Raw genomic sequence first — 69814 nt, 5'->3', positions numbered from 1 at the left:
AAACACTGTATTTCAGTATTTGGCATTCCTCAAGGATAATCTGTGCTGACTAGCTACTCCAATGAGAGCTGAGAAACTTTCACGCCCTGGGAGAAGTGCTGATTTAATACTTTTGTTGGCCTTGGATTAGCTACATAATAATGACTGAAAACCCTTTTTATTCCACAGTTTGAATGCATTATTTGACTCTTTCAATATTTTCTGACATTAGTACATGCAACTCATTTTTGTGGATGTTGAACATTACATAGTCTGTGTGGGATTGTCTTGCCTATGCTTCCTCCAAGATATCACCAAGGAGATCAGCTGCGTTAGGGTAACAATCTCCTGTTTTCTTACTTGACTCCCTCAGGGAGTTTTGCCCTGACTATGGGATTGGTAGAGGGGCTGACTCAGACTGATAATCTACCTTCTCTCCCCCCATCCTTTGAAATCCTGAGAAAAAAAGGAGGAAGCAGAGAGGGATAAGAGAGGGATGTAGTAGAATCATGGTTGCTATGGGAATGGCAGAGGGTCTGAAGCCAATGAGGTTATCAATATGGGACTCCAGATTCAAGACAATTTGAGAAAATCATGTTTAAGGCATGGTGGGGGGCAAATCTTGCATTGCTATAATCTATCTGGACCTCAGACCAAAGACTTCACTTTCCTTTCTCCCTTTTTCTCCCTTTCTCCCACCCCATTCCCATCTTCCTTTTTTTGAACTCTTTACTGTTTACAAATGTTTCTTTTATCTCTTAAGCACCAAACGTGATAAGCTGTTCACCATCTCTATTGCTAAACCTTATGTTTCATTGTTCGAATGGAGTATTGAAATGGATGATTGGGAATGTCCAGAAAGGGAAAGAAAGATTTTAAATGAGAATATTTTGCCAGAGTGAAATCTCTGGCTGGGGGCTTAGAGTTAGAAGAGAGTTAGTCATTTTTTTAATGACTTTTTAGAGCAAAGAAATTTTAAAAATTTACTGTGATTTTTGAGTTAATGAAGCATTTGTTAAGTACTGACAGACACTGTTCCAAGTCCACTTAGAGGTGCTGATCCACTCTTTCTAACCTGGGCAGATGGATGGAGCAGTAGAGGAGAGGGGGTTCCTTTATTAGAGCCTCTTGTGAACTGCAGCTCCTGTGCAGTTTTGAAGTCCAGACCCCTGATACAGTCCAGCCACATTTACTGAGGCTATTTTTTTGTTTTTTGTTTTTGTCTTATACGGAGACATGGTGCTCCTGTAAGAGTTCATGCCCATGCATCAGTGCGGGAACACGACATTATGACTTTCTGGGAAATCATGCTTTATCTTTCTCATCTCCCACAGGCCCCACTGACAGGGACTGCTTATGAATACAATGAAGTATTGTCAAGGATGCACTGGTAAATGTTGAACAACCAGCTTTTAACAGCCAGAAAAACCACAACATACATAGGAAGTGCCATTTTCCCCATCATTTTCTTGAATCTAGATAATTAACAAATCAAGCCCTGATTTGTAGTTTACTGATTGAGGTGCAAATACTCACATTTAATATTGAACAATTAGGTCTCGCAGCTGTTTGGAAGCTGCTCCAGCACCCCACCCTTGGGTCTAATAGAAAGCAGTCTTGGGAATAAAGAAATCTGGTCCAACTAACTTTCTGTGTGATCTTAGTCCAAGCAGTTAGTTTCTCCGGCTTCACATTCTTCATCTGTAAAGAGAAAGAAATCCGAGTTATCAGGAGTTCTTAATCTTTTCTTCCCTCATGTATCCCTTTGGCAGTCTGGTGGAGCTGATGGATGCCTTCTAAGGATGATGGTTTTAAATGCATAAAATGAAACCTACAAGATCACAAAGAAAACCAATTATATTATAATATATACACACCTATATTTATCAGTGTTGTTGTTTCAGTCTTGTCCAACTCTTCATGATCCCATTAGGGGTTTTCTTGGCAAATTCACTGGAATGGTTTGCCATTTTCTTTCCCAACTCATTTTGCAGATGAGGAAAGTGAGGCAAACAGGATTAAGTGACTTGCCCAGGGTCACACAGCTAAGTAAGTGTCTGAGGCCAGATTTGAACTCAGGAGGAGGAGTCTTCCTGACTACAGGGCTCTAACCACTGAACCACTTAGTTGCGTCTATTTTCCCATCCAAGTTCACAGACACTCTGAAACCCCTTGGTGGGGGTGTCTATGGACCAGGTTAAGAAGGAACTTGATGAGATGAACCTGATATATAAATATATACATACATGTATATAGACACATACATAGACACACATATGCATGTGTATTCACATATACACATATATACACAGATATACATATATATATACACACACATACACATGCACATGCATATATGTTTATATCCTATCCAAAGCACATAGGTGGGGCAGTGGATAAAATGCCAAGCTTGGCGTCAGAAAGACTCATTTTTCTGCTTTCAAAATCCAGACTCAGACACTTACTAGCTGTGTGACCCTGGGCAAGTCACTTAACCCTGTTTGCCTCAGTTCCTCATCTGTAAAATGAACCTAATGTATTAAATAATGCAAGATTGTATCAGAAACCTAACATGGGGACTCTGGAGGTTTTCCCCAGGCTACATGGTTAACCCACTACTTTGTGAGCTGGTTGTTGCTCCTGGGAACTGAGGGAGCTCTTCTGCCCCACCTTCCCTTCTGTCTGGTTGATAGTAGGCATTTAATAAATGTTGATTGGCTGATTCTGTCTAAACACAGCAGTGGTTTCCATATTTCTGCTGGTTAAGATAGCCTTCATGTAGCGCTTTAAGGTTTGTGAAGTAGTTTACAAATATGACCTCCTTTGAATCTCACAACAACCCTGAAAAGTAGGCATTATTATCATCCCCATTTTACAGATGAGGAAACTGAGGCAGACAGAGGTCAAGTACTTATCCAGGGTCATATAGTTTGTATATGTCTGAGGCCACAAAGATAAAGTCTTTCTGACTTCAGGCCCAGCACTTTATCCACTGTGCCACCTCATTTGTGCCTTCAATACTCTCTGCCCCTCTGATTGGAGGCAGGAGGGTGGAGCAAAAAACTCATTTCCTCCCTACCTCACTCTTTTTGACCGTACCAGGCACCTTCTCCCTATCCCACCACATTCCCACCCCCTTTAAATTTTCTTTTGTGTGTTGTTGGATTTTAAGCTCCCTGAGGTCATGGATTGGCTTTCTTTTTCTTATTTGTATCCTTCAGCACTGAGTACAAAGCCTGACACACCCTCTTATGAAGTGGTTACTACTGATTCATTCATGGATCTCAGTGTAAATTCAGTACATTCCCTCCCTCTCCTGGGAAGTTGCAGAAAATGAATCAATAATTCTTGTTTTCAATTCTGCACCCCGAATTGGGGGATTTTTTGTGGGGAAAAAAGGACAGTAGCTTTAAAATCTTTTACAATCCCCCAACATCTCCTTCCTACTGTTCTCTTGATTAGAACACCAAGATTTGAAAAGGCTCTAAGTTTATCACAGTTGCTGGAAGAGACAAAGGAGACATTTAAATGAAAAAAAGTAGACACATTTGTAAGAAACAGGGTATCTCCTAACATGTCAGGCATAGTCCTCACTGGAAGGGAGGGAAGGGCATCCCTATGATCAGGTGTCACTGACCTCTTTGCTGTTTCCCAAGTAAGACTCTGCATCTCTTGACTTTGGACATTTAACTGATCGTCCTCCATGCCTGGAATCCTCTCCTCCCTCATCTCAGCCTCCTCACTTTTCACATTCCTCCAAGTCCTAGATAATATCTCACCTTCTGCAAGAAGGCTTTCCTGATCCCCTTCCCTCTGGAGTTATCTCCAAATTACTCTGTGTATATCTGTGTGCACATAGCTGTTTGCATGTCTTGACCTCCACAAAGACAATGAGCTAGAGAATAGGAACTGTTTTAGACCTTTCTTGGTAATCTCCCGTACTTTGCTCAGTTTGTGGCCCATAGTCAGCCTATAATAAATGCTTATTGTTGAAGGAAAAGTATTCCTTGGAGCAGGGAAATGGAGAATTAGAGCCTTGGGTTTCATCCTTCTAATGGGTTCCAGTATTTGCCCAGTCACAATCCAAGGCTCTGGAGGTTGGCGTCAGCGTTCCACTTGCTCTGCCACTTCCAGAGCCCTCCTCTCTACTTTTGTCCTTTCTCTGCCCTTCAAGCCTTTCCCTCCTTACAATGCTTCGTTGGGGAGGGGGCTTTCTCGTTAATCAAAGTCAGACCCAGGCAGTCATGATTCTCAGAAAACTTGACAGATCCCAAGGGTGGAGGATGAAATTCCTGGGATGGGTGGAGGGTGGGGTGTATATATGTATATATATGCATATACATATACACATACATATACATATACATATATATATATAAACACATATATGTGAAAATTTCTCTCCCCACCAGTGGGCATTCATTTCTAGTATCCTAATCTCCTTGGCAGTGCCAAGACATTATAATACTTATAACAGAAGATGAAAAGTGTTGGCCTTAAAAAAACAAAACAAAAGGAGTGGATGGGGAGGGATACAAAAACTCTGAGAACAAATTTGCAAGGCCCATTCATAATGTCAACTCATTGCAGCTTGGTAGGAGAACCAGCTCACCTGGTCTCTTTCTTCTGACCAGGCTTGCTGGGTACCAGGCTACCCATCCTGTATATGTCCTCCAGTCTTCCAACAAATGTCCTTTCCTTTCCTTCTCCCTCAGGGAAATTATTGCCTTCTTTAGGGTTAAAAATTCCCTGTCACAAGAATGGAATAGAATTATACACAGTAACAGCCACAGTGTGCGAACACTGATTTTGATAGACTTCACCCTTCACAGCAATGCAAGGATCCAAAATATTTCCAAAGGACTCATGATGCAAAATGCCATCCACATCCAGAGAAAGAACTATAGAGTTGGAATGTAGAATGAAGTAGACTATTTTCTCCTTTGTTACTCTTTCATTTTTCTCATGGTTTCTCCCATTCGTTTTAATTCTTCTATGCAGCATGACTAAAGTGAAAATGTGTTTAATAAGAATATATGTGTAGAACCCATATAAGATTGCATGCCATCTCAGGGAGGGGGAGGAGAAAATTTAAAACTTATGGAAGTGATTGTTGAAAATTGAAAACAAATTAATTTGGAAAATAAAAAAAGAATGGAATAGAATAGTTACCATTTATGTAACACTTTAAGAGTTTCAAAAAATTTTGCAAATATTATCTTATTTGATCCTCACAATAATTCTGGGATATAGGTGCTGGTGCCTTTGTTATCTTTATTTTGCAGATGAAGAAACTGAGATAGATAAGTAACTTGCCCAGGGTCACTTAGCTAGTAAGTGTCTGAGGTTGAATTTGAACTCAGACCTTCCTGAATTCACCTCCGTCCATCTACCCACTTGTGATATTTGGTTGCCTCCAGTCACTCCTGGCCTAGTTTTATATGGTCTCTGACAGCAAGTCATTCAGTGATAATACTTCATGCTTAACTATGGCTTTTGTCCTCAGACTGGGGGCATGCTATCTCTTTTCTCCCTATATATTTTACACCTCTCTCTTCTATTCTACTATTCCTTTTCTTTTCCTTTCTCTGTATTCCTTCCTTCCTACCATGTCTTAGATAGCCTTTGGCATTTGTGGGCATTGCAATGGTTCACTGGCAGCAAGGAAAGATAAAGACGGGGGTGGGGGGGTCTATGCTGACCTAAGACCAATGTCCCTCATAGATTCCAACTTGCTAATTTGGGACTGCAGCCTGAGAGAGGCTTTTTCATGGCTGCCCATAAAGCAATCTTAGCCAACATGATGGTCCATGGTGATGAACATGTCTAGCAGACGGTAGATGATTACTGTGCATGAGGAAAATTTTTCTTATTTTAATAGAAATCTCCCATATGCAGTGAAGCCAAGAGAATTGTTCTCAATGATTGAAAAGGAAGTTTGATGAACCCATACGTTGATATTCTAAAATGGACTGAGAGGTAGCTTGGTGTACTGGATTGAGGTTGCCTAAAAAGACCTAGTCTCAAGATTGATGTCTGAGTCTGACTTGGAAATGCTGTGTGACCCTAGACAAGTCACCTGTGCTCTAGGCAATTCTGTAAGATTCTACATTGCAGAGAAGGTTCAGATCTGCATTGATAGAAGGAGTTTCCTTACCTGGAAATGCCTTAATTTCAGTGAAATTCCTGTTCTGGTCCCTGTTCCTAAAATGGATTTGGTGTCAAAGAAAAAATATCCCTAAATATCATGTTGCCTAGAATTAGTTTTCTGAGGATAATTTTCTTCAGTTATTTATCCAAGGAGATACCCATAGGTTTATTGTCTTAATTTTATAGATAAGGACTTCAAAGTTCATAGAGGTAAAATAACTTGCCTAGCTAGCATTACATAGCTAAGGGATATTGGAGGCAGAATTCAAACCTGCGTCTTGCTTGAGACTAAGCCCAATTCTTTTTTCACCATATTGTTACCTTCTTTACCATCCCTGGCTTCCTTCAAAGCAGAACTTACTGTCACCTCCAATAGAAAGCCCTCCTTGATCCCTTCCTCCCTCCCACTGCAGTTAGTAGTGCTCCCAGTCTTCTCCAATTATCTTGCTCTTATCTGCCTCTTTTGCTCATGTCTTTGTACCCACAGAAGCTAGCATAGTGCCATGCAAAAAGGAGGTACTTGATGAATGTTTGTGAAACTGTACTGAACTTTTTTCAACATTTGTTTTCTCTCCCCACCTCCCATCAATGCACAAAGCATTGGTTAGAACCAACAGACAAGATTGGAAGTCCTGTTTCGAAAGTGCCAATGTGCACCTGGCTTGCTGACAAACCACAGGCCAAATCACATGACCACCCCTTCCTGCTGGCAACCAATCTACATAGTCAGGGAATGCGGCCTTTTCAATTCATAAGGCCAAGGATTTGTGGCCAAGGAAAGGAGCCACAGGGACATTGTCTTTCAGGGCCTCTTCTCTGGCCTGTACCAAGAAGTTATTTTAGGAGTTTGTTCTCATTGACTGCCATAAATCTCTGATTGTTTGGAACAAAAAAATGTGCAGAGTCTGGGAAGTGGTTAAGCTCAGAATAGCCAAGCCATATATAAGGTTTTTGAGAAGGGAGTCTTGAGTTAGGAAAGGTGGGCTCAGTTTTTTACTGGGCCAGTGACCTCAGACATCTGAGCCTCGCTTTTCCTGGATGTAAAGAGTGTGTGTGTGTGTGTGTGTGTGTGTGTGTGTGTGTGTGTGTGTGTGTGAGAGAGACAGAGAGAGACAGAGAGACAGACAGAGACAGAGACAGAGAGAGACAGAGAGACAGAGAGAGAGACAGAGACACACAGAGAGAGACACAGAGAGAGAATATTTTAGTATACAGTATATTTTAGTCTATATCCCAGTCCTGGTTCAGCAGCTAGTAATAAATGGCTTGATTTTGGAAAACATGAATTTCTGATTCCTTTTCTTTAAGAGGATGATAATACCTGCTTTTCATCCACCATAGGAAAGGTACAAGGATAAATGAGATGACAAGTGTGAAAAGCTGTTTGCACTCTTTGGAAGGCATAATCTGTATGCATTAATATTAAGTGACATTATTAAGTGCATTAGATTTTGTTAAGCACTTAGCACACACCATCATTTCATACAAACATAGTGTGTGATCCACTATCTCAAGCACAGTACTGAGTCACAGGTCATGGCTATAAGCTGTGCTCTGTTCTATGGTTCCTTTCTCTGGATCACAAATGGAGATCACCAATTATATGGGACAGGACAGTAGAGATGGATCAGGACAAACTTATTATCACTATGAATTTAAAAAAAACCCTCAGATATGTAGTTACTTTCAGATAATAAAGAAGACACTTATAGATGTTTATCAAATATAGAAAAGCCTCTACTAAGGTCCTCTGGAGATGCCTCAAGGTATAGGGATGAACCAGTGCTCTTAAAGCCAATGCCTGCGATCTCTGGTAGGTTCTACTATGCTGGAGATGCTCTAAGTGTAGCCTATTATCTATATCTATATCTATATCTATATCTATATCTATATCTGTATCTATCTATCTATCTATCTATCTATCTATCTATCTATCTATCTGTCTGTCTGTCTATCTATATTGAGAGAGAGAGAGAGAGAGAAAGAGAGAGAGAGTTCATCATTAGACTGTCGGTCACTAGCTGATAGAATTCTCTTGGCCATAGCCACTTGTGAAACCATTTACTAAATGAGAGGGACTATGCTCTACAGAAGTAGTCCTCATGCACCTAACAAGTTTGCCACCCTGACTTATTAAACCATGGATCCTTAAAGAGTTATTGTAAACAGGAAGGTAGTGGTAGTGTGGTGGAGGGGTAAGAGTGTTGCATTGGAATATAGAAAACCAGGGTTCAAACCTTGGCTCAACTTCTTAATGTGGACAAGTCAATTACCATTCTGGGTATATTTCTACTTCCGTAAAATTAAAGTGTTGGATCAAATGGCCTCTAGGTCTCTTCTAGCTCCAGACTGTGATCCTATGTACATTTCTTTTGGAAAAAAAATGTGTACTGTTCCAAAGTTCCTGGCTGGAAGGGAGACTAATTGAAGGTACTATAGTTGAAGATTCTGATATCTAGAGCTAGAAGACACCTCAGAGATCACCTTTTCCAATCCACTCAGTTTGCCTCAGGTGCTAAGTAGCAGAGTTGCTTCAAACTCAGGCCTTCTAAACTCCCAGGCTGATATTCATACACTGAGGTTTATTCCCTTTAAGAAAAACAAAGTCTTTTGAAAAGTTCTTAATTTGGGTCCTGTGAACTTGTTTCCTTGATATTTTGATAACCATATTTCACTATGATTGGTTTCCTTTACAATCCAATGTCTTTTATGCCTTTAAAAATGTTATTCTGTGAAGGGGGTCCATAGGTGTCCCCTGACTATCAAAGTGGACCACAATACAAAAAAAGGTTTGCCAGTAAGTAACTGGTGGATCGGAAGCCTGGCAGTGATAGAAAAGATAACAGAAGCGGGGGCTAGGTGAGCCTGTACCATCTGTACATGACTGGTTTATTGATCTGAGGGTCAAGATTTACATACTCTCTTAAGCAAGCAAGCAAGGTTGCTCAAGGTCCCACGAGAACATTTTTAGCTTACATCTTTTACTTCCTTATCTTAGTTCCCTCTGTGTAATAACCTCGGGGTGCACAATCAGAGTCAGAATGATCTCATCCTTGCTTATTAGGAGTGGAATGGTGAGCCAATCCTGAGAATATCAGCCTTCACACTAGTACAAATCTCAAGTACCTCACATTCCGGATTCCATCAGTACTGGCCCTCTACAAAGGTTAAATAATCTGGCTTTAGAAAAATCAGCAGTGGAAGCAATGCTTACGGGGGAATCAGACTTAATAGATATAATAAAGTCTGTGCCAGTCTCCAGTCACTTGCTTCCATCCAACCTGGCTTAGGACTCTCAATGCCCCATGATGGGCTTTCTTATGGCTTTGCAAGGGTAGAAGGACAGCAAGACACTGGCTTAGTTTCTGGTAGTTTCTTTATTAAATGATTATTTCCAAACTACAGTAAGGATGATTTTCTGGAATGGGAACAGTGTCAGAAGCCCCAGGCTCATGAAATGGCCCCTTCGCTGCTGATGCTGTCAGGGGTCTCTTTTTACTGGCTTTGCTTCAGAAGGGCCCTGGAAGGGGTGAGCAGATTTAAAAGCTGAACTGGAATGCCTCAGTCACATGTTGCTTCCATGCATCAAGGTTTGGCAGTAAGGAGGAGAGGCCCATGACATGCCATGCTTCCCCATCCAATACACCCGAGGTCTGGTAGGACAGCAGTTGCACCCCTGACTTTGCCAGAAGTCCTAGAAAAAGGAAAAAAAGAAGAGACTTGATTTGTCTGGGGATAAAAAAGTACAAAGAGGAGGCTGGACTCATAAGTTCATAGCTTTAGAGCTAGAAAAGACCTTAGAGGCCAAATACATCAACTCCTTCATTTTTCCTATGAGGAAACTGAGGCAGACAGTCAAGTAACTTGACCAGATTCAAACAACTAGCAACTGTTTGGGGTAGGGTTTGAACTCAGATCTTTCTGACACTAAATCTAGTATTCTATCTACTGGACTAAATCTATTATCCTATAATTCTGGTACTTTAGGGGATATGGAAGGAGTCTTATGATTCTGAAGACCATGGAGTAGCCTTCCTGTGATAGGTTCCCAGACTTAGAAGTGGCACTAGATTTTGTGGTCTAGGTCTCTGATTGGGACAGACCCAGGAAGTCTATGATAACTTTGGGCTTCACCTCTAAGGAGAAGTTCAGTTCCAAGGGATGGTCTATGAGGTTTGTGGCCACCACAGTATTCTATGATGATGAAGGAAATCAAGAGGATTGAGTTTCCAAGTCAGAACTCCTAGAAAGAAGGTACTATAAGAGCCTAAGAGTGGCAATATGGTGAATGGGAATGAGAAAGCCTAAATTCTAGGCTGCCAACTGGGCACAGGCAAATTTTACTAGTTACTCGATCTCTCTGGCTTTCAGACTTTTCACCTATAAAATGAGGGTGCTGGGTCATGTATGTCCTTGATTCTCAAATCTGGGCTTCACTTGGCTCTGAGAAACACATCCATTGGTTCCCCATGAGTTACTTCTTTGCAATGTCAGCCAGTCCCTTTGTCCATCCTATGCCACAAGAGCAGTCCCATGGGCAACCCCGCAGAATCTTTTATAGGGTGTTTAGGATTCAGATGATGACCTCTAGATCTCAGTGTAGAGATACCCTAAAATAAAGGAAAGATGCTGGAGGGGAGATGAGAGATACCTAGGGTACCTTAGACAGACACACAAACTCCATGGAAGGTCCCTTCCTATCTCCTTGTACGGTTACTGGTTGGTAGGTAGCCTAACGACTGTTGAGGCCAGGAGGGCAATAGGTATGACTCTTACCAATCATGGCGGGCAGCAGCTCTGGGTCAGAGGGCCGGGCCCTGTAGAATAGCAGGGGGAGATCCTGGCGGAGAGGCACTTCTGGCCTGAAGATGGCACCATTGAGTTCTTGCAAGACTGGAGTGGTGCCTTGGACTAAACCCACTGCCCTGTAAGGGGCACCTGCCAGGGAGACGGTTAGCAGGCTGTCCCCAGAGCTTTGATCCAGGAGGGAGGCTGAATTGTGTGTGGCAGTGACCTGGAGGCAAAAAAGCAGCAAAAGGTAGAAAGTTAGCCCCTTGGATATTGTCTCAACATCCATTCTACAACTCCAAACATACATCATGTTTTAGAACATGGATCCTCCTTAAAGAAACTCTTGGCTTAGGGAGAACCACGAGGCAGAAATCTGGGAGTGTTGACCTAGGAAATGTGGCATTCATTACAAAGCAGGATCAGAGATTCTCAGAGTTAGAACAGACTTGAGAGGGAATCTAGCTCATCCCCACACCTGTTCTGCCTACTCACTTCTCTGTTACTGTAATAAACTCCAGAAGTGGCTATTTAACTTCTTCCTGAAGACTCAAAGTCCTGGGGAACTCACTGCCTCTGAGGGAGTCCGTTCCATTCTGGAGCAGCTTTAACTGCTGGAATTGCTTTCCCTCTATTTAGAGATAAAAATCTTCTCCAACTTCTATCTAATGCCCTTGGTTTTGTCCTCTGAGATAAAAAATGGTTTTCCTATATGATATCTTTTCAAATACTTGAGGATAACTATTGTTACTTACAGGGGCATGCTGGTAAATGTTTAACTGCTGGCTCCCTAAAAAAATGTACATAAGACATACTTTTAAGTTTAATTTTCATTATTAATGTTTTCTTCTTTACTTTTTGAAGTCTAGACAATTAATAACACAATAACTGAAGTTCTGATTTGTATAGTTTGCTGATTTTATATAAATGCTCACACTGAAAATTTGACACTTGACTCCTGACCAGCAGCTTAGGTGGCAAAGCAGATAGAACACTAGACCACAGTCAGGAAGCACTGGGTTCAAAACCAGCCCTAGACACTTGCTGTGTGGCCCTGAGCAAGTCATTTAACCTATTTGCCTCACTTTCCTTATCTGTAAAAATGGGGATAATAATAGCATCTCCCTCCTAGGGTTGTTGTAGGGATCAAATGAGATAATATTTGTAAAATGATCTGTGAAACCTTAAAGTGTTTGCCATTATTATAATAGCAAGTGATTCTCAGTTTCTTAAATATTCCCAGTTCTTTCAACTAATCTTTGTATGACATAATTTCAGGCCCCCAATCATCCTGAGGTCCTGCCAATAGATGTACTTCACAGGGCAATAAATTTAAAGCTGGAAAGGACCTTATAGGCTACTGAGTCCAATCTCCTCACTTTATAGATGAGGAAGATGATGCACCAAAGGTTATGACTAGCTCAGGGTTACAGAGCTTGTAAGTTTTGGAGGCAGAATTTGAATCCAGATTCTACTGGTTCCCAGTATAGTGACCTATGCATTTACACCAAAAATCTTTCTTGGCTAGTGTCTTTTCCCAAATTCTGCTGGAAGTGGAAGAGTCTTTGGGGTATGTGGTAGGGTTAAGGTAGATCAGGAAAATTCACACCATGACCAGCACCCCCTCCTTTTAATTCTTAATTCAAAACTACCTTTAATGTTTGTGTAGATCCAATTTAACCTGTATAAAAGTATGAGAAAAAAGAGAGGCTAGAGAAGAGGGGAGGTGAGGAGTCCCAAAACCCAGGTCAGGGCAATTGCCATATAGTGTTTAGGAAAGGTTTGGTTTATGGATCAGAGTAGATGTGATTTGGAAGGCATCTCAGATTTGGGGAAAGACAAGAGAAAAGGGACACCTCTTAAAATGAGGCTGAGTAGTGCTGCTAAGACATTCTGCTCTGGAATACAAGGTGTTAATAATGCTGAGCTACTTCTTAGATTGAAGGAGAGAGAAATCTGTGAGGGCAGGAGACCAAAACTCTCAGGGAGATAAGACATACATTGAGTCCTGCCTCTTGCATCAGAAGCTTGGCATTCACCAAGTTTATTTCTGCCTGGGTGGTTGTTTCCTTTAGAAGGCCAACGATGACTGCTGGGCTCAGGGAGTTCCCCGCGTTCTTCAGAGATGAACCTGGACACAGAGAAAAGGTCAGTGCAATGTATGTCTAAATGGCATGTGTACATTGGGTGAGACCTGCCATTTTGCTTGGACAGCACCCAGGAGATGTGCTCTGAAAATCAGAGGTGGAAAAAAGAATTGTGTGTTGTCTAGGCCCTGGTGAGGGTGATGGTTCTGGGCAAAGGCAGCAACTGCTTGCAGGGTAACTAGTAGGCAAGGAGTGCCAGCCCCATGCCAGTGGGTGGCTCTGGCTAGAGGCCCCCAGTACCTTCCAGGTTCTATTTTCATCTTTTTCAAGGTGTGTTATCTTTCCTTCCTTCCTGAAAGCTTGATTCCATTCCTGGTCTAAGCTACAAAGCTCAGTGTCTTCCAGCTCCATCCTCCAAACAGAAGTATTCTAAGAATTACCAGGACCACCAGGCTGCCTGTCTTAAAACCACTGGTTTTTGGCAACACTGACAAATGAGTCAGGTCCTGGATCAGCCAAGGCACTGGCCCCATAGGAACATGAGGGAAGAATGGTAACCAGATCCGGCTAATGACAAAAGCTCTGGGTCTTGCAGAAGTAGTACGCAAAGCTAGGGATCAGGTATTTAGTCTGGGTAAAAGAAGACTCTAGGGATGACATGATTACTATCTTCAAACATCTGAAGTATTGCTACAAGTCTAAAGACTTGTTCTGAAGCTCCGGAATAGAGCTAGGATCAGAAATGGAAATTATAGGGAGGTAGATTTTGTCTGGGCAAGTCATGTAACCTCTGGGTGCCTTAGTTTCCTAATCTGCAAAATGGGGATAAATGTAGCATCTACCCTCTCAAAATGAATGTGAGAATAAAATAACATTTGTAAATAACTCTGTAAATCTTACAGGATTATATTATTAGAGCTATTATTATGTAATATCATACATACTAAAATATTACATTATAATTTTAATGGTGATGACAATGACGACTTGAGTGTGATTTCAGCAGCCACTCAGCTACACGGCTCTCCTCAGCTAGTCGACAAATCCTGTAGCTCTGTCTAAGCCCCCTCATATAGTTTCATCCAGGAGCTCGCCACTTACTCCACAGCTCATCCTGCTTTTGGACAGCTTGAACTGTTAGAATGCTTTCCTTCAATTTAGCCAAGATCTGCCTCCCTGTGACTTTATCACTGGTCCTGGTCTTTGGTGCTTTAGAAAACAAATCTAATTTCCATTCCTTCAGATGTGAGAAGCCAACTCTGGTGTTATCACTAAAATCTCCTTTTATCTCGATGAATTACTATCATTAGTAGTAACAACAATAAAAATTAGTAATTATATGAGCAAATATAATGCTAATAGTGGTACTCTATTAACAAAATCTCAAGGTAAAAAAAAAACTCTTCCTAAATATGGTTTCTAGACACCAGTTTATCCTGGTACTGCTTTCTAGATACATTTCAATGCTTCAATTTCCTTCTCAAAATATTTCTGATGTGTTCTGCTCAATGCAAGTCCAGGGGGACTCATATGTCATCTGGTAAAATCGACCTCTATCAATGTAGTCTAAGATTTCAAGGCTTTACATTCATGCCTGTTAGACTGTAATCTCATTCATTTCTGTTCCTTCTTTCTAGCCTGTTAAGATATTGGGTGACAGAATTGGAACCACAAAAGATATCACCCATTTCTTCTAGCTTAATGTCACCAGCGAATCCGATAGCTAAGGCCATCTGCACTTTTGACTAAACCACTGATAAACATGCCAAATAGGTCAGAGCCACAGAAAAAAATGCGTATGGCGCTGCCTTAGAGATGTCACTCAGGATTACTACCCTGTTTAGAAGAACCCATAAGAACCATTCCCTAAATAAAAGAGTCATGTTATCTGTTTTGGAAGCTAGAATTTATATGAGAGGTTTTCTCACAGCGGGATAATTCCTTTTCCCACCTTCTTTACCACACCTCAGTTTTTTTTCTTTTTTTTTTCCACACCTCAGTTCTTTTAGTAAGACAAAGTAAAGTCTGGGCTCACCCTGCGTCACTACTTGGATGGTCCCTCTGGGTGACCCAGCCCAGGCACGAATCAATGCACCCAGACCTTCTGCTAGACCAATCCAAGGCTTGGTGCTGGGGGAGAAGGCAGTGGTGAGGGCCTGAGCATTCACCTGCAGAGAAGAGAGAAGCAAGGGCTGAGGTTGATTAAGGGCACCAGTCAGTAATATTGTAGAGGGGATCTTTGGTCAGGCACAAGTTAGACTGGGACTCTAACTCTTATTAGATTCTGTGATTTTGCTATAGACAGCCAAGTATTCCAGGATCACTGAGGTCATCATAGAAAGCTTGATGGAGTAGGGAGTACTTGAGGTAGGCTTTCAAGAGTGGGTAGGCTCTTAGGAGAAATCAATTTGAAGTGAGGGGTTGGGGTGGTGGAGTCATATAGGGAAAAGAATCAAAGTTGGGATAAAATATTGTTTTTTGAGAAATGAAGGAGTACCATTATTGGTCAAAGAAAAGTCAGCACTGGGGATAAAGTTGCAGACAGGTAAAGAAAGACTTTAAATGTCAGGTTGAGGAGTCTGGACTTCATCCTATAAGGTTTTTAAGCAGGGGAGAAGCATGGTAAAATCAATGTGTGGTTGGCAGCAGAGTGCAGCCCATATTAAAGTGGGAGGTGGGTGGCCTAGTCAGATTCATTATCATTGATGAGTGCCTGGGCAAGGAGACAGAGATGGTCGGACTTGAAAGAATGAGAAGAAAGAGGAAAACCCACAATGGAGGAAACAACAGAATTCTGTGACTGACTGACTCCTCTGCTCTTCCAAAGCCAAAGATATTTGAGCCTAGCTGTCTGAGGAATGACAAGATAGTCAGGAGAAGAGGATTTAGCAAGCAGAGCAGGCAAACAATGATCTTCAATAGCATCAGAGAGAGGACACTGATGAGTATCCCAGGCCCTGAGTCTCTCTCTTTTGTAGCAATGGATTCCTGGAAATTTTGCTTTTCTTTTGGATAGGGGTTATGCATGAAGAAAGGTACAAAATTTACCAACATGGTGAGCAAGACAGAGCCTAGCTGGGGTGTTCTCTAATTCCTCTCCCATCCTCCTTCCTGCAGGAGTTAATTTCCCTGACCTAAAATCATGAGTTTTCAGTCACACAAAAGTCACCCAGTCTAGAGGCTTCTGGCCCCAAAGCTGCCAGAGCACCAGGGGGTGGAGCCTTTCATGGAGGGCCTGGGAAATGGCACTCTCTCTGTGCTAAGGAGCGCAATGTAGCAGGGTTGAGTCTTTCACTGCCTCCTTCCTACCCTCTCCCACCCACATCAAGCCTACCAGTCCATGGCCCAGACCCAAGGAAGCAGACACACACTTTCCCTTCTCCCTGGTCAGGCACCTCCTCCAGAATGTGGGGAGGGAGAATGTATTTCATTTATCCAAATCCCCAGACTGGGCATTGGTCCCAGGTCTCCCTGTCTCTCCCAATGCCCCCATGTCGCCTCTCCCTGCTGCTTCTAAGTGCAGAGTCTTTTGTTCTCCCACCTCTTCATTCTCCTCCCCTCTCATCTCTACTTCCCCAGCCAAGGTTATACTTACAACCCCAGACAAAGACTTCCCCTTCACCATGTCCACAAACTGAACTGCGATTTCTTCCCCACACCGGCTCTGGGCTTCCTTGGTGCTGGCACCCAAGTGGGGGCAGCTGATGACCTTCTCATGGTTCACCAGGGCCAGGTCTCGAGGAGGCTCCTACACAGAAAAGTCATTTCCATCAGAACATAGCTTGGGGTGGGATCTCAGAGGAGCCCAGATCAAGAACAACAAAGGAACAGCAAGCATCCTGTACTACCCTCTGCCCCATAGTGGGCAAAACAGGATTTAAAAAAACTACATTCAATGGCTAAGTGGCCTGTGTCTGGTTTATATCCACTAGAATCACAGATGTACTGCCCATGGACCTAGATAACTTCCACAGAGAGGACTGTGTGTAGCAGACAACTTTCCTGGAGTTTTAATTGTCTCCATCATCTTGGTCATTTCTGTAGCATATTAAAGTCTGTAAAGGACTTCACAAATACAACCAAAACCTCTTTCCTGAAACTCTTCCTCCTCTGAATGTTTATAGCCCTGAATATCTGGGATGCTCCTGCCTCATCATATGCTACCTTGGTTTTTAGTTAACTTTTTAGGTGGTTATTTCTTTTTATAAATCTTTTTATTGAGATATTTTCATTTTTATATTGTTTTCAATTCACTGTATACTCCTTCCCATTCTGTACTGAGGGTGGCAGAGAATAAGAAAGAAAGAAAAGAATGAAGGAAGGAAGGAAGGAAAGTGAGGGAGGGAGGGAGGCACGAAGGAAGGAAGAAAAGCATTTCAGTGTCACATCAACCATAGCTGATAGCATATTTAATGCTCCATATCTTTAGTACCTCAGTCTTTGCAAAGAAGTAAAGTAAGCAGCAGGAACATTATTATCCTTATTTTTAAAGTTGGAGTCAGGAAGACCTGTGTTTAAATCCTGCCTTGGTCACTTAGCAGCTATGTTACTCTGGGAGAATCTCTTAATCTCTTCCTCTGTACCTCAGTTTCCTTATCTGTAAAATGGGGTGAATAATAGTACCCACATCCCAGGATTGTTATGAGGATCAAATGAGGTAACAAATGTATGAAACCTTAAAGCCCTGTATAAATGCTAGCGGTTATGATTATTTACTATTATTAAATTAAGGAAACTGGACTCTCAGATAGGATGACACAGCCAGTTGACGTTTGGCTCAATACATTCAATACCTGGCTGAATCAATCAGATGAGCACTAGCAAATGAAGCAGGAAGATGGGCAATGGGTCGACAGATGGGTCAAACACTTCTGAGTATGGACCCAACTGGATTAAAATGTAATTGGGAAATAGTTAACAAAACAAATAAAAATACAACAGAACACAGATGATGTTAGTATGTGGCTTTCTAAGTCCGTATGTGGTCTCCATTTCTATTGGAGGTTGACACCACTGCTCTAAAGGAAGGGGGACCCTGATTAGGGAAACTTCTTGTATCTGTATAAGTTGGTACCTTCTTTATAACTTGTAGTATTAGAGAATTTCTTAGAACACTGAGACGCAGAGTGAGTTGTCCAGGTTCACACAGATGGTACGTGTCAGAGGGAAAGACCTGAACCAGATCTTCCAGGCAAGTTCTCTATCCACTATACTAAGTTACCTCTCACTATTACTACTTGCCTATTCTGCTTCTGGGCTCCTGAAGGTACTCAGTTGACTCTGAAAGTCAATATACCCAACAGAAAATAGAATCCCCCTCAAAGGCCTATCCCTGTCTGAGAAGCTGGGGGAGCAAGAATGGAGAAGAGAGGCTAAGTCATTTCTGCTTGTTTTGGATGAATATCAGGCATTTTGGATACAGATACCCCATTTCTCACATTCCCCATACTATCCTACAGATTTTGGTCTTTGGAATGCAGTCACATTAGTGAATGCTCTAGTGACAAAAAATGGGGTTGCATTCAGCTTTTGACTTGTCTTCCTCCTCATTCCACACTAAGCCCGGTACTTACTTCTGTGAACACATCCAGGGCGGCCCCACCACAGTGGCCTGACTCCAGGGCACGCAGCAAGGCTCCCTCATCCACGATTCCTCCTCGAGCACAGTTCACTACACGGACCCCCTTCTTGCATTGGGCAAAGGTGTTGTCATTCAGCAAACCTGGGGAAGAGGAAGGAGTTTTCCCATGAGCCAGGCTGCCTTCCCTGTCCTCCCCTTCTCACCAAGACATCTCTGATTCCTCAGATCCCTTCATTATGGAGATGTATCTTTCTTCTGCTATATTTGAGTTCCATTACCCAGATACTCAAGTCCCTCCTGCTAAAGAGCAGCCCTACCTTCTTTACCCAAAAGACCCCCAGTTGCCCTCATTATATAACTGTACTGGACTATTGCAATGGGTCTGTCTGCTTCAAGTCTTTCCCCAGTTCCAGCCATCTTCCATTCAGCTGGCACAGTAATCACCTTAAAGCACAGGTCTGACCAAGTCGCCAGCCTACTCAATAAAACTCCAGTGGCTCCTAATCACCTGCAGGATCAAATTTTATATCCTTTTTGGCATTCAAAGTCCTTCATAACCCCTGGCCTTGCTTTCCAGTCTTCTGACTCCTTATTTAGTCTCCCCAGCCATCCTGCAATCCAAAGATTTATTTGCTCTTCTTTCCGTTCCTGGCATAAGACATTCTATCTCCTGATTCTGTGCATCTCTTCTGTCCCTCATGCCTTAAATGTTCTCCCTCCTCAAGTCCACTTCCTGGCTTCCTTTAAGACCCAGATAAATTCATTGCCACCCTCTATAGGAAACTTTTCCCATTCCCCTTCAATGCTAGTGCTTTCTTTCTGTTGATTATCTCCAGTTTATACAGTATACACTTTGTTTGCGCACAGGTGTTTCCATGTTTCTTTACCATTAGACCATTAAGTCCTTGAGAGCAGGAACTGTCTCTTACTCTTTTTTGTTTCTACAGCATATAACATAATCCCTGATACATAGTAGATATTTAATAAATATTTAACTGACTGACCAGTGCACTCATCTCGTCTTCTGGAGTCTATGCCCAGCCCAAGACAAGAAGACTTAACAACGTACCTGTTGTTGAAGGCAGAAGAGGTGTATGTACAGTGATGAAGTCACAAATGGGCCATATCTGGTCCAGAGGCAGCTGCTGAACACCAAAGGATGCTGAAATCTCTGGAGAGATGATAGGGTCATATCCCACTGTCTGATAATGGAAATAGAAGTAGGGTGGAAAGAAGGGGAGGAGGGAGAGCAGAGAGAGGGATGAAAGAGAAGAGAAAAAGAGAAAAAGAAGGGGGGATGAAAAATAGAGGATTAGATGGAGAGAAAAGGGAGGGATAGAAGATAGGAAGAAAGAGGAGAGAGAGAAAAAAAAAGACAAAGAAATTAAGCAATATAGGTCCAAACTGACACAATTCCTGTAATAAAAGTATAGCTACCCATTATGGTCCTTGGGTGGAAATAATATTCTCACAGGAAAAAGAGGAAAGAAAATTGTACTCTTTTTCAAAAGAACAACGCAATCAAATGCCAGCTGCTTCAGAATTAGGAAGACCTGGGTAGGTCAAAAAAGAAAGAAGATGAAAGAAAAGAAGAAACTGGGTCAGACTGGGAGCTAATAACACTTGGACAAAGGTCTCTCCCAGAGAAGGAGGAGCAGGGTTTACCTCTTGAGGAGGCTGAGTCGGTAGATTTCAGGAGCGTGTGGAATGTACCTTGCTTTCTGCAAGGCCAGCAGCAGATCCACAAGTTTGCTGATACTTAAAATTCCCTTAATCCACAAAGTCCTTTTATCTTATAATGAGTAAATAAAGATGAAAATGCAAATCAACCTGGAGAAAGAACTGATTGATATGGATTAGACCTGTGATTTCACTGATAAATGGGATTCCTAATCGAGGATACTCCCTCTACAATGCAGGTGAGCAAGCACCTTTTCTGTGATTTAGTCTTAAGCACTTACTGTTAAATCACTTGCTCAGGTCACATAGCCAGTAGTTGTCAGAGGCTGGACTTTCTATCTACTACACCTGCTGATGGGGAAGTTGGAAGGAGTGTCAGAGGATACTAGATTTGAGGCTAGAAGGAAAGTTAGCACCACCTAGTCCAACCCCTTTATTTGACAGATCAGGAAACTGAGACTATGGGAGCCTATGACTTGCCTAAGGTCTAAAGGGAATAAGCAAGAGGGGCAGGGTTCAAACCCAGGTCCTCTGACTCAAATTCTAGTGCTCCTTCCACTGTATCATGTTCTCTGGACATTCTTATCTTTATCATCTCATTCTTCTCATCTTTTTCAAAGAGTTTCAGATAGAAATATTCCTGGAAGAAAGTGCTTTCCTGTTACACACACACACACACATATATAGATGCACACAAACATACAAAACACACACACCTATAAAATTCCTGGATGGTCTACATATATTACAAAGGTGGGCAAAAAGCTACTTCTTTTGGACAAAAACATCAGGGTGAAAGCTCACCCTCTGCAACTCTCTGAGAGCATCCTGGTAACATCTCCAGTAGCAGAGAGGACAGCAAGGGTGATACGTAGCCCACCTATTTCCGCAGGCAGGTCTCCATGCTTTGCAAACACTTTGTTCCATGAAGCGTGGAGAATGAGAATATTTGGAATGGTGACGCCTACTGAAAACATCATTCTTCAGTTTTTATGAATCAGACTCATATTGATAGGCATTATATTTTTTACAGACTTAAGTAACCGATCACACAGTCTCTACTATGCCTTTGCATAATCTTTGTTACTGCTGCTCAGTTAAACAACTGAGCATGTCTAGATTCAGTCATGTCTAGATTTTTCATAATCTCACTTGGGGATTTCTTGACAAAGATACTGGGGTGGTTTGCCATTTCATTTGACAGATGAGGAAACTGAGGCAAACAAGGTGAAGTGACTTCCCCAAGGTCACACGGCTGGGGTTTGAGGCTGAGTTTGAGCTCAGGAAGACTCAGGCCTAGCAGTCCATCCACTCTGGTGTTACCTAGATGCCCTTGTATAATCTGCATTTCCCTAAGTTCAGAAACCTTGAGATAAAGCTTCTGTAGTTTCGTGTAGTGGCAACACCACCATCACAAACTCTTCATTAACACACTAAAATCTGCAGGACTGGGCCATTTGTCTGAGGTTTCTTTGTCAGTGTAAAGTGTGTGCAGATATCACTCATGGAGGGCCTTTGGATTCTGCTTTTGCATCTCATTCATTTTACAGGATCCTTCAGGAAGTAAGCCACTTAGGGATAAGGTTCAACAAAGGCATGTACTTTTTATGAACTTTGCCTATTATTATTCAGTAAAGTGACATCTGCCTAATCCAAATGTTTATGACTTTTAAAGTTGATATAATTTGTTATTATGCAGTAGGCACTTCATGACATCACAGGACTGTAGATTTAGGGTTTAAAGGGACTTTAGAAGGCAATTATACCCCTCTCTTACAAATGAGTAAACTGAGGGTTGGAGTGATTTCATAGGATGATAGGTTTAGCTCTGGATGGTATTTTTCAGGCCATCTAAACTGGCCTTGTCATTTTACAGATAAGGAAACTGAGGCTCAAGAAGAAAGGATTTGCCCAAATTCACACAAGTAGAAAGTAGCAAGGACACATTATGACTTTAGGTGCTATATACCAAACCCAGGGCTCTTTCCACTGCTCCTCACCCAGTAATCCTGCACTGAATAATTTTGCCCATGTATTTTCTTTTTTTCTGTCAATAACTTTTAGAGTAGAGACCCACAGTTGGCTCTCTGAATCAGAGTTATGAATAATTTAGTGATTTTTCTTGCATGACTGAGAGGAGGGATTTTAAGAGGAAGCTGAAGTCTGAAACAGCCACTGCACCTGTGAGATCTGACACAGAAGAATTTGGTTGACTGGCTCACAATAGGAAAGAGTGATCCCTGGAGAGAGTGAGTTGTGCCAGAGAAGTCGTTTCTAGATTCAGAATGGAGAAAAGTCTCTGAAGCTGCTTAATTAGAACACTCATGTCCCCGAATATTGAGTAATTATAGATTTTGGTGAGGCCCTCGTGCTCCCCCTCTGGAGGGGGTGGGGCAGAGAGGAAAAGTGGAAGCTGAAGAGGACCAGAAATTAATCTTGCCTGAGTTGGAGTAGTCTTGTGCATTCCAGCCATGGTGATGGTGGTGGGGGATCTGTCTCTCAGAAGTCTGCAGTGATTATAAAGACTTACAAAGCCTGAATGGGTGCATATCACTGCAAATATCTGGTCAAAGGCCAAAGGCACATGGAATGGGGTCACCTTTCCCTCAGCAGGGCAGCATGACCCCTCAGGAATGTGCTGGACAGCTCTGTCCTTGGCTCTGATTGGGGAAGAGACAGGCAACAGGTGGATAGGATGACGAAGTATCTTACTTATTCTCTGATTGTCCTCATATTCCTCATGCATGGATTGTTGTTTTTCAGTTGTTTCAGTCATGCCTGACTCTTCATGACCCCATCTGACATTTTCTTGGAAGAGATATTGGAGGGGTTTGCCATTTCCTTCTCCAGCTCATTTGAAAAATGAGGAAACTGAGGCAAGCAGGATTAGGTGAATTTTTCGGAGTCACACAGCTAGCAAGAGGTCAGATTTGAACTCAGGAAGATGAATCTTCCTGACTCCAAGTCCGGCATTCTATCCACTGTACCATCTAGCTGCCCATGTATGGGTAGAAAGAGTCACAGTTATTAGAACACAAATATAGAGTTAGGGGACCTCAATTTACTTATAGTCTGTGCTCAAAATTCTCCAAGGGCTCTTCCTTGCCTGTCAAGTTCAGCCCCTCAGTCTAGCATTTGAAGCTCTTTACATTCTGGGGGCCCCCTATATTTCTAGCCTTATTCACACTGTTATTCCCTTCCACATAATCCAAATAACTCATCTGTATTACTCAATCATTCATATATTTTACATACTCAACTCCTCATATATTTCCTGCCTTTTCCTGCTTTCATGTCTTTAATTATGTCACCCATCCTTAGGATATTCTAAGTCTCTCCTGCCCCTTCCTCCTTTAAAGCCTTGCTCAGAAATTACACTCCTCCAGTCATTCTTTGTTCATCTCTGTTACTATTACTAGCTAGCGTTTATATAGCACCTACTATGTGCTAGGTAATAAGCTAAGCACTTCCCCAATATTATGTCATTTGACCCTCACAAAAATCCTATGGAGGTACTGTTATGACCCCCATTTTACAGATGAGGAAACTAAAGAAAAATAGAGAAAAGTGACTTACCCAGGGTCACATAGTTATTTTAGTGTCTGAGGCTGGATTTAATCTCATGTCATCGGGACTTCAGAGTCAGCATTTTATCCTTTATGTAATCTAGCTGCCTAGTTGGTAATGCCCTTCCCAAATGAATTTAAAAAGCTCTAAATTTGTGTCTTATCTATGCTTTAATCATGACTATGTGTTATTTTGTACTGTTGTTATCAATTTGTGTTATATTTCCCTATTAGATACTATTCTATGAGGACAAGGACTATATTTTGAACCAATTAAAAAACCATCTACTAGGAGCCTAATGTGTGCAGAACACCATTTTTGACTCTAGTGGAGGTGAAAAAAATTTATATAAAACATGGTTCGTGTTCTCAAGGAGCCTTATTTAACGCTTGTATCTCCTTTGGCAATGTGTGCAGGAGTCTGTACAAAGTGAATTCTTGGTAGGTACTTGCTAAATGAATAAATGAAGAATATATTTCCCAGAAGTCTTTCTGAGCACTCATCCTATAACCTTGTCCGATTTCCATATGATGAGTGGAGACAAAGGAGAAATATTTCTAGGAGCCTTGGTAACTGTCTTAGGACAAGTATTACAGATTATGTAAGTGACAGCGATTATATCAGACGGATTCAAAATATAGTCCTTGGTCTCACAGAGTAATATCTAATAGAGAGATACAACCCATCCATTGATAATAACAATGTGAAATAAAACATGATTGTGATCAGTGCATAGATGAGGCACAAACAAAATGCTTTCTGAGATCATTTGTAGTTCAACGCCTAAGACATTAGCAAATATATTATACTGAGCAAAGCAGGCCATTAGTACCTGAAAATGCAGTTATTCCTTCACATAGTTGGACAAGGGCTCTGACCTAATAGCATCAACTACAGAGAACAGACAGGCAAAATTTCCAAATCAGCGCAGAAAATCTAGGACTGATCAAGTCAGACAAGGAATAGATAAATGGAAGAGATCCCTGGAAAGCATCACCCATGGCACCCTAGGACAAAGTTTCAGCCTTTGGAGATGAGGGAGAAGAAATAATTTTACTTGTTTGGGTGAAAGAGTGAGAGTGAGAGAGAGAGAGAGAGAGAGAGAGAGAGAGAGAGAGAGAGAGAGAGAGAGAGAAAAGCTAACTCTATAAACATCCCTAGCCAATGGATCACACTAGGGCTTATGGAGCCAGCTCCCTCTGCCAAAAATGAAGAAAGTCAGCTCAGAAAACACTACTGATCACTAAGAGTCTCCAGGAAGGAAGAGCCCTGATATTACAAGCCCTCTCTGTTTGCAGAATAATATGCTGGCTGAAACAATGACCCAGTTCATTTTTTTTAGCTCAGGGAGCATAGGGGTGCCTGTGTGTGTGTGTGTGTGTGTGTGTGTGTGTGTGTGTGTGTGTGTGAGAGAGAGAGAGAGAGAGAGAGAGAGAGAGAGAGAGAGAGAGAGAGAGAGAGAGAGAGAGAGAGAGAGAGACAAGAGCAGTGTAGAACACTGATGCCAGAGTGAGGATTCCACCAAATGAAATTGCAGGCAGTAGATGTTGGTGGGAAATTGCAAGCTATATGGACAGAGTAAGTGATATGCATTTTCCAAAAGGAAAATGAAAAAGCAAAATGAAAAAGAAAAATTTACCACCTTCTTTTTCTTCTTATTCTTTTTTTCCTTTTTAACACCTGGACTTTAAGCAGAGGTTCTGTGTGATTCCCCAGAAAGGAGGAATCATGGCCTGCTCTGCAAATATTCCATTGGGGGCTGATATTGTAGGTAGCCCACCACCTAACTAGGTGCCTTTCCCTACTCTTCCTTGATTACCTTAAGCAAATCACACTTTCAGTTTCTGCCTAAGGTACTGGATGAAGGCAAGGGCATCTTCGGTTCTATGATATTCCTTGACCCAAACATTCTTTAGCATTACACATTCCCATTTAAATTTGAATCTTTTTAAGTTTTGTTTTTGCTGTTTTGCCCTGTATTAATTACATTTATAAATTATTTACATGTAAATATATATCATATGTATATATTTAGTCAGAAAAGTATGTGTTTATAATATTGGCATTTGCTTATAAATTTTCTGCTTTTTGGCATATGGTCAATATTTGTAAAGATGCCATAAACAGCTGAGCAATATGTATACACCATCCTCTCAGTCACTCAGGCTTGGCAACCTAAATTTCATCCTCAACTCCTCACTTTTCAATTCCATATCCAACATATTAACAAAGCCTAATTATTTTTATCTTCATAGCATTCATATATGCTTCTTTCTCTCCTCTGATGCTGTGAGCTCTCTGGTGCAGTCTCTCATCACTTTATGCCTGGACTGTTGCAATAGTCTGCTGGTGAGTCTCCCCTATACCAGTACATCCACTCTTTATCTTCCTAAAGTATAGGTCTGACTATGTCATTCCCCTATCCAAACTCTAGTGGTTCCCTGTCACCTCCAGGGTCAAATTTAAAACCCTCTTCCTGTTATTAAAAGCCCTTCACTATCTCTCCCACCCTTATCTTGCCCTTGCCCTTTGTGTCTCTCCCCCATCATATTCTGTGAGTCAGTGACACTGGCTTCCTTGCTGTTCTTCTCACAAGACACTCCATTTACTGGTTTTGAACATTTTCACTTGCTATACCTCATTTTTGGAATTCTCTCCTGTCTCCTCTCTGTCCACTGGATTCCCTGGTTTCCTTCAAGTTCCAGATAAAAGTCCATTTCCTATGAGAAGCCTTTCCTAATTTCCTTAAGTTTTGTCCCTCTGAGGCTACCTCCAATTTATCCTGTCCAAATTGTGTTAGTACATAGTTGTTTTCATGTTGTCTCCCCCATTACATTGTAAGATCCTTGAGAGAAGGGACTGTTTTTTGCCTTTTTATTCCCAGTGCTTAGCACAGTTTCTGGAACACAGTAGGTGCTTCATAAATGCTTAGCTGATTGTTCCCATTCATTAATGTCCAGAGATCTATCACATCTAATTTTTCTAACAATACACTCAGGTCTTTAACTTCTTTCCTGTTTATCTTTTCATTATATTTACCTAGTTCTAAAACACACATATATACAGTTAATATAATTCTGTTATTTATCATGAATTTAAGCATAATATACAATTACCTCTTTTAATTGTCCATTTTTTACTCTTGTCTTGAGGATATGATTGTTACCTTTTTAAAAATAAAATTTACTTGAGGCACAATAAATTCTGCTTCAAGTAACTCCTGATTTTAACTTAGTGTAAATCTTTAAGTTTTATGTATGTTTCTTTTTAAATACTGTTGAATTCTGCTTCTAATTCATTTTGCTACTTTCTTCCATTTTATGTATGAGTTCATACCATTTACATTCATGGTTATGATTGTTAATTGTGTTTTTCCCTTCATCATAACTTCATCTACTTTTCTCCCTCTTCTATAGCTCCTCCATCTCTCCTTATAAAGAGGGTGGAGAAAGAAAAGGAATGTGGTCATCACTAAGAACCTGCACTGAAAGTTGTCCAGTCCCACTCCTGTGCTCCTTCTCCCTTCTAGTCAAAAGCCTGATCACTGGTTCTTGTACTTTTTATTTCCTTTTAATTCTGTTTATCACACTCTCTGAAGTTGGTTTTGCTTGTGACAAATGTAGATTTATCTTTAAGAAATCCTTTCTCTTTAACCCCTTCTTCCTATCCTATCCCCAACTGTTTTAAATGGGGATAGCAATAACTCTTAACTCAAGGGTTTTGTCTGAAGATCATAGGAAATGATATATATCAAACACTTTGCAAATACTAAAGCTCTATATAAATGATAGCTAGGGCTGGTTACCCTCTTCCTTTGTGTATCCTCTCTAAGCACCTAAAGGGTTCTGGTCACCTTCTTGTGCAGACTTGAATTGGTAGGAGGAATTTATTGGTGTTTCTCTTTAATTTTTTAAAAATCATTGTTCCATCTGGTGTTCTTTTAGATCTCTGGAGGAGTGTTTGTGCAATAACTGGTCTCTCATGTCTTGGTTTCAACTGAAAGTTTGACTCATATCCGCTATTAATGAAATGACATCAGCCCAAAAGTCTCAGTACCCCATCCAAGATTTGTCCCACTAGCCCCTAATCTCTCGCAGATACAGAAAGGCTCTATGAGCACCTAAATGTAGAACTTGGAAGAGAAAGTTGATTAAAAAAAAGGCATTGCTGAGAGATATCAGCCAGGTTTTATAAGAAATTCCTGAAACAATAAGAAAAGATCCACCTTGGTCTGTTAATTGATAGAAGGGGCTTGTTTCTCCAGAGTGTCCCCAAAAGGCACATATTATTCTACATAATTTGTTCCTATAGAGAAACGTTAAATGGGAGGATTTCTGTTGATCCCAAGGACAGATGAAATAATTCAGCAAGGAAACCATGAAGCATTCAGAGAGACTGAAAAACCCTACACATCAGTCTATACTGATGGTCTCTCTACAGAGTAACTGTGGGGCCATTGCAGGATAAACCCACATTTAAGAGAAATAGGCAGGCCTGTACTCCCAAGGAGTCCAGGCATACCCCTCTCTACAGCAACTCTGACCTATTTTCAAATTCAAATGCCCCTGGGAAAGGCCCCATCTTAGTCCACAGCTAATGTCTTAATTACCAGACATAATGACAAACTGCTGTTGAAGCTGTGAACTTCTTCAATCACTCTGGAAGGTAACTTGGAGTTATGAAAAAATGACTTAAAATGTATAAATTCTTTGCCTCAGAAATTTCCATTTTAGGCACACAGCCCCAGGCAAAGACAGAAAGAAAAGCCCCATGTACAAATAAATATTCGTAGTACTACTTTTTTTTGGAGGGGTGTAGAAAAAAACTAGAAATAAAGTAGGTAGTTACTGATTGGAGAATGGCTAAAAAGACTGTGCTTCATGAAGGCAACAGAGTATTTTACTGTAGGAATATAAGAAATGAGGAATATGAGGGAGTTAGAGAAACATGGGGTAAAGTAAGTAGAACCAGGAAAACAATATGAAAAGTGGCTAACAATAATATAAATAGAAAGACCAGTGAAATGACACTATTTAATCTTGGCTCTATCTATTGGGACAGGGAGGGGGAACCTGTGACCTTGAGGCCGCAGATCCTTAAGTATAAAGGTCACATGTGGCCTCAAGGCCACAGGCTCCCCACCCCTGTATTAGGTGAACAAATGCACTTTACTTGTTTTACTGGAGATAGAGGATAGTGGGTGGGGAAGTTTGAGGATGTTGTCAGATGAGGTTGAAACATCAGTTATTTTGTTAAATATTTTAAAATCTTTGTTAACCAGGGTCGGCAGAGGTGGTAATATTCAGAAATTAAAGAATTACGAAGACAACTTCAACAATCATCAGACAGTATCTTAGCAGAGATTAAATCCGAGCTAACATCTCATTGTCTACAGGAAGCCTTCCCCAATTCCTCTGAATCTGAGTGCCCTCCCTCTGTTGATTATTTACAATTTATCTTGTCTCTACCTTGTCCATACAAGCTGTCTGCATGTTGTCACTCCTCCCCTCCCCATTATACTGTGAGTTTCTTGTCTTTTATCTTTCTTTGTATCCTCAATGCTTAGCCCAGAGCCTGGCATACTTTTGTTGTTCAGTCCTTTTCCAGCTGCATCTGTCTCTTCGTGACCCCATTTGGGGTTTTCTTGGCAGAGATACTGGAGTGGTTTGCTGTTTCTTTCTCCAGCTCATTTTACAGATAAGGCGACTGAGGCAAACAGTTAAGTGACTTACCCACAGTCAGACAACTGGAAAGTGTCTGGGGCCAGATTTGAACTCAGGAAAATGAATCTTTCCGACTCCAGGCTGGACACTGTATCCACTGTGCCATCTAGGTTGCCTGGCATACAGTAGGTCCTTAGTAAATATTGGTTGGCTGACTAACAATCAATGGACGCTATGAACCAGAGGATAAGATCTGGGTCTGGGCAGACCCCTAGTCATACTCAATAAACTCCAATAATTCTCTTTCAGCTTCAGGATTAAATTCAATATCTTTTGTTTGACATTCAAAGCCTTTCATAACTTCTTTCCTCCCCCATACCTTTCCAGTTTTCTTAGACTTTACTCACCCCTAATATACTCTGTGAACCAGTGACACTGGCCTTACTACTATTCCTTGAACAAGATACTCTATCTCTGGACTTTGGATGGTTTTCACTGGTTATGTCCCATACGTGGAACACTCTCCCTCATCTGTTTCTCCTGCCTTCATAGGCATCTTTAAGTCCTAGTTAAAGTTCCATCTTCTACAGGAAGCCTTTCCTGATCCCCCTTAGTGTTAGTACCTTTCCTCTGTTGATGATTTCCCCATTTATCCTGTATATCTTTTATTGTACACATTGTTTACACATGGTCTCCTCCACATCTGCTTTTGGTCCTCAATGTAGAGAAAAGGAACCATCAGCTACTAGAACTCCCAGTGTCTCCTGTTTTTCTTCCTCTGACCTTTATCCATGAATGTTCCTCTTGGGAAACCAAAGCTTCTGTAAAGGAAAAACTTCACTTATGTGTCAGGCACTGTGCTAAGTGCTTTACAAATATTATCTCATTTGATCTTCACAACTCCAGGAGGCAGGTATTCCCATTTTACAGTTCAGGAAACTGAGGTACATGTTAAGCGACTTGCCCAGAGTCACAGGTCTAGTAAGTATACAAAGTAAGATGTGAACTCGGGTCTTCTTGATGGCCCAATACCATAATTTTTTCTAGGATTTCCTTGACTTGTAGTCACTTGTACCTTGGTTAAAAACTGACTTTCAATTATTCAGGCAGGAATGGAGGCTGGGCTTTTGGTTTAGCATTTAAAATTCATCGTGGTTGACATTTCCAGCTGGAGTTCCAGGCTGTCTTTGGGGCCCAGAGTCATGGCAGGGGATGTGCTATCTATGAAGGTCTGTTCTCTCAATGAACCATATTTGTCTTCACAAATATGGTAAAAGTCCAACATCTTGCACGTACACCAGGCATATCAGATTTCTACTTCAGTTCTCCTGCTACCTCTGTTCTCTGAAGCTCAGAAATTCCCCATTTGAGCTCAGTCTTATTATTTTATATTTTAATTCATAAATTTATTTATTTAAGTTTTTAACATTCATTTCCATAAAATTTTGGGTTCCGAATTTTCTCCCCACTTCTCCCCTCCCCCCACCCCAAAACCCCGAGCATTCTAATTGCCCCTCTCACCAGTCTGCCTTCCCTTCTAACATCCCTCCCTCCCCTTATTCCCATCTTCTCTTTTGTCCTGTAGGGCAAGATAACTTTCCATACCCTATTACCTGTATTTCTTATTTCCTAGTTGCAAGAACAATACTCAACAGCTGTTCCTAAAACTTTGAGTTTCAACTTCTCTTCATCCCTCCCTCCCCACCCATTCTCTTTGGAAGGCAAGCAATTCAATATAGGCCATGTCTGTGTAGTTTTGCAAATGACTTCCATAATAGTTGTGTTGTGTAAGACTAACTATATTTCCCTCCATCCTATCCTGCCCCCCATTGCTTCTGTCAGTCTTTTTATTTTTAATGTTTTCTTAATGCTCTCATACATAATTTTTTTTAACATTACTGTTACTTCCCAATGATTCCTGCCTAACTTACCCCACCCAGCTCCGCTAATGAAGTATAATTAAATCAAACAAATCAACACATTGACTATATATGATTGTTTAGGTATTATTCTGCACATTTTACCCCTTCTTTATGGAGAGGCAGTCTTTTTTAGTTTAAAAATAAAAAGGTCCCCAAAGTGTTGTTCTTCTAATAAGAAGATAAGACATCTAGGAACCAGCTAAAACATTTAGGAACTAAACAAGCATATTAAATAAAACCCATTTTAAAGTGCTTTCAAATGGTCAGATATAATGATCTTTCTCCCCCCTATGTATCTGTACAAGTGGGCAGAAGAAGGAGCAGGATGTATCATAGTCACAGGTAACTAAAGCTTAACCTCACAGAAAATTAAGTGTTTTTCATTTAAAGGGAAAAATTCCTTTTTCCTCTGAAACCTAAATGAAAACTGTAGATCTGAAACTAGGAAGGACCTCAGGGGACATTTAATCAAATTCTATTTAACGACTGAGGAAACTGAGGTTAAGTGACTTTTCCCAGGTCATCCAGGTAGTAAATGTCAAAAGCAGCACTTGAATCTCTGACTCTAGGGCTAGTGCTCTCTCCACTATACCACAGAGGAAACTAGAAGGTGTCCAGGGCAAGAAGAGGCAGACCTGAGAAATCAATCATCTCCCCCTTAGCTGAGCAACAATGTGGAAAGATAAGGGAGGTTTTGTTGTAATAATGCAATCTTAAAAATATAATAATAAATGCTGATCAGTTAGCCTGAGAAAAGAAAGAGAAGGGAGATTGACAAAATAAGGTTTGGAAAGTGGAAGCAGGGTCTCCTTATCTACAACCCAAAGAAACATTGGTGGTCAAGGTAATGGGATTTGGAAAATGATTCAGAGATGAATGTTGTTGTTCAGTCGTTTCAGTCATGTCGAACTCTTCCTAATCTCATCTGGGGTTTTCCTGGCAGAGTTACTAGAGCAGTTTGCCATTTCCTTCTCTAGCTCATTTTATAGATGAGGAAACTGAGGCAAAGAGGGTGAAGTGATTTGCCAAGGGTCACTTTGGCTGCTAAGTGTCTGAGGCTGGATTTGAACTCTAGTTCAAATCTGAAGACTAGTCTTCCTGACTGCACTATAGTTACCTAGCGGCCCCTCAGAGTAAGAAGTGGAAAAATCTCGAAGGGAAGGCATTAATATTGAGAGGGCCCATATGGGGAAAGGCCTCATGAAAAAGATGGGATATGAGACAAGTCTTGAAGGAAGAAAAACAGAGGGGAGGAAGAAGAACATTCCAGGCATAGGGGACTGTCAGTGCTAAAGCATGGAGCTAGAAAATGCATTCTTCTATGCATGGAATATCAAGAAGGTTTTTTGCTGTTTTTTTGGAGACAGAAAAACTGGGGCATCTTCATGGGTTGAGGTGTGGTTTATAGCAGTCCCAAATGGAATCATTATAGGGCATCAGTAATGGTTTCCAAGATTATCTCACCTTGTTCCGGTAGGAAGGAAAGCCAAACAGACTTACCCTATGCTCCTTATTGGCACAGACTTCCTCCCAATCTCAGGTAGAACTGGATTTATTATAATTACTCAAGTTCTGAATGAGAACTCTGATGCAGGGGGTTTACTATCATAACTCCCACTGGCATGTTTTACTATCACAAAAACATTGTTGGAAATAGTAGGTATGACATTAACATTTCTAGACAAAATGGTGGTCTCGTACCAGCATTTATCAGGTTCTGAGCCTCATTGTGAGATATTACAAAGTTCCATGCAGAATATTCCTAAGTAGTCTATGAAAATTAAAAAGCAGAATGCTCCCCTGCTACTAGATGATCAAATGAAGGGTTTTTCTTAATTAATGAAAGTGAGAATTTAGGAGATCTAAGTCCCATTTCTTCATCCTTTGGGGTACTGATTTTATGTCTGAGTTGAACCATATCTAAGGATGCCAAAGTTCCTGGCACCAACTGACTCCCTTTACCCTTTTTGCACAGGTGTACCAAGGTGAGCAGTCTTGTTGGTTTATCCTATAGCACCTGAGAAAATAGCACATGGCCCTCTGGGAAAAAAGAACACATTCAGGAATAAGTCCTTAATAGATGCTTTGAGGTGACCACTTTTTCTGTAGGAAAAGACTCATGAAAATGGGCTCCTTGCTCCTTACCTTCATCCCAAAGGCCTGCATCCTGCTGGCCACCTCTCTCCCGATTCTCCCCAGACCCAGGATCCCCAGAGTTTTCCCATGCAGCTCAGTCCCCATGAACTACAACAGAATAGATAAAACGAATGGATATCAAGTGTCACCAGCAAAGGAAAACATCTGATGTTCATATAGGAGGCTGGGGGAGAAAGAGTGACCACCTTCTGTTACTCACTTTTTTGCGTTCCCATTTTCCATTCTTCATGGAAGCTGCAGCTTGGGGTATCTGCCTGGAAAAAGTGAATTAAAGGCAGCCAGAAGTTAGGACCCCCACCATCTTAGAAAGGACAGATGTAATCTGGAACTGAACAATCACAGCCTTTCTCACCATCATTTTAACTCACAGAAAGAGGAAAAGTTCAATCCTAGGAGCCTGGAGGGACAGAACTCCTGCTCCGGCAGCCTCTCTGGTGCATGAGGGCATCCTACAGTCAGAAATGCCAAGGGAATTTCTGGGGAACATACTTGAGGAAGAGTCTAAAACTGAAACTTCAATCCCTAGAGGAGAGGCAAGGGGCTTGGCCTACCAGCTAGTTGTAGATCATAGAATCACAAATTTAGAGCTTTACGAAAAGGTTCTCAGAGACCATCCAGCCCAACCTCTTCATTTTTCAGATTAAGAAACTGGGGTAGCAGGTGGTTAAATGACTTATCTAAACTTAAACAGTAAATGAACTAGAGAAGGCAAATTTTGAACCCACACTGAGGTTTTAGCAAAATACTTAAAAAAATCTCATTCTATTCTTGTGAAAAATATGGAGAGATAGGGGCTTGGATGATAGTATAGGTCAGGGGATTTGAAACTAGCTGAATAGATAGATTTATGAAGGAATCACTTAAAGGTTCAACAAAATCTCCAAAGGAGGTCTCTCATGGAGCATCTTAGAGGAGTTTTTCCTTGGCCATGAGCTATTTAACAATTTTTTTCAATTAATTTGGATACAGATATAGACAATATCAAAGTGGCATAATGGCCAGTCCAAGGGTCAATTGCTATAGAACGTCTAAGTTTCTGTAGGTGGATTTGCTCAATGCCACTAAACTATTGGCACTGGGTCAATGGGTAAATGAGATTACAGAGAAACCATAAACTTACCTGGCCAGGCTCATGATCATCCCACAGGTGAGCTCAGCAGCACTGAGGCTGTTCCCATTAGGGGTACTGAAAATCAAAGCAAAGAAAACTCATCAGTGGAACTAGTAGTAGATGTTCCCACTCAAAGCAGAATGTTAATAATTTGAGTCAAATTTCCATCTTATTTTGGGTTCTCTTTCCTTCACTATTTCTCATCAATTCTCTTTGGCATCTTCTTTGGCAGATCATTTAGTCTCAGGACTTTCTTCTTTATGCACAATCCTACCTCAGACAATAATAGTCTCTGTTTTATATAAGGGGAAATGAAGTCCTAGAGGAAAAATTTTATTTCAGAAGTTTTTTTAGGAGGGGATGAGAGTTGTTTTGAGATGGATTGGAGGAAAACTAGGAGAAATTTCTTTTAGGTCTTTCTCATATTTGTAAGTAGAATTTACAAGAAAATTAAAATGTTTCACCCAAGAAAATGGTGGCAGAGCCCTAATCCAAGGGAAACTTGATGCCTTGAGGCCACATGTGGCCCTCTAGGTCCTCAAGTGCAGCCCTTTGAATCCAAACTTCACACAACAAATTCCATTAATAAAATGATTTGTTCTGTAAAACTTGGACTCAATCAAAAGATCACACCCAAGGACCCAAAAGGCCACATGTGATCTTAAGGCTGCAGGTTCCCCATACCTGAACCTTTCTGACTTCCAACTCATTGTTTTACTGACAAGACTGTATTAACTTCCTGACTCAGACAATATGGAGAAATATATACAATTTGTAGAGTTGAGGCATTAATTCCTTCTAGGAACAGGATAGATACTGCATATGCCAGGGTCCTGTTATGTCTAACTGCAAGAGTCCCAGGACAGGTGTGTCTGAAAGCAGAGGGAAGGTCTTAGAAGACACTATCAAGGAGGTAGTCCTTGGATTATTTATGACTCATATTTAACCCTGACAAACCCTTGGAATTCTTGGTGCTCAAGACCTTTGAGAGCTCAACTCATAGTACAGTATATAAGACATCCCCAGGGATAAGGAAACATACAAATACACAAATAAAGACAAACAAGGAAAATGAATAAGGAACACTAAACCCTTTAGAGCACGTTTTCTTCCCTTCTTCAAGGGCAATACACTCTGCAAAAGCAATATAATGAACCAGCCTTTAAACAGCACTCTTCAAATACATTGATTGTAGCTGTCTCTGGTATGGGCAAAGAGTATATTGGCAGGAGTTTACGCCTTCCTAATTGCAGTAATTGGGTAATATTGAGTATTCTTATTCATCTTTATTGACATCTGACACGGAATTGTCCAAGTAAACCTTGCACTGTGAATGAAGGCTTGGAAGGGTCATCTCAAGGCAAATAGCAGCCCAATAAGCACAGACGAAAGAAAGTCTAAGAACATGCTTTGATGGTGAGCAGATGGTGAGCAGAACTGATTCCAAGGACTAACATGAGATTGAGATTCAGGTCTGTCTGTCTGTCCGTCCGTCCGTCTCTCTCTCTCTCTCTCTCTCCCTCCCTCCCTCCTCTCTCTCTCTCTCTCTCTCTCTCTCCCTTCTCTCTCTCTCCAAATAGCAACACTGGATGTCAATCTGTTTCTGGACCATTTCTGAAAAGTACCGATTTCATCTCTATCTTGCAGAGAGAAAAGGCAAAAAGAAGAACTCCTGCTTCATTTACAGCCTTTCTGGGTGAGCATAAATGGATAGCAGTGGATAGAGTATTGGATTTGGAGTGAGGGAGAGCTGAGTTCAAATCCTGTCCCAGACACTTAACTACCTAGTGTGTCCCTTGACAACTCATTTAACCATCTTTGGCCTTCTCATCTTAAAAGGTGGATAATGATAGTACTTATGACTTATATGGTGATTGTGAAGATCAGATGAGATCATTTAGGTGAAGCGAATTGCAAACTTTAAAGTCCTACATAAACTCCAATTATTACTGCATCTTTCTTCTTGGTCTAAACATTAACCCATCTGGAAACAGAAAACTAGAGTAGATGATTCTCTGACATTTGCTCTAACTCTACGATTCAGCAGGACCAGCAGAAATAGCCATCCTGGAACCAATTATAACAATTAGTATTTTCCATTGTTTGCTGGTCCACATCTTCTCACCATCAAATCCTTTCATTACTATCGTTTATTATTGAATAAATAATAATATTTATTAAAATACTTATATAAATATTTATTTATTGTTTATTCAAATTTATACAGTGTTTGGAGGGTTACAAAATTATTTTCTTATAATGGTCCTGTGAAGGAGGTGATAGAACTATTACTGCTCCCATTTAACAAATGAGAAAACTGAGGCAAGAGTCCTAATTGGCCCCTCTGAAGTCTCACAGTTAATCTGTGAATCGAGGTCTCCTGACTCTGAGTCCAACAATCTGCCCAGCCCTGTACTGCCTCCTGACCCATACTCACTTCATAACGAGTACACCTTTTCTTGTTGCTGCTTCCAAGTCCACATTGTCCACACCAGTGCCGGCCCTGCCCACCACCTGAAGCTTCTCAGCAGCATTGATGATGTCTGCAGTCACTTTGGTCCCTGAGCGGACGATCAGCCCTTCACAGTCCTAAAGCACAGCGAAGAAATATCTGAAACCCAAACTCTGATTTTCTAAAGTCCCAGACACATACCATTTTTTGTATAAGAAAATAGCACATGGTGTCTTAGCCTAGGGAATTTAATTCAAATTATATCAATTAATACATATAATGAATTTCCTACTCTGTGGACAAGGCACTGATCTAGCCACTGGGGATACAAAAATGAAAGGCATAGTCTTTGTTTTCCAGGGACTTTTAGTTGATGAAGGGAATACAATAGGTCCATGATAGAGAATTTGATTAGTATATAGGAGAGGTCTAAGTGGCAGGAAGTTTGGGGGATGAGAAAAATAAGTAGCCAGCACTAATACAACACATTAAAGTTTACAAAACATTCACACCTAACATTATCTCATTTGATCCTTACCACAACCCTGGGAGGTAGATGCTATTATTATACCCATTTACGTATAAAGAAACATCCTGAGAACAGTAAGTGACTTGCCCAGGGTAACACAGCTAGCAAATTTCTATAGCAGGACTTGAACTCAGGTCTTTCTAACTCAGTCCAACATCCTAGCCACTCCGCTGCCCACAAGAGAGTCATCTCTATGCACTCTTCTTAGCTCTGAGGTATCTTCATAGAGGAAGCATTTGTGGTGAAGTGATACTTGAGTTGAGTCCTGGAAGAAAGTTAGGTTGCTAGGTGGTCAAGTGGACAGAATGCTGGGGCTGGATTCAGGGAGACCTGAGTTGAAATGTGACCTCAGATACTGACTAGCTATGTAACCCTGAACAGGTCACTTGACTGTTGTCTGCCTCAGTTTCCTCATCTGTACAATGGGGATGATAATAGTGCCTACCTTCCAGGGTTGTTGTGAAATTCAAATGAGATCGTATTTGTTAAGTGCTTTGACAACTTTAAAGAGCCACATGAAGGCTATTTTAACTCGCAGAGATAGGAAAACCACTCCAAATTGGGAGAACATTATATTTTTAGACAGAACCAGTCAATCAATCAATCATTTATTAAATTCCTACTATGAACCAGATGGAAGGGGAGGTAGGCAGAAGAGCTACCTCAATTCCCAGGATCACCAACCAGCTTAGCAAGTGGTAGGTTAACCATGTAGCCTGAGGAAAAACTCTGGAGTCCCCATGTTAAGTTTCTGATGCAATCTTGAATTATTTAATGCATATCTTCCCAGAACAAGAATATTCTTGCCTAGGCACATAATGAAAGGTCTCATAACATGCAGGATGGGAAGCAAGTAGGCTTCTGTCTCTTGTTTTACCGAGTGTGGAATGGAGTGATGTACCAGTAAATAAAATAGGCTAGAATTCAGGGGATTTGGAGTCCAGTACAAGTCTGCCATTCACTAAGTCATGTAGCCTCCCTGGGTATCAGATTTCTCGTCTGTGAAAGGGGGAAATGGGACAAGGTTCTCCCACTTCATCCCCATCCCCCTCCCCACCTCGATGTCACATTCAATGTTTCTTTCCCTTTTTTTTTTCTTTTTGTTTTTGGTCAAGGATCTACGCCATTAAGGCAGTGAAAACAGGAGGTTTATTTTCAAATGCTGAGTGATTTGATTATGCTTTTGCAACACTGCCTCCTTAAGTCTAACACGCCAGGGCAAGCAGCTTAGGAAGGAGCCAAGGTAGGGTACTAGCTGGACTGAAAAGGTTTATGCAAAAAGAAATAAAATCAAACCCAACTACCAATAACCCCCCAAGTCCCCCAAACTAGAGGAATCCTTCTTTCTACCAACATCTGGGCAGTAAAAATTAGACTTCAGTGGGGCACTTAGGTAAGTCAAAGATTTAATCAGCATTTGCCAGATAAATTTTGACAAAGAAGAAAAAAAGTTTCAGAGAACGGAATATTACTGCTCCATCTAGGAAATACTAAAAGGAAGAGAAAAATAGGATAAAATTTACCTCCATCAAGCTTCTGCCTTGGAAGAACTGGATTGAAAGCAAAATTGGTCAGACGACAATGCAAGGGCTTAGCTAAGAATAGTACTTTTTTTTCCCTCTCTCACATTTTTAAATACAATTATCTGCTGGGTTAGACCCTGTGGGCTGTGGGTTCCTGACCTTTCATCTAAAGAATCAGAAACCTTAGAGAATTTCCAGCCCTTCGTCTTATTCCAAGTCCCATTTTCTTTCATAGGTCTCCTCCTCCCTCTAAGATGGTCCGGCAGCCACCAGCATCTAAGAGGGTGAGATTCCCAGTCATCACTGATGTGTTGGGGGGTTTTTGGGTCCGTGGGCCATTTCAGCAATAGGTAAACACATCTCCTGTAGCAGGAGATACATATAAGAAAGTCAGAACTGAGGATCTCACTCCCAGGAAGAGGGAGAGCCAGGGGAATTGTTAAATAAGCCCATGATGCTTGTATTTCTGCATGGCTAAGTGACTTCTCTTATACTCAAAGTGCAGACACCACTCACTCCTAGAAGAAAATAGATCATGAGCATGGAGCAGAGGCTTGGTGTAGTAATTCTGGGAAAATTTAGTTATCCAGACCTCAACTGGACCTATTTTTGTGCCACAATTAGAGCAACTAATGCTCTCATGACTTGTCCTAATGATCATTTCATCCTCCAAAAAGTAGAGGAAACGACGAAGGGGAAATTCTAGATGCAATTCCTGCCAATGAGAAGAAACTGCATGATGGGGAAGAAATGATGGGAACATTGGAGGGAAGTGAGGAATCCCTATTAAGGCTTGTGATGGAGGAAGAGAGAGATGGGGGGTAGCACGGGGGAAAGAGAGGGAGGAGAGAGAGGAGGAAAAGAAGAGAGAAGGACAGAGTAGGGGAGAAAGAGAGGAGAGTGAAAGTGGGGGGAAGAAAGGGAGGAAGAGAGTAGGGGGAGAGGGAGAGAAAGGAGGGCAGAGAGACAAGGAGAAATAGAGAGACACAGGGAGAAAGGGAGAAAGAGAGAGACAGAGAGAGAGAGATTAGGGGAGAGGAAGAGAGGACAAAGATTCAAAGAAAAAGAGAGAGACAGAGAGAAAGGGATGAAAAGAGACAGAGAGAGAAAGAGATGAAGGGAGAGGGAGAGGGAGAGAGGGAGAGAGGGAGAGAGGGAGAGAGGGAGAGAGAGAGAGAGAGAGAGAGAGAGAGAGAGAGAGAGAGAGAGAGAGAGAGAGAGAGAGAGAGAGCAGACTTTCAGAGTCTGAAGTATGCCCTAGATTTGGAGAGAGAGGTTTCAAAGGCTTCAAAAGATAAATAGAATCTCACAGACTAAAATTCTACAGGTAAAGAAAAACTGAAAGGGATGGGAAGTTCTCAAAAACAACACTATAAGAACTGAGTAGAATAATTTTCATGATAAGGAAGAAGGTCATTTCTCTAAAAAGATCAATTTGGATGTATAGGGAGCTCACCAGTCACCTTAGATTTTAAGAAGTCACATCCAGAGGTTAGGATTCAGAACAAGGCACAAAAACACGGCATGGAAAGAGCGCTGAATGTTCACTCAGGGTTAGTTAGGTTTAAACCTTGAGTAGGCTACTTATTTGCAATTTAGACAAATTGCTTCATTTCTGTATCTCTTAAGTGAGGAGGGGGAATTTCAAGGTCCCTCTTGACCTACATCTATAATCCCTTGATTGTCAAGGCAGTGATGTGACTTGGTGGTCACATTTTCTACAATGGAAGGCTACCTTGTGATAATGTTTAATATAAAATTTTGGAATAATCTCTTTGTTCTCTCTGAAGTAAACTCAGAGAGTGCCTCTTCCTATGTCAGCAAAAGCCAGCCAAGGCCGACTCTATACTCCTTAAGGAGACCTTTAACCTAAGACACTATATCTTGAATAACGGGACTTTCCTTTGATCTATAGACATATACTATGTTATGGCGTATTAATGATAAAGAAAATACAGACATCTTAGATCATAATTTCTATTGAACATTGTTTACCCTTTCCTATGTCAATTATCTGTTTAAGGGAGGAAGCCTGCCACTTACTAGTGGTGGGGTTTCTTTCCTTATCACTGAGACATATGCTTACCCAGCCTGAAATCCCAAGGCCTGACTAACATTGCTTTGTTAATTGTCCTGTCTTACTGAATTTATGATTTGCTTAATTAGGAGAGTTTCTTTCTCATGGCAAAATGTACTTAAGACAGATGATTTCTGTACTAGATAGTCAGAGTCAGCTCTGACTCCATAGCGCTATGTAACTGTTTTCTTTATGGGGAATTGATCAATTAATTAATTAAATCATAAAATGTATGCATTTAGCCATGTTGCCTTTTCTCTAACCAAGTTTTCAGGTCAACACTTGAGATAAGCATAGGGTCGAGATTAAGTAGACATCTGATAAGCACTAGTGTACTCTGCCCTCACCAGCCCACATTGGGAGTACAGTGTTCAGTTCTAGGCCATGCATTTCAGAAAGGACACTGATAAAGTTAGACAACAGCTGGAGGAGGGTGGGTAACTGGGATGGTGAAAGGACTTCAATTTCATGCTATATGAGAAATATATAAGAAATGGAGTTGTTTAGCCAGGAGGGGTAAAGAAGACTGTGCAGGGGGCCATGGGAGAAATCTTCAAGCATCTGAAAGGCTATCATATGTAAATATTATAGATTTAATATTTCTGGTTCCAGAGGGGCAAGAGGTGGAATTTACAGGGAAGCAAATTTAAGACTGATGTTGGGGAAAAAGTTGCTAAAGCTATTCAAAAACAGAATGGACTAGGTCAGTCAGGAGCTATTCACTCAGCGACCACCTGTCAGAGATGTAGAGGGAATTTGTTTTCAGAAGTGGGTTGGTCGTGGAGGACCCTGCCAACTCTGAACTTATGGGATAATCAGGAGGAAAGTGGCCATTAGTCCTAGGAGAGAAGGGTGGTATTGCAAAGGTTAATAAGTTAATGGCTGCTAAATATTCAGTGGTGCTCCAGGAAGCCAAGCCTCTTCTGAAGTGGTCTGAATAGGGCTGGGAGCAAAGTTTGCTCCTTACAAGATCTTAAGAGGCCCCACAAGCCCAGGGGGTCTCTATACTGGGGGTAGTGACAGAATCTTTTAATCTACTCACATTTGAATGTAACGGAGAGATTGGATATTTAACAGAAACAATGAAACTCTACTGAGACCCAGGCTTTCTCAATGCTGTCTGACCCAGTCCTCTTGGTCCAATCTTATCTTCCCTTACTCCTCCAGTGCACTTCTTCCACACTCCAGGTGAACTGACCTCAGTGTTCCCCAGAACTTACTGTCCTGTAACTAATGTGATCAGCATGATTCTTGCCTCCTATGTCTTTTTCTCATGCTAATAATAGCTTGAACTTATCTAGCCCTTTACAAAGCATTTGTAAGCCCTTTACATACATTACCTCATTTAAGGTGCTATTATCCTAATTTTACTGATGAGGAAACTGAGGCTGACCAGAGGTTAAGTGACTTGCCCAGGGTCACAGGGCTAGGAAATGTCTGAGGCTGGGTTTGAACTCAGGACTTGCTGTTTCCCTAAGGAGACTCTCCCTACTTTTCTCTGCTGGTTCAGATTTGAGTCAATTGACATACATGGGCTCATGGCTTCCAGGACTAGAGGAAACTTCAATCTTATTCAGACTCCTCATTTTACCTTGACAAAACCTTCTCTAACTTACACTCCATAAGGATCTCTCTTATCCTATGTCCATTTAAGGACTGCACTTATTATATAATTTGGCATTTAAGTAAATGACGTCTTGTGCAGAGATCAAGAACCAGGTCTCATACTTCTAATCCTACAGTTCCAACACAGTGCTGGGGACACTCTAGAATGAACTTTATATAGACCTACGCATGGCCCATGTTTAGGTATCCCAAAGTAGTATTCAGGAGGCACAGGTATAGTTTCACCTGAGCTGTAATCCTGGCGAATAGTTTAAGTAACTACGTGGTGTGATATCCGGACCTGGAGACTTGAGAAACCTGGAGATTTTGAGAAAAGTCTTGAAGAGGGTGAGAGAGAAGGTCCAAGGCTTGTCAAGCTGGCTGGATGGCAGGGGGGAGGGAAACCAGGGACTGGAAAAAGCTGATGTTCCTGAGACTGGGGACTGGCAAAAAATGGTGGAGGAGGTAACACAGGCTGTTTAGATCCAAGTCACCAAAAACAAATCAAGTCATTTTCTCATTTCTTTCCAGGGAGAAAGTGGCCAGCAATTAGACTTTCAAGAAAGCCAAGAATGGCATTATTTATTTACGTTCGGAAGTTATGCCTGTCAGAGGTTGTTGCTTGCCCTTCCTTCTGGAAGAGGACCATGTCTTCTGGGAGATACCATGACCTGCAAGTGAATTGGAGGGCTGTGCAAAGTCACCAGCCACACTCTCTTCTCCTCCATCCCCACAAAACTTCCTGGGGCAGTTAGATTTAGGGTAAGGGGTGATAATTACGGCTAGCAAGACTTGACACAGTCAATTTCATTCTGCCATCCAGAGGTACCTGGCCTACGGGATAGAACGCAGGACCTGGAGGAAGGAAATCCTGGATTCAAGTCCTCCAAGGCTCACTCTTGCTAACCTCGTGTCTCCGGGCAATCACTTTAACCTATGTGTACCTCAGTTTCTTCATCTGTAAAATGAGGGGAGTGAACTCAAAGATGGCTTCCAGTTCTAAATCTATGATCGCAGACCGCAGGACCCTAAGCTAATTGATGACGTGTGCTCAGGACTCCAATGCGGGAGCAGAGGAAGTACCAGACCCCATCCCCCCTGCCCAGCCCAGGGCGCGGGCCAGTGAAAGTGCCTCTCCTTCTTGCATCAGACGGAGGCAGCCCCGGGCTGTCCTGGCTCGGAAGAGCCGCCCTCCCTGCAGCAGCCCCAGCCCGGGCTGGGCCAGCACCCCCCAGGGAGCTGAGTGCACTGGCTCAAAGTAGGGCCAGGGGGAATCGCTGGCCCCCGAGACCCCCGAGGCCGAGGAGGTGCCCAACTGGCCAGTGAAAAAGCTAACACACCCTGCTCCCTGGCTTGAGCCACGCACCCTCTCCCGCCAAAGAAATTCACTGTCTGGTGCCAAGCACCGCCCCGCCCCCTTTTGCCCCCGGCCTATTCACGCACCCCCAGACCTATGCTATGCATCCCCCTCCAGTCAATGAAAAGCATTTTGGCCCATGCCAAGTACCACCTCCCTAAACACCATGTAATGCAACCCCCGGTCCCATGCAATGTCCCCCGCCCCAGTTCCACGCGATGCACCCGCAGTCTTACATGATGCACCCCCCTAGTCCAACGTGATGCACTCCTAGGCCCACACGATGCACTCACCTCCCCCGGCGTCCAGTGAAATGTACCCCCTCACTCCCACATGCTTCACCCCCTGGCCTACGCCATGCACTTCACCCCAGTCTCTAGCAACGTCCAAAGACCCCTCCCACTGCCATTCTTCCCCCGACCCCAGCGGGGTCTTTGGTGATCTGAGTAAGAGCAAGGAGAGCTGGCACCCGGGCTCCAGATAGGAGCAGGGCTAAAAACCCGCCCAAACAACAATGCCTGGGGTTAAAGACTAGCGCAGCAGAAAATCCGCACCTCCGGCCCCCCGCGGCTACAAAGCCCTCAGGGTTCAGACACACAGAGCCGCTCGCAGTCTCAGCCAGGGCCCTGGCAGTCCCTAGCCCCGGAGCCCTGCAGCCCGAGCTAGCCCGGGCTGCCAGGATGCAGCCGGGCCCCTTCCCGCGCTGCCACGTTACCTGCAGCTCGGCTACGAGCTCGTCTTTGCTGAGGTTCTGCTTCTCCACCACCTGCAGCCCTCCGTCCTCCAGGATCTGGCGGCAGCAAGGGTCCAGGCTGTCACTGATTAGGACCTTGCGGAGATTAGCAAAGGCCATGGTCACAGTCCACCTCCAGACTCGCAGACCAGCGCTCAGGCTCCGAGGCAATCGCAGGGCGACAAACTCTGTGCTCCCCTTACTGGGGCCGACTCTCTTTGGGTTTGTTTTTCTCTTTGCATTGATTGGGCAAGGACGTTCAAAATCTCCATAATCCCTCCTTCTTCCCCCCCACCCCGGGGAACCCACCCTCTTTCACCGCCTCCCCGCCCATTTTGCTCTTCCTGAGATGAATTAATTTCTTAGAAGCACTTTCCCACACTTGATGCCTCCATAAAAAGACAATTTATGTTCATTCGACTGACGTCTTAAATGAAATGAGAAAAGCCTAATTCATAATGGAAGAAAAATGGGTCTTATTTCCATTTCTTCAGCCTTCATTCATTTATTAAGTCGTTCATTCAGTATCTGTGCGCCTCTCACATTGTGCCCAGCACGGTGTAAGGCACAGGAGTCAGAGAAGCGTAAGACTAGATTGCTGCACTAAACGAGCTCAGGATCTAAAAGGAGACTGAGTATCAAACATGTGAGCAATACAGGAGGCAGAGGGTCACAAGGACGGGCCATAGGACTTGGAGGCTGGAGGCCACCTTGGGGGGGGGGGCAGCTTCCTCATTTTCCACCAGGAAATGCAACCAAGTTCAAGATAGGAACCCCGATCTTCGCAGCTTCCTGCTTAAGGGCTAAATGATTGATACAGACAACAGTTTCCCAGATTTAGAGCAGAAGAATGGATGCTGCCTCCTGGGAGCCCATCGTTAAATTGTTAGAGTGAGCATTTACGTCTTGCAAATAAGCAAAGAGTGCAAAACAGGGCTTGTTTTAGTGTTTTGTTGGTTCTGGAGATTTAAGAAAGTGATGGAGAAAATGCTAACAGTTCAGATTAAACTTAAGTGTTCCATGCATATATTTTCAAAAAAGTCAGCTGTTAAATGTTATCACACACCTCTACCTTCACCTAACTTCACTGCCCCCACCTCACAAAAATCCCATTACTTTAAGGACATTTCACTTTTAAGAAGTCTATTTAAACTCTTGTGAAGTGAATGAAAAACAAAGGTATTTTGAACAAATATCCAGAGGCTTGGAAAAGCTTGCTGGTGGGGGTAGGATGTGCACAATTCTTCCAATTCTCAGTTACTGGTTTAGGACCAACGAACCGAGCACTTATGTTAAGTTAGACAGTCAGTCAGTAAACATTCATTAATCATCTACTTTGTGCCAGGCATTGTGCTGAGAACTGAAGATACAAAGGCAGAAGTGAAAACATTTCCACTCTCAAGGAATTTATGTTCTATAGGAGAGATAATAGTACTCATTTGCTGCTCTTTTGTCAGTTAGTTGTGTCTGACTCTTTATGACCCCATTTGGGATTTTCTTGGCAGAAGTACTGGAGGGGTTTGCCATTTCCTTCTCCAGTTCATTTGACAAATGAGGAAACTGAGGCAAACTGGGTGAAGTGACTTGCCCAGGGATACCTAGCTAGTAAATGTTTGAAGTTGCATTTGAATTCAGGTCGTGCTGACTCCAGGGTCAGCACTTTATCCACGGTGCTGCCAGGCTGCCAAGTACACATTCGAGTATGTATAAAACCAATATGCCCAAACTTGCGAAATAAATAGAAAGGGGGGGAAGATAATGAGAGAAGGAATGAGGAGAGGGAGAGAGAAAGAGAGAGAGAGAGAGAAAGAATAGTATGGAGAATGGATTAAAGAGAGAAGAGTCTTGAGGCAGGAAGAATTAGCAGGTATTGAAACAGTTCAGGTGAGAGGTAGTGAGGGTGGTGTCCATGTGAGGCGATAGATAGGAGAGATTCTGGATGTAGAACTGATTGGTTTAGCAACTGATAGGATACGTGAGCTAAGTGTGAATGAGGTGATGATTCCAAGGTTGCCAGCTTAGCTTGGAAGAATGGTGCTGCCCTCAGGAGAAATAGGGAAGTTTGAGAAAGGGATGGGTTGTGTGTACACATGCATACACACACACACACATGCAAGTATGTATATATACGTATATACACATAGGTAAATATATACACACATACATATATACATACGTATATACACACATATCGTATGTGTGTGTGTATATATATACTTACATATATATATACGTATATGTATATATATATATTTTAGCCAAATATGGGAGAGAACACAGCTTGGTAGTGTTGACCTGAAAACTTGGTTAGAGAAAAGGCAACATGGCTAAATGCATACATTTTATGATTTAATTAATTAATCAATTCCCTATAAAGAAAACAGTTACATAGCGCTATGGAGTCAGAGCTGACTCTGACTATCTAGTACAGAAATCATCTGTCTTAAGTACATTTTGCCATGAGAAAGAAACTCTCCTAATTAAGCAAATCATAAATTCAGTAAGACAGGACAATTAACAAAGCAATGTTAGTCAGGCCTTGGGATTTCAGGCTGGGTAAGCATATGTCTCAGTGATAAGGAAAGAAACCCCACCACTAGTAAGTGGCAGGCTTCCTCCCTTAAACAGATAATTGACATAGGAAAGGGTAAACAATGTTCAATAGAAATTATGATCTAAGATGTCTATATTTTCTTTATCATTAATACGCCATAACATAGTATATGTCTATAGATCAAAAGAAAGTCCCATTATTCATAACATAATATGTGTCTATAGATAATAAGATGCATCAAAGGAAAGTCTCATTATTCATCAAAGGAAAGTCTTATTATTCAAGATATAGTGTCTTAGGTTAAAGGTCTCCTTAAGGAGTGTAGAGTCGGCCTTGGCTGGCTTTTGTTGACATAGGAAGAGGCACTCTCTGGGTTTACTTCAGAGAGAACAAAGAGATTATTCCAAAATTTTATATTAAACATTATCAGTAGCTAGGGAAAATTCTGCTGTTTGCATCTGAGGTACTATCTACACTGCAACCTCACTCTGTAACTTGCTCAGTATTTCCATTGTTTGTTTTATTTCTACCCTGACCTTTGTTTAATAAAAAGGTCATTTTTTTAACCGTAGCTTGTTTCCAGTGATTCTGAGAAGAGTCCAGAAGGCGGTGTATCTACTCTTCATCAGAGAGGCCAGGTTAGAGCCAGTAGCAATATCTGGGAATCTCTAATCCCTGGAGAATTTGTCAAATAGATAATACCACAGAAAGAGTAGTTTGAAGGATTTTTCCCCGTTGTTTTGAACTTAATCCATTGTAGTCTCCCTCTTATATTCACTTCCAGATGCTTGGTGGTGCAGTGGGTAGAGCACTAGACTTGGAGTCAAGGAAACTCATTTCCCTGAGTTCAAATCTGGCCTTGGAAGACACTTAGTAGATGTGTGACCCTGGAAAAGTCACTTAACACTATTTGCCTTAGTTTCCTCATCTGTCAAATGAGCTGGAGAAGGAAATGGCAAACTCCTCTAGTACGTCTACCAAGAAAACCCTAAATGGAGTCATGGAGAGTTGGATACAACTGAACAACAGTTTACAGGTGAGGAATCTGAAGCAAACAGAGGTCAAGTGACATGCCCAGGGTCACACAGCTAGGAAATGCCTGAGGTGGAATTTGAACTGGAAACTTCCCAGTTCTAGCTCCAATACACTATCCTCAGCACCATATAGTTGCCTTTAAACATTTTAAATATCACTGACCATTTCTACTTGGAGTAAGGGGAAGTACTCTCCTGAGTCACATCATGCCCCTTCTGGTCGACCATAACTGTTAGGAAGTTTTTCCTTACATTTAGCTAAAGGCTTTCTCTCTGCCCCTTCCACAATGTGCAACTAGTCCTGCTTTTGGGAACAAGGACAAGAGTAATTTACAGTCTTTCGTTACTTCTAGACTGCTTTCGCCTGCTACCCGCCCCTCCCCCCACAATGCAACCTCATTTTCTTTTCTACAGGCTAAGCACCAGCACGTCTTACAAGCAGTGCTCCCACCATCCTGGTCGCTCCTTTCTTCTGATTGTATTCCAATGCCAAGGTCTATTCACTTAGGGTGAGGTAACCCCATTCAGCCATCTCCATTCATCTTGATGAATATCAGGTCACTGGATTCAGATGGCTCTGGAGAAGTGAGGCTGGTGACCTTGCACAGCCCTCCCTCACTCAAAACAAAGTCAAATGCAAGTCATGTCATCACTTCTCTGATGGCATGGTCTTCTTTGTCAACGAAGGATGAACACAACAACAACAACAGCAACTTGTCTGTGTCTTCCTTCAGACATGGATGAACTAAACATAGTACTCTAAATGTGGACTGAAATTTGACAGGATTATTACCTCCTCATTCTGGGCTTTTTTAATGAGCAGCTTTCGAGGATGCTACTTGGAGCAGTGCATGGAGTATCTGGCCTGGAGTCAGGAAGATTTGAGCTCAAATCCAACCTCAGATGCTTACTAGCTCTGTGACCTTGGACAAGTCTGTTTGCTTCCATTTCTTTAACTGTAAAATGGGGGTAATAATGCCATTTGCCTCCCAAGATTGTTGTGAAGATAAATGAGATTATATTTGTGAAGTACTTAGAACAGTGCCTGGCACTATAGAAATGCTAGCTATCATTGTTATTATAATAATATATCAATGTATGATATCATTATAATAACAATAGCTAGCATTTATATAGTATATATATATATACAGGGTCACTTTTATGATAACAAAAAACTGGAAATAAAGTAGCTAACCATTGGAGAACGGTTGACCTTCTTGCCATTCCTCACACATGGCATTCAGGGAGGGTGCTACAAAGCATTCACCCCACCAAGTTCACTACCCAGTGTAGCATATCTGGCAGACAAGGTACTTCCCTGTTTGTAGGACATAGAGTCTTGGCTGCCTGTAGTTAACTCCTTAGGAATGAATTCATGAACGGAGTGAGCGCTGCTGTTGGAAACTCTGCCATAGACTATACTTCCTGTGTATTTATTTGGTGACTCCTCTGACCTTTCAAAGTTCACATAATCATGATCTAGTCTGCTCTACCTAAGAGCAGCAAATAATAAAACACAAAAGAGATTTTAAAATGGCCCCATATTATTTCACAGCCCCCAGAGAGGAGGTCATTGGTGCATTCTCTTTCTAGATGGAGACTTGCTGCATTCTTTGACTCGGTCACCAAAAGGCAAAAGAAGACTAAGTTAATAACTTTTGTATGTACACTAAGTTCTGATTCATCAGCTTACTAAAAGGGTTTTTCCTCTGTCATGAACAAAGCAGATAGGATATAGTCACAGAATATTTGTTCATGCTCTGAACATTCTTTATGTATCTGTATGTGTACACATATGTGTTTATATTTGCATATACAATAGCTAGTATTTGGGCAGTGCTTAAAGGTTTGTAAAATGCACTTGTTATCTCTTTTTAATCTTTATTTATTTATTATTTTAGTCTTTTTTATATTATTATAATAGAATATTATTTATATATATTACATAATAATATACAATATTATATACTATTTTTATTTAATTATTAATTAATGGATTTATTATATAATCCCACAAGGTAAACGTTATTATCATCACCATTTTATGAATGTGGAAACTGAGGTGTACAACAGTTAAATGACTTACACTTGATCACACAGCTCTTAAGCATCTGAAGCAGAATTTGAATTTAGGTTGCCCTGACTCCAAGTTTAATGCTCTAATGGTTACAGTAAGTTAACCATAATTAGTTAACCATTTTGCCTCCCAGTGCTGTATGTACATTTGTTGCCATCCAGATCAATGAATTTTTTGAGGTTATGGCCTATCTTATTTTGGCCTTTATATTCCTAGCACCTTGTACAGTCCCTGGTTCACAGTAGGTCTTGATACTTGGTAACTGATTAAATGCTTTAATGAAATATTATTGTCATAAAAAATGAAAATGAGGAATTCCAAATAGTATAGAGAGGCATTAATGAATTGATGCCAGATAAGGTAAATAGAACCAGAAAAACAGTGGACAGAATAACTACAATTATGTCAATGGAAAGGATATATATATATACATATATACACACACACACACGTATGTATATAAGCATGTATATATGTCTGTACACACATATTTATAAAAGAAACCAAATGTTAAATAATTTAAATGAGCCAGCTTGGTTCTGAGAGGAAATGAAAAATTTACCTCTCTCTGATTGAAAGGGTTAAAGTCTCTGTGAGTATGGTATATTGAATATGCTTTCAGACACAGTTGATGTCAAAGGAAAAAATATAAACGCTTATACTGTACTCTGTATTTTTTTTCAGGCCAAGTTTGCCAGAAACAATTTTATTTGATTTATTATCATTCTACATCTAAACCATTTCTGTTTGGCCTAGAGGCCGATGGGCTACCTGAGTCTTACCTTTTCACTGGTCTTCGGTAGCCAACTGAATAAACGTATTGAGAGAAGAGACTTTCCAGAGTTGAACAAGGGTTAGGCTTTATTCAGGGTCTTGGTTACATGTGCAGGGTGAATTCTTCCTCAGGAGAGAGGAATCTTCCTCCTCCCAAGGGGCAAGGATCATACAGCAAGAGGATGGGAGTGGAAGGGGGGGGGCCCTCTTCCCTCCAAGGGCCCCTCAGCGCGAAGAGCCCCCGGAGGGAACTCTGCATCCAGAAGAGGGCCTTTAGGCTTTCCTGTCCTTACTTAAGCTCTCCCGCCGCATAGTTTGCACGGGAATACCGTGCCTGCTCTCAGCTCCTAGCTAATTAACAACAGGTTTGCTCAGACCACGGACCAATCTCAAAGGTGGGATGCTCTCCCCAACAAGTTTCCCACTGAGAAGAGGTGGAAATGCACGAGATAGCCCATGTTTCACGCCCCAATCCCCAGCTGTTCCCTGGGGGGCCTCGTGAGAACTCTGAGGTTTAGAAGTCCTCACTTTTACCTGCCCGAGACTGTTCACGTGAAAACTGAGCTTACACCCCTAACACATTTCTAGCTTGGAGACAGAAGCATGTCTAAACTGGCGTATCCTTTTGAGTCTTCCAACATGACTCTTTGTCCCAAGAAAATTTCAGGTAATAGTTATAGGAATCTAGAACGAGAAAAAGATATGTTAAAATTCACTCTGGGTTAATACTCAAGAATAATTGAGTAATTTGCCAAGACCACTCCCTGCACTACTGGAAAAATGTCTCATCATGTACTTTGAGGCCCTCGCTTTATATCTGGAGATGTTTCATCTTTAGTCTTTCAGTCAGTGACTGGTCATTACACTGGTAAGAGTTCTTCACTTTTGCATAGTTGTTTTACTTTACCATATCATTGTCATTGTATAAATCATTCTCTTGGTTCTGTCTACTTATTCTACATCAGTTCATATATGTCTTTCCAGGTTTCTCTGAAACCATTCCCTTGATCATTTCTTATAGCACGACAGTATTTCATTACAATTGTGTACCAAAACTTGTTCAGCCATTCTCCAAGTTTGTGGGCATCCCCTTAGATTCCCATTCTTTGCTGTGTTGGGCTGTAAGTATTTTCATGCATCCTTTGAGTTTGTTTTGTTTAGGACTAATTTGTTCCATTAATCTACCCTCTCTCTAATTCTCTCTTTCCCCTTTCATTTTACTTACTAGTTAACTGAAATATATTTCTGTACCCAATTCTGTGTATTAATTCTTCCCTTTTTTTGTTCAGATGAGATTAAGTGTTGGCTATTTACCTCCCAATCCCTTTTTCTTGTTTTTATAGATATGTATTTGCACATCCTGATGCGAGAAAATTTTCCATAACTTTCCTCCCTTTCCTTTCCCCCTTTCCCCAGTGCATTCCTCTTCCCCTTCTATTCCATTCTTGTCTTAAGTTCATCAAAGTATAATGGAAGTCCCAGCACTTGTCTAATTAGATTCCTCCTTTGACCCCTGATCATGTTAAGTTCTGGGGAGTCGCATCTGTCATCTCCCCATGTTTGAATATTAAAAGTTCATTCTTGTTAGTCCTTTATTCATGTTTACCAATTTTTGTTTCTCTTAACTTCTGTGTTTGAACTTCAGCATTTCTATATAATTCTGGTCTTTTCATCAGGAATATTTGGTTGTTCTCTATTTCATTAAACATCTACTGTTCCCTCTGTAAGATTATACTCAGTTTTTCTAGGTAATTTACTCAACTATAAACCTATAAGCTTAGCATTCTGGATGATCACTTCCAAGCTCTCTACTTCTTGATAGCAGTGGCTGCTAAATCATGCATGATTCTGACTTCAGGTCCTTGGTTCATGAAATATTTTTTTCTGGCTATTTGTAGTTTTTTTCCTTTGAGCTGGAATCTCTAGATTTTGGCTATGATGTTCCACAGAATTTTGTTTTGGGATTTTCTTTCAGGAAGTTACAAATTATTTCTGTTTCTACTTTGTTCTCTACTTTTAAGAGATTTGGGCAGTTTTCTTTAAATACTTTTTGTAGTATGATATCTAGGTTCTTTTTATTGGTCATGGTCTTCAGGTAGTCCAATGACTCCTAATTTTTTTCTTCAATCTGTTTTCCAGGTAAGTTGCTTTTGCTTTGAGATATCTTACATTTCTTCTATTTTTCCTCACTTTTTTTACTTTGTTTTAATATTTATCATCATCTTGTGGAGGCTTCTATTTATCCCATTCTAATTTTCAGAGAGTTTGTGGCCTGGAAAAAGTGTTCTACCTCTTGTGCTAAACTGTTAATTCCCTTTCTAATTCTTTGTTTCATAGCTCTATTTTTTTCCCCTCTAGCACTCTCATTTCATTTATAAAAATATTTTTAATTCTTAAAAAACCCTCTTGCTTCATTTCTACTAGGAATTCTAGTTGAATTTGTGTACAAACTGTGTTTTTCTTTGAGGCCTTGCTTGTAGATGTTTTGGAGTCCTTCTCTTTTTCTGGGTTTATGTCTTGACTGTCTCACCATAATAGTATTTTATGGTGGAACTCTTTTTTTATTTGCTCATTTTTCCAAACTACTCTCTGATTTCAATCTTGATGATAACAGCTAAACTCTGGGCTGGTCCTGTTTCTGTTTTCTTGGAGTATTGAGTCTTTTGTTTTTCCAGGCTTTCAGGCATAGTTTAGGTTGGGGACTTTTTGGTCAGTCAATAAGCATTTATAAACATCTTCTAAGTACCAGACATTGTATTAAGTGCTGTATATAAAAAGAAAGGCAAAAAGCAGTCCCTGCTCTAGAAGAGCTCACAATCTAATGACAGAGGTAACATGCCAAAAAATATATACAAATAAATATATAAAGGATAAATAGGAAATTATCAACAGAAGGAAGACACTAGAATTAAGAGGGATTGGGAAAGGCTTCCTGGAGAATGTGGAATTTTAGCTGGGACTTGAAGGATAACAGTGCAGCTAGGAGGTAGAGATGGAGAGAGAGAGAGAGAGAGAGAGAGAGAGAGAGAGAGAGAGAGAGAGAGAGAGAGGGCATTCCAGGGATAGGAATCAATCCAAGTAAATGTCCAGAGTGAAGAGATGGGGAATCTAGTCTGGACAGCAGCAAGGAAGTCAATATTGATGGACTGAAGAGAAGAGTATGTAGGGAGAAGGTTGTAAGATGTAAGATTGGATGTGTTGGGGAGTTGTTAGTTAATGAGGGACTCTGAAAGTCAAAGAGAGTATTTTGTATTTGGTCCTGGAGGAGAAAGAGAACAAATGAAGTTACTGGGTAAGGGGTAACAGTCACTTTAAGTGATCTGATCTGATTGTTGTTCTCCTGGTCTGAACTCTGAAAGACCTTCATCTGGGTTTGAGTCTGAGCAACAGCAAATTGTTGCTGGACTTAGCACCTATCAACCATCTGGGAAGTTCCCTTGGTTCAGAGAGACAGAACTGCAGGCTCACCTTTGGGTTTGGGATTCCTGTCTTGGTTATTCCCCTGTAGGCTTCAGACTGATCCAGAGGTTGGAAGGGAGACCTTGCTCTGTTCCTGAAGGTCCAACCTACATGCTGCTGCTTTCCTCTGAACTTCTCCTCAATACACAGCCTAGATTCTGCAGCATTCCTCACCCTCCATTGCTTAGGTCCCCTCCTCTCTCTTCTCTGGATCTGTGATCCAGACCTGGGGAGTAGGTAAAACAAAATTCCTAAGTGGCAGAACCTGTTCCTGTTGACTGTACTAGGTCACAGTGCTCTGGTATGGTTTGGGACTGTGTCTTGACTTTGGGCTGAGCCTTTCCCTGTGTTTGAAGTACTCTGCCCACAAGCACCTGCCCAAACCCTACCCCTTTCTCAGTTTGTACAAGCTGCTTTGTCTCCCTATGGTGACCTGGGCTGGAAAAATGACCCCCTGAATTTTTTCTCTGAATTTTTCTTGTTTCCCTTCAGGATTTGACCTGGCACATTTTCTAGTTCTATTTGGAAGAATATGGGGAGAGGAGCTGTCATCCTTCTCATACTCCAAGCAGTGTTGGAGAGGAGTGGAGGGAGTGTTGGTGCATGACTTTCTGTTTGCAGATGATTGTGCACTCAATGCAGCCTCTGAAGCTAAGATGCAACAAAATATGGATCAATTCCTTGCTGCCTGTGCTAATTTTGGCCTAATAATGAACATAAAAAAAACACAGATGCTCCATCAGCCACCACCACATCATCCATATATGGAACTATCAATTATAACAAAGGGAGAAGTTTTGAATGCTGTGGATAAGTTCACTTACCTTGGTAGTGTACTTTCCAGGGATGTACACAATGACAATGAGGTTGATACACGCATTGCCAGAGATAGCTCAGTGTTTGGGAAGCTCCGAAGAAAGGTTTGGGAGAGAAGAGGTATTAGACTGACTACCAAATTGAAGGTCTATAGAGCCATTGTGCTGACCTCATTGTTATATGCTTGTGAAACATGGACAGAGTACCAGTGCTGTGCCAGGAAACTGAATCGCTTCCATTTGAACTGTCTTAGGAAGATTCTGAGAATCACCTGGCAGGATAAAGTACCAGACATTGAAGTCCTTGCTCAACCTGAACTGCTAAGTATTCAAACTATGCTTTGGAGAGCGTAACTCTGATGGGCTGGCCATGTTGTTCAAATGCAAAATGTATACTTGTCAAAAAGACTATTTTATGGAGAACTTACACGGGGCAGGCGATCATATGGTGGCCAGAAGAAATGATACCAGGACACTCTCAAGGTCTCTCAAGAACTTTGGATTTGACTGTGCAACATGGGAGACACTGACACAGGACTGCTTAGCATGGCATGCCCACATAAGAAAAGGTACTGTGCTCTTTGAGCAAAGCGGAATTAAGACAGCTACAAAGTAAACAAAGGATGTGCAAATTTGATATATCCATCCCAAATACTCATACAGACTATCTGTGCCCAACCTGTGGTGGAACATTCCAAGCTCGTATTGGTCTGATCAGCCAAAGTGGGACACACTGAAATTTCACTTTACAATAATGATGCCATTTTGATCCTCTTTGAAGAGAAAGGACAAAAACCAACCAACCAATCAACTCTATCATCTTGAGTCCCATGAATATTATTTCCCAAGTGTTTTATATTTTATAAATGTTGATGTGATTATTTATATTTTTAGTATGCCTTTTAATTGTGTCAACTATCTGAATAATTTTTTTGCATATACAATGAACTATAAAATCTGAATGGAACTTTTCTTCTTTGACAAGTTTAATAGGGTTTTTACTCATTCCTAAATCACCAAAGATGAGACACCCACCTGGGAAATACCACAGACCTGCTTCTGGGAGAAGATATTATTTGTTCCTATACCACATAGGCTAGTGTAGTCTTTCCCATTGGCCTCACAGCCAAAATAAGATGTTTTAAAAATTATCAGACTGAAATGTGGGTGGAGATCCTTTCTTAGGTGATCTGGACATGTGTAAAAGAGCTAGTGTCAAAGCATATTACATTAAGAAAGCATCTGAACTCTATTTGGATAAATAGGGTAAAACTTAATCTCCTCACTTGCACCGTATGCCTTGAATTAGAATACTGACTAGTTGGATACATGGATCTCATCACATGTTATTTGCATTTCCTGTGATTGGGAGAGAGCAAAAAGATGATTTGACAGATTGCTAATTTTACTTACCAAATCTATCAGGGACTACCTGTGCTGCACAAATACCCAAATCTACCATGGAATTTGAATGAAGATTAACCTAATGATTCAGATCATAGTGTCAAGGCTCAGCATAATCCAATAGAAAACCCCATATTCTTGTTTTTCTTCCTTATGACCTATCCCTCTGATTCTTTTCCTCCCTTCAGTTCTCCTGCCTCCTTTTATTTCATTTTTTCCACTATTGGGAGGGGGGAGTTAGTCTTTCTGTTCTATAAAGGATTTGGGTGGTGGAAAGGGAGAATAAGATGAAAATTATTAAATAGCTTAACAAATCTTAAGATCAGTCTGGGACTCATTTGGTATATGTGAAAGGGAGCTGGATTTATAGTTGGGGTTTTAGTTCTTGCCTCCCAGGTGATTTGCTGTATGTAACCAGGGGCAAGTTGCTTAACCTCTCTGGGCTTCAGTTTGTTTGCGTGTGAAATGAAGGTGTTTGGATTCCTTGGCCTTTAAAGTCCTTTCCAGCTCTGAATCTTAAAGTCTTTAGTACTGTTGAGGGTCAGCATGCAGGTTGCCACACATCAAATCATCTTCTTGTTTTCTTCCATCTTTATTAAGCTCCCTTGTAATATTTTGATTGAATCACAGTATCTTAGGGTGAGAAGAGTTTTTACTATTTACTTCATCAAAACCCATTTCACAGATTAAAAAAATGAACCCCAGGGACATTTAGTAATTTGCCCAAGATTACATAACCAATACTTTTCAGAAAGACAGAAGATATTTTCTAAATATCTTTGCTGAAGGCTAAATCAGATTTTAACCCTGTCTGCTCTATAAGTTCAAGTGTCTAATGGATCATGAAACTTTTTCTTGAAAAAAAATATAAATTCAAGACTGGGAATTTTTTCCAACATTGAAAATTTTGTGGGAACTCAAAGATCAAGCAAATAAGATCTCCCATCTTTAATAGCTGTTAGGGGATGGACAATAATCTGAAAATATAATTTTAAAATCTCATAAAATTAACTTTTATTTTAAAATATACACCAACAACATCTAACTATAAAGTGGATATACATATTTCCCAACAGAATAGACAACCCTCTCCTTCTACCCTAAGACCTTCCAAAGTTTGCAAGCTAGATGTTATGTTTGCCAGTTAGGCAGATTTTCCATCTTTTTTTTTTTTTTTTTGGTGGGGATCGATCCTTTCTTTTTTAAACAAACAATATAGCTATCACTTTAGCCAAGAATGCCAGACCTATTGATATAATTACAAGAAAAAGTCGCATATGAAACATGACTACAGGTAGTATGCTTGTTCTAGATTTCTTCCATTTGGTGGAAGGCACATTATCACCTCTATATTTAGAGCTCTGGAGGAATCGAGAATCACTTTCTTGTTTGCAACGGCAATTTCTATGACCTCTGCAAATTCCTTCCTTGATACACTTGTCTGAGACACAATTAACCTTGAAAACAGTAACCGGGTTGCAGGTTTTGTTAAAACACAAGAATCCTTCCCCACAGGGGTTGCAGTCCTGGATCTTTTCCACATCGGGTATCTGCACAGCCACTATTTCGTGGAGGTAATCTGTCCCCCAACAGACAATGCCCGACTTTCTCACAAGGTTCAGAATGACAGACCCGTCGGGGAGGATAGGCACAAGTTTGGCTTCTGCACACAGCAGCCTTCCACAGAAAACGTCGCCGCCTTCACACCGCTTGTGAATCAGACCTCCGAACCCAAGACTGCCGGAGCCGGCTGCTCCTTTTTCGTAGCAAGCCGGGGGGGATTCGCGGGCTCTTTTTGCCAGGAGGTTCCAGCCCTGCAGATGGCAAAGCCCTCGGGAGCAACAGCCCTCCTGAGTGCACCTTACTTCACCACGACTGCTCACCACCATCACCAGCTCTGCGTAGTTCTGGGGCAGATGACAGAAACTGGTCTTGCCAGGAGTTTGGGTGGGGGTCCATTGGTGGACTTTTTCTTGGACAGTTAGTGGGTCACATTCCTGGTTGGACATCACCTTTCCTCCCTTGGCCCAGGGAAACAAGGTGGCGATATGGTCTTTGCCCTCCATGCCCAGGAGGTAGGACAACTGGCTCGCTGCTGCCTCGGGATCTCCACTGTAGGAACCCAGCTGCCCCAAGACGGTCACTTCACTGGATACGAAATCCCTGTCTGGACGGAAAATGAAGTTCTGTGCGGGGCAGCCCAGGACGAGGAGGAGTGACCCCAGGTCAAACAGCAAGAGAAAGCCACTCAGGAAGGACGCAGTCCCCTCAGCCCCCATGTTGGCCAGACCTACGAAAAGCAGCAACGCCCCCTGAAGCCGGGGGCTGCAGGAAGAAGCAGAGATGCAGGCGCTGCTGCGACCAACTGGGTACGACTGGACAGGCCAAAACTGCAGCGGGTTCTCCTCCTCAGATCATCTCCAGCCTTTTCAGGACTCGCCTGCCCGCGCTCCACAGACGGTTAGGAACGCGCGAGGTCAGGGATTGGAGTGGGAAGAGGCAGAGATTACAGCAAAGACAGTGAGAATTGAAGAATCTCAGAGTCGGGAGAGACTAAGACCATCCAGTCCAACTTGTGACTGATCAGGAATAGCTCCAGCTTCTCCTTGAAGATGTCTCTTGAGGGGGACCACTTCCTGAGGCAACTCATTTCACTTTGGGGTGGCTCTCAGTGTTTTCTCTTATATCTAGGGGAAACCTGCCACCCACAGACTTGCGTAAATTTCTCCTAGTTATGCCATGCCTGAATTTCTGTTTATCGTACTCCTCTAATCCACAATACCCTCTTACTTTCTCTCTGTTCATTCAGTTCTTAAAATCTCCATGCACTTACTGATGAATGCCTTGCTTGGGGGCTCACCATGTCTTCAATCATTTCCTTAACATAGACTAAAATCTAGAGAGAATCTTAGGGGTTATGTAACCTGATTCCCTCATTTTAACGGATGAGTAAGCCAAGACCCAGAGAGATGAAATGCCTCCTCCAGTGTCACACTGAGGCAGAGCTGGGATTTGGTTGATCTCTGCCATTTTTCTCCAACAAGAAACACTGTCTGCTGACTCTGGGCATTTTCATTGGCACTCCTCCATGCCTGGAACGCTCTTCCTTCTCACTGCTGCCTCCTGGCTTCCCTGGCTCCTCTCATGGCTCACAGAAAGTTGCACCTTCTACAGGAACTTTCCTATTCTCCCTTAATTCTAGGACCCTCCCTCCCTCAATTATTTTCAATTAATCCTTTATATAGCTCATTGGTACACACTTGGTAGCACGTTATTTCCTCCATTAGAATGTGAGAATCAGACTGCCTTTTGCCTTTCTTTGTATCCACAGTTACAAAGGGTATCCCCACTTCAAAAGGGGGAACAACCACCTAGTATGTGCTAGGTACTGTGCTAATAAGTACTTTAGAAATATCTTATTGATTCTCACAACAACCCTGTGAACTAGATACCATCATTTCCTCCATTTTACAGTTGAAAAGACTGAGGCAGACAGGAGTTAAATGCTTTGCCCAGGGTCACATGGCTAGTAAGTGTCTGAGGCAGGATTTGAACTCAAGTTTTCCTGACTTTAAGCCTAGCATTGTATCCACTGTGTCACCTAGTTGCTTATCGTATTACCTGGCATATCTAGTAAGTGCTTAATAAATGCTTATTACTTATATATGATATAGGTAAATATACACAAATATTTAATACATAGATTATAAAATTAGATTTTTTATATTTTGCATTACTATAACATTATATATTGCTATGTATTAAATATAATAATACAATCTCAGAAATTATATGTATATGTATGTATATGTGTATGTGTGTGCATTTGTGTGTATATAGGCATATATGTGTGTGTATCTCTATCTATCTATCTATCTATCTATCTATCTATCTATCTATCTATCTATCTATCTGTCTGTCTATCATCTATCTATCTGAGTGAAAAGGAAGGCTGGGAAGTGGTTGGGCAGTAGTGAGAAATCAGAAAGCCAGCGTGGTCTAATGGGGGAGTGCTGAACTTATATTTAGAGCACCTGGGGCTATGCCTCTTCTCTACCACTTAATTAGCTAAGTTACTTTAGCCAAGTCAATTGAGTTCTCTGGTCTCAGTTTCCTTATATGTAAAATGAGGGCTTTGTATTAGATGACTTGAGATTCTTTCCAACTCTGAAGCTGAGAATTGAAGAAAGGAGGAAGCAGATTGAGAGAAGCTGAGGAGAAATGTATCATTGTGGCATGTGGAAGTGCTTGGGAGTTCTTATAGTCAGTTAGTAAATCTGTAAGCATTTATTAAGTGCTTACTATGTGCCAGACTCTGTGCCAAGTTCTGGAGATTTAAAGAATAGCAAAAAGTTCATCCCTGCTCTCAAAAAGTTCACAGTCTGATGGAGGAATGAACATGCAAACAGATTGAAACAAATAGGATAAATAGGTCCTAATCAGTAGAAGGAAGGCATTGGAATTAGGAGGGGGGTAATTTTACTTACACTGGTGGATGTTTCAAGGCAGTAGCTTTCAACTCAATCTGGGTGCCTAAGAGCTACTTGGAGCCTAAATGACCTCACTGGATACAGTATTATTGGACCCATGGTCAAGAAGATAGACATTGCTAATTCTGCTTTGGACACTTACTGCCTCTGTAACCACAAAGCGATATTGAATGATAACTGTTTGGAGAGAGCTGGAAAATAAAGTGTGAGGTTCAAGGGGAGAAGGTCCTTAGCAGGGGTGTGCTAGAGTCAGTTTTTACTTTCTCAAGCACTTCCTTGAATTTTCAGTGTGAACTAAAACACCTTGGAAATAGGTAAACCTTCAAATCAGAACTTGATTTATTGTTTGGTTGATTGTTCAACTTATGTGAGTGATGAAAAAAATGTTAATCTTAAAAATGTGTCATGTGTCCTTTTTTTTTGGAGAGCTGGTTGTTAAACATTAACCAACATGCTCCTGGTCAAGGTTAATCAGTACAGGCTTCATGGAAGATGTGACATTTAATATTAAACTTTAAGGGATGGGTAGAAATTCAGTCGGCAAAGAGAGAAATTCTAGGTAAAGGAAAAATGTACAAGTGTCTCTTGTGCACATGTTAATATCAAATAAAATTAATTTAAAAATGCAACTGTAGCAATAATTGTTCAATGACTCTCTGATTATCACCAAGTAAGGCATAAAACAGGGAGATAGATATTCACCAATGTGTTCGTCAGTACAATCAAAGATGTCTTATGCAAGGTCCATATAGAAGAAAGATTTCCTTTAAATGGGAAGGTCTTGGGAATTCTGTTTTGAGGTGATAGTAAAATGATTTCATCAAGCCCCAGAACATGTTCCTTCTTGAAGGAACTTCCTCTCTGAAATATTCATTTTTGATGAGATTAAAGAGTCTTCAAAAATAAAAAAAGATTCAATACATACATAGTGCTCATCAGTATGATTCCTCCTCGTCTATGGAAATGAATACTCTCCTTTACAGGAAGACTGAAGTAGAGTTTGCCAGGCAGGAGAGCTCCAGACTTCTTCAGGTCTCTTTGGGACTCTTTAAGGGTCAGGTCTCTTTGGGTCCTTCTGGCTTCCAGTTTTAAGAGGGAAGATGGCAGAGGCCAATCCCATTTCAATTTGCTGAATGAAAAGATTCTGAGAAGACTTAGGAAGAGCTGACAATCTCCATCATGTCCCTATCCCCAGCTTGCTACAGTAGAGACCTCAGGGAACTTCCCCTGGGGGTGAGATCTAAAACTTTATCTCAGTTCACTTGAGTTATCTCACTCTCCACTGGAGAACTTCACTTCATATTGTCTGGTATATGTATCTTCTCTGATTTCTCTTTTGCAACTGAGATGAATTAATGGGTTTTCTTTGATAACTGCTGTTCATTATGAGTGTTTATTGTGGAACTGGTATTTGGTGGAAAACAATACAAACCTTAGATGTAAAACCTGGGGTTTCCCTTCTCCCAAATAATGACATAGTGACCAGAAGTTAGATTGAATTTGATTGTATCCCCTACCTGGAGTGGGGAACCTGCGTCCTTGAGGCCATGTGTGGCCCAGTAGGATGTCTATTGACATCCTTCAAAAGACTAGAGAAGGGTAGAAGAAGGGACTGGAAATGTCTATTCAGCCTCTCTTCTAAACACACAATGAGATCCCCTCTTCATGCTGGGGGACGACCCTCTCCCTTTGTGAGCCTCACTACATGTGGGGGTCTCTCTATAAATGGTGTAATACAGTGGAGATGATTAATAGGAATATGTTTACTTCCAAAAGTATAGCCACAAACATACTCCCCTCTGACACATTGGAGACATAATCTACCTCTCCCCGATCCTCCTAGGTCAGTCTCTCAGGAAGGAAGAGGAAATGTTTGCTTAAAAAAGAAGGGTTGGATGATGTAGATCTTTCAGCCACTTTTTCTTTCCTGGTGCTATGTTTGAACTGACCCAGAGTGACTTATTCTACATTTGTTGCACATACTTCCTCTGTTGGTCACTAAGACTGCTACAGATAACTTCTGATGGCTGGATTGATCCTTGAACTCCTAGGGTCTCCTGGTCAGGCATTTCCTTTTCTGGAATACTTACTGACCTAAGATCAGGAAAGAATTAACCCCAAAGAAACAGAAGCACAAGGTGATCATGGACACATAGGACAAAATAGGAAGGGAGCTATTTATCCTTGCCCTCACCTGACAGCTCATGGCCCTTCTGGCCTCACTGACCACCAAGGAGGAAGGAAAAACTGAAGGATGGGCTTTCTCCCTTTGATATTCAATCTCAGTTCCCTCCGAAGGAACCCCTTCCTTTGCTACAACCCCTCCCCAAATCTATGGTTCTTCTGACTCTTCAAATAATTAGAAAATTTCTTATTATCTCCAAAGCACAGGTTGCCAGAAAGTTCTCCATCATGGAATCAGGCGGGGAGTGTTGATAAGTGAGCTGTGTAACTCACGAGGAAGGGTAAATTTGAGCGTGTTCTAAGAATTGGAGCCTTACTGGCCAGTATCTCCATTACATTTAAATAATCCCACAAAGGCTTCCAATTTACCCATACTGTTGAGAAGCAGATCTAATTCTATGAAAATAATAAGGTGAAATAGACCTAGATTTTCTTCATTTACAAGTTTTTGCTGCCACCCTGTGGCCAGCCACTTGGTGGCTCTTTTTTTTTTTTTTTTTTTTAGCCAGTTTGGCTTTTGGACTGCATGTCAGATAACATCTATAACATCTACTTTGCCTTATCCCCAGACAGAACCATTGGGAGCACAGTAAACTGAACCCACAGGGTTCATGCTCTGAGGATTCTCCTTTCTCTCTCGTCCCCCACCCCAACTCCCAATACTTAGAAATGGATGGCTCTCTCTGGAGAAGTGACTCAGGAAGGCAGGATAAATGAACAGCATTTCAGAGATGGAGATGCAACAGCGTTGCGGGCTGAGGACTTTGGTGTCAGAAAACCTTAGCGATTATCTCGGTCATGTGCTGTGTGACCTTGGACAAGTAAGCTCAACTCCCCTGGGCATCTGTTTTGTCCTCTGTGAAATAAGGGGAATGAACTGGATGTTTATTCAGAGTCTCTTCCAGCTATAGCCTGTGGTTCTGTGAGTTCTTAAGTCCTCTGGTCCAATCTTTACCTAATCAGGAACTCTCTCTATGACATCTCTGACACTTAGTCATGAATGAATGAATGAAGCATTTACTAAGCACTTCCTATATGCTATGTACTGAGCTAAGCGCCAAGGACAAAATTAGAAAAGTAAGACAGACAGTTCTAGCTCTCAAGGGCTCACATTATGTGGGGGATGGATATGAAGTGAGAAGCAACACTTAGCTAGCTTTTGTTTAAAGATCTACACTGATGGGGAGACCATGACTTCCTGAGGAGTTCAGGGTGGTTCTAATAAGAAATTTCTTTTTATAAGAATGGTTTTTAATCTGGGATCTGCAGAGAGATTTTAAAGTTTCCATGAACTTAGATGGGGAAAAAATTATACCTTTATCTCAATATAACTAGTTTCCTTTGTAATCCAAAGTATTTTATTTTGTACATTTGAAACATTATTCTTAGAAGAGCTCCACAGGCTTCACCAGAATGTCTGAACAATTAACCTCTGGTTTATAGTGTAATGAAATCTGCCAATCTAGATACTCTTCAAATAAAGGAAATGAAGTTAGTTTGATGTGTTTTGATGCAGTTATGTTACTTTTAGTGATCGGTGCTTCCTTTTGTAAATATCCTTGGTTTACTCTTTTAATATTATTTTCTACATCTCACCCCTCCCCGCCACCAAAAACTCCACCATCTTTGAAAATAGGGACATTGACCAGTTTCCATTCCTTTATTGCTTTCCTACCATTTTTCATGTTCTTTCAGACAGTTAGATCTGGTGCCTTGAATTCCTTGAGGGTTACAAGATGTTCCCTAATGATCTCTCCATTTGTTTTTGTTGTAACTGTTTTTGTTCTAAATTGTCTAGTCCAAAAGTCATTCGTCTTGTTAGAGAAACATGATAAGAATGAAATATTTCTTCTCTGTCTCTTGTTAATGACCATGGGGTCACCCAACCCAAACAATGATCTTTTCTCTCCTTGAATCTTTTTCTTACCCCGAGAGTAGAGGTGGGGGATGGAAGGGTAATAATTGCCTTCAAGGACTTCAAGGGCTGTCATATGGAGGATGGATTAAATTTATTAAGCTGATTGTAAAGAAGTTTCCTAAAAGTTGAGTCACTACAATATAGGAAATTGTGTATGATACACAATAAAGTTTTTCAGTTTCAGTTTTTCTTTGTGACCCCATTTGGGGTCTTCCTTGGCAAAGACACTGGAATCGTTTGCCATTTCCTTCTCCAAGTCATTTCACAGATGAGGAAATTGAAGCAAACAGAGGTAAGTGATTTATCCTGGGTCATACAGTTAGTAAGTGCCTGAAGCTGGGTTTGAACTCAGGAAGATTTTATTTTCTTGACTCTAGGTCCTGCATTCTATCTACTGTGCCACCTAACTGTCCTTGAATCAAGAAACCTGAGTTTAAATCCTACTTTATATCAGAGGTAAATCACTTAACTCTTTTTCTCAATGGGAATGATATTAACTTATACTGCCTAAGAAGGTTGTCTTTCTAAAGGCCAAGTTTAACTGAAGCCAGTCCAACCATTTAGTCTCAGGACTGGAATACACTGAAACATGCCTAGACGATGAAATGCAATAAAATGAGTTTTACTTGTAAAAGAAGATTAGAAGGATACAATTATTAAAAATAGACACTGTTCTCTTTGCCTTCAAAATTTCCAGGGCAGCAATGGTGGATCAAAAAGATACCTAGCTCAGAAGGGGAAATTCCACCAAACCTCAGGAACCCTGATCTTACCACAGGCTAGGCTTCTTAAACGTCATATGACAAGGAAGACTTGGATGGAATGAGCCATGAAGACAGTCTCTTGTTCTTTAAAGAGACACTGAACCTGGCTGCATTAAAACATGTCATTACTACCATATTTGTGAGGAAAGCAGTTTGAAAAACTTAAAGTGATTAGTAAATACATGGGGTTTTGTTTTTGTTTTTTGGTTATTAGAATGTGCTATAGCAGGAGGCGGGAAGTTCCTTGTCACTGGAGGGCAAGTGATTATTGGATGACCACATTCTGGGTATATTCTCTTCTTCTTCTTCTTCTTCTTCTTCTCCTTCTTCTTCTTCTTCTTGTTTTTCTTGTTCTTGTTCTTGTTCTTGTTCTTCCTCCTTCCTCCCTTCTTTCCTTCCTTTTTTCCTTCTGTCCATCTGTCCTTCCTTTCATCCTTCCTTCCTTCTCCCTAGTTCACTCTGAAACTTATACATTTAACCACAGTGGTCCCTGGTCAAGGCTCAATTAATGGCTGTATTTTGGGCCCCCCTGGCTTTGAGTGAATTTAGAGTGAATGTCAATGGTAACTGCTTCTCTTTGGAACAGCAACCCTGAGGATCTTCCCCTTCCAGCTTGATTTTTTTTGTTTTGTTTTTAATTAAAGTGGCCAACCCTTAACTTGCTTCTTAAAGAGGTGAGGCCTATTCCTTGAATGGGCATTACCTTACTTTAAGTGAGTTCTTGGAGATGCCTTAGTCTAAAACGGCAAGGATCTCTTGGGTCATCTCCATTCATCCTGATAAACATCTGGTCACTGGATCCAGATGGCTCAGGAGGAGAAAGTGAGGCTGGTGACCTTGCACAGCCCTTCCTCACTCAAATCAAAGTCAAATACAAGTCATGTCATCATTTCCCTGATATTATGGTCCTCTTTGAAAACAAAGGACAAACACAATAAGGCATTAGATTGGAAGAGATGACCTGTCATTTTTTTTCCAACACTGAGATGGTATGATTCAAATACTGTCCCAATAAACGATGGGCTTGGGACATGTTCTTTCTCTTTCTGTCTCTTGTCTCTCTCACTGTCTCTGTCTTTCTCATGCATACATTTAGTCCAGCTCACCAACTAGAGATAAACCTCAATCTATACCTCATTTCATATTTTGATTATTCTCACAAAAATGGAAAATATGTGCAAACGAAGAATTTGAGACTGAATTGGGTAGACAACATCCTGTTAGAAAGGCATTGTAGTAAAGCACAATGAGACCTGGACTTACTGAGAACACTAGGCTTTCCTACTCACCTTGTTTTCCTCATTAGCAAAGTGGCAATAATAATAGTGGCAATAATATTTGCTGGATAAAACCATGTAGGTAGCTCTAAAGATCAAATGGGATAAAGCATACCACTGTGGACAGAGTACAGGACTTGGAATCAAGAATATCTGAGTTCAAATCCTGCCTCAGACACTCCTTAGCTGTGTGACCCCTGTGAAAATCACTTAAGGGTTCTGTGACTCTGTTTTTCATCTATAAAATGTGGATAATAATAGTACCTACTTCACACAGTTGTTGTTAGGATCAAATGAGTTAAGATATAAAAAAGTACTTTGCCAGCCCCAAAGAACTAAATAAAGGCTAATTATTAGTATTAGCACCACCACCACCACCATCATCATCATAATATTGATGATGGTGTTCTTATTAACCTTTAAACACTGTACAGATGTAAGCTGTTATTATTAATCTTACAATATCCTTCACCATATGGAAGATTTCAAGTAAAATCTTCTACCCTATTCCTTTTCTTTTTTAAAATAGTATTTTATTTTTTCCAATTACATATAAAGACAGTTTTTAGCATTCACTTTTAAATAAAATTTTGAGTTCCAAATTTTCTTTCTCCCTCTTTTTTATCCTTCCTTTCCCCCCATTTTAAGATAGTAAATAATTTGATATCAGTTATATATGTGCAATCACGTAAAACATATTTTCATATTAATCATATTGGGAAAGAAGAACAAAAGAAAATAAAAAGTCCATGAAAAAATAAAGTGAAAATTATATGCTTTGATCAGCATTCTGATGCTACCAGTTCTTTCTCTGGATGTGGATAGAATTTTCCATCATGAGTCTTTTGGAATTGTCTTTGGCCCAATTCTTTTCTTATCTTTATCCACAAAGCATCCAATAACTATGAGCACCCCCTAATGATATATATGTTGGGCCCTTTCTATACTTTCTCACTTAGTAATCTCATCAGTTTCCAAGGGTTCAATTCTCAGAGCAATGCATATGATTTCCAGAACTGTATATCCTTTGCTATTCTTTATCCTGAGTTACAGTCCCATAAATCCTACTGTCTACTGGATATCTCAAACTGGATTTCTCCTAGGCATCTCAAATTCAACATGTACAAAATAGAAATAATCATATTTCCTCCCAAACCATCTCCTCTTCTGAACTTCCATATTACTAAGGGCAGCACCATCCTTTCAGATAACCATACATAAAGATAATACTGAAACAAGTGAAGATTGTTTTCAGTACTTTTATTCTTTTCTTTAGCCCCTTTCCATTCATTTCTCCCTTTTCCAGGGAGATCCTGAGGGAGTCAAGCACAAATCAGAGAATAGAGCTGCATGGACTTTGATTCCTAGAGATACCATTATTGTGCAACCCTGGAATTACTGGAGATTACATAGGGCCAGATATGTCTGAAGCATCCCAGGGTACTCAAAACTCTGAGCTTTGGAATCTGTAACACAATGGGGTTGGAGGAAAAGTGCTTAAAAATTAGAAGCAAATGAACTAAGTGGTGATTCCCATTTTGATGGCTCTAAGACCAATGAAAGACAGACCTCTTGAGACCTAAGAGTGGATGTTGGTTACTTGGAGGTGTCTGTAGAGGGGTGTAACTTCTTAGGGACTGACCACCCCACTGTCCAACAGTTGATGTCAGCAGTACAGAGGCCTAAGTGCCTGCACCCAGCCATGGAGAGGCCAGTGATAGTGGCATGTTTCAGTTGCGATCACTGTCTGTGAGGTAGCACAGGAGAGGAACCCCCAGTGGCCACATGGTGGGAGTTCCTAAACCTCAGGCTTCTGGGAGAATGTTAAGAGTTCTTGAAACTTTGGCCTTGGGTGACACCAGCTTCTTGGGGAAGAAAAGCATTATGCAAGTGTCCCCAGAGGTGGAGAAGCAGCAAAGGACTGAACTACAACACAGAGTAGCAAAAGCCCATAAACTCCTCCCTCCACCCTACTTATGAGTTGTTTGAACAGTTCAGGTTTGATAAAGATGGGACTGTCTGTCTGGTAACACTGGTTTTCAGGGATCCTTGATCCACTCCAGAGAAAGAAGAGGAAGCTTTTGTGTAGTACCATCCTCT

The 69814-nt window shown here is 41.2% G+C and overlaps 1 protein-coding gene across 2 annotated transcripts; it reads right to left on the bottom strand.

Moving 5' to 3' along the window:
• Nucleotides 1–9487: 9487 nt before the first annotated feature.
• On the bottom strand, nt 9488–45216 carry PHGDH (phosphoglycerate dehydrogenase). 2 transcript variants are annotated; one of them, XM_072644525.1, is made up of 12 exons: nt 44944–45216; nt 37123–37274; nt 34695–34760; nt 33774–33828; nt 33563–33661; nt 19655–19787; nt 18578–18726; nt 16600–16752; nt 15040–15172; nt 12918–13048; nt 10906–11143; nt 9488–9823 (listed from the first exon to the last, which is right to left on the bottom strand). In XM_072644525.1, exons 1-12 carry the CDS (start codon nt 45079–45081, stop codon nt 9669–9671), a joined length of 1602 nt encoding a protein of 533 aa, XP_072500626.1. In that variant the 5' UTR covers nt 45082–45216; the 3' UTR covers nt 9488–9668. The 2 variants fall into 2 exon arrangements, with proteins under 2 accessions (XP_072500626.1, XP_072500627.1); XM_072644526.1 differs by lacking the exon at nt 33563–33661 and having other exon boundaries at nt 44944–45171.
• Nucleotides 45217–69814: the final 24598 nt, after the last annotated feature.

This window comes from Notamacropus eugenii, chromosome 2, assembly GCF_028372415.1.
Source record: "Notamacropus eugenii isolate mMacEug1 chromosome 2, mMacEug1.pri_v2, whole genome shotgun sequence".
In the NCBI taxonomy this organism is placed as follows: domain Eukaryota; kingdom Metazoa; phylum Chordata; class Mammalia; order Diprotodontia; family Macropodidae; genus Notamacropus; species Notamacropus eugenii.
Note: the sequence above shows the minus strand (reverse complement) of the source record. Positions and strands in the feature narration are given on the sequence as shown.

Excerpts from the sequence above, each read along its gene's own strand:
- PHGDH (XM_072644525.1), bottom strand. The coding sequence starts at position 45,081 with ATGGCCTTTGCTAATCTCCGCAAGGTCCTAATCAGTGACAGCCTGGAC. Across the intron at positions 33,662-33,773 it reads GAAAATGGGAACGCAAAAAA|TTCATGGGGACTGAGCTGCA; the intron begins GTGAGTAACAGA and ends ATTCTGTTGTAG. Across the intron at positions 19,788-33,562 it reads TGCAGGCCTTTGGGATGAAG|ACAGTGGGATATGACCCTAT; the intron begins GTAAGGAGCAAG and ends TTCCATTATCAG.